The 72,089-nt window shown below is 46.4% G+C and overlaps 1 protein-coding gene across 2 annotated transcripts; it reads left to right on the top strand.

The window, feature by feature from the left end:
- The first annotated feature begins 15,660 nt into the window (after positions 1 to 15,660).
- On the top strand, positions 15,661 to 71,097 carry SLC30A8 (solute carrier family 30 member 8). 2 transcript variants are annotated; one of them, XM_075589003.1, is made up of 9 exons: positions 15,661 to 15,841; positions 16,771 to 16,884; positions 53,471 to 53,667; positions 61,503 to 61,649; positions 62,588 to 62,741; positions 63,787 to 63,970; positions 65,243 to 65,348; positions 68,671 to 68,805; positions 70,834 to 71,097. In XM_075589003.1, exons 2-9 carry the CDS (start codon positions 16,781 to 16,783, stop codon positions 70,977 to 70,979), a joined length of 1,173 nt encoding a protein of 390 aa, XP_075445118.1. In that variant the 5' UTR covers positions 15,661 to 15,841; positions 16,771 to 16,780; the 3' UTR covers positions 70,980 to 71,097. The 2 variants fall into 2 exon arrangements, with proteins under 2 accessions (XP_075445118.1, XP_075445119.1); XM_075589004.1 differs by having other exon boundaries at positions 15,661 to 15,856.
- Positions 71,098 to 72,089: the final 992 nt, after the last annotated feature.

Genomic DNA, 72,089 nt, shown 5'->3' with positions numbered 1-72,089 from the left:
TAACTCTGCCTCCTCCAGAGAGGTGGGGAAGAGCTAGGATGGCTGCGGGTGCCCTTGGCCTGTAGTGACGTTACAGGGACCATCATAATGTGATACTGCTGCGGCCAAGTTTATTCGAGCATTTGCCCGTTCTTGGCCGCAGCAGTAGCCTGGCGCGTGACCGAGGGTGACGGGCGCGCGCCGAAGCAGCGGAAGAGCGCCCTCCGATCGGGGCGCTCTCCCTACCACTGCCGGGTCCGCCGGGTCCCCCGGAACCCCCTGCCGCCGTCCCCCACATCGCGGGACACCAGGGCTCCCTCGGGGAGCCCTGGACGCGCGTGCAGGGGGCGCAGGCTCCCGAAGACGCGTGACCGCGCGTCTATGACGCGCGGCACGCCGAGGGGCGGCCACTAGCAAGCCGGGAAATCTCCCGGCTTGCGGATCTGGCCGCACTGCAATTAAGTGTGTCGGCAGTGTACCTGAGAGACTGTATTGGGCAGATCCTGCCTTGTTTCTGTTACTACAGAGTATAGTAATGAACCCATTCCTGTTTGCAATATACCTCCTGCCACAGAGATATGTGGGGTATGAACGCCAGAAGACTGTTCCTGTGTCCCCACTACCATCAGCGGACGACTCAGTCCTCCTGTTGCCAGCAGGTATATGCACCATACACCCTGTAATGGTCCCTATCTGCAATCGGGTGGGGGAAACACTGTTACATATGTAACGGATTTTCTGGCTAGGGCTGACTCACCCAATCTCACATTGGCCCCTGTGGTCTAACCAGTCCCCATTACATGGTAGTGTCTGGTGGTGCACCTGTTGGCAACAGAGCTCCTGAATCTCCCACATGATGTTGTGTGGGGATGTCAACCCAGACAGGCAGCTGAGGTAGTGTGCTAGAGTCCTACCTACATACAGTGCAGTGCCTCCACCTCATCAGGATCTCTGCGTTCGCATGGAGATGGTTCTGATGAGAAACTCCTTTTCGGTGGTGCCTTCCGCTGGAGAGTAACTTCAGTCTCACACAGTGGAGATGATTTAGAACTGGACATCTTTATTGCAGTTAGTATGGGCAAGCTGCCCTTCACAGCCAGCAACTCAGCCGCTCATCTTGGCTGGTACTTCCCTTTGAAAGGTCTGCTCTCTTAATGAAGTGGAATCACCTCTCCCCTCAGGGAGATCACCTCCTGTGCCAGGTCCTTGGACACAGTGTAGGCCCAGCCAGCCTTGCTGCTGCTGGCCTTTGAATTAGAGCGGTGTCACTAGTTACTTCACTAGTACACTCTGGCCTTCTGCTCTGCTCAACCTTGTAGAACACACTAACTTTGGGAAGTTCTGTGCTTTATATACCTCAGGAACCAGGCACATATCTGATGTCACTAACGGTGGACTCAGAGTATGTGACCACTCCCCTTCAATACATATGACACCTCACCAGGGTGTGAGGGCAAACGTCCATGATTGATGCTGGCAACCCTGTAACTTACCAGGCTTACTGCCAGCATGAGAGAAAACTGTATGCCATTTTACAGCATGGCTACATTCTCGCCCTGGTGAATCCCAACGCCCGTCTGGGACCTAAATTTGGTGTACCTTCGTCCAGGAAGCACTGCAAAACATAATTATGAACACAAATTTATATCATACAGTTTTCTTTTCATGATATCAACTTCCTCAGTGCTAGCTGACCAGCAGATGGCACTGTACTAGAATCAGACCCCACTATCCCCTGTACCTAATAATAGTGCCTGGGGTCTGGTTTCTTCACTTCCCAGCCAGCCATGTCTGTTACAGTCACACTGTTCTCCCGAGGTGACCCATTCTCTGGCCTATACACTGCTTTGTGCATCTATATGCTGCGCCCTATGCTCCATACCCTCATGAGCTGGGAAATTCTCTCTTCTGCCCGTCGCCCAGTAAGATCGCCGCCTTTGTTAATGATATACATTTCGATGGTCTCCCTTAACCACCCATCCCTTTGGTCCTCTATTTCCTGCATGAGGGGTTCAGGGACATAGGGGTACTCCAGTCCATGGGAGTTTTTATAACAGGTCACTATGGCCCGTTCGGCCCGGCTTGTCCGGATCAATCTAGCGCTTGCTGCTCTCCTTGGCAGCACCCATGACAAGGGTTCATCTGGCTCGGCAGGATCCCTCAACCTACTGGGTCCCTGTGGCTCCACTACCCCTGAGCTGATGTCATACCATCGAAGCCTCATCTCCTCTTGACGAGCTTCCTCTGTAAATTCTCCTGGGGCCCACCAATAGTCCACTACCCCGTCTTGGTCCAAAATGAACTGGGTACGATCCAACCAGGCCTCGTACCCCTCGAAAGTGGGTGCCCGCCACCGGGTCTCCCTAATCTCCTCGGAAACCGGCACTGCAACCTCTCTCTCCTCCAATTCCCCTTCTAACTCTCCGCCCGAGGATATCCACGAGGTACCCGTTGATCGAGAATGGGACCCTAATCTTTTGGGCCTACTAGTAACCTGAACGCTGACTGAGCTAGGACAATCACTCGACATGGACACTTGTCGAGTGTACCTTCCCCCTCCCAACCCGTCATCCGACGTAAAACAGTCCAAGCTCTTCCCAGTCCTTTCATCTGATGGGGTTCGGGACTCCCCAGACAACCCTTGGCTGGATGGGGACCCATATGAAAAGGTGATAGGGGCAGGCGCTTTAACTACAGCTGGGGGTTGGGCTTAGGGACGGGTTATCGGCATCCGCGGGGCTACGACCCGCACTTCGGTGCTACCTGGCCCGGTGCCATCGGTCTGGCCCTCCGCTTCTCCCGTCTCGCTGCTCCCAGGCTTCCGCAGGGCCTGCCAGCTCTTCTTGGACCCAGGCAACCTGGTTCAACTGCTCGATCGCGAGGACGCCGCCATCTTCCAACCGGCTCCGCTTGGCCGCCGGAAGTGAGATCATCTATCTCGCGGGACTCGCTGCCATCTTGGTTTGGGTCCCCAATCGAGACCTCTTCCTCCACAACGACATCCGGAAGGGCTGTTTCCTCTCGTGGCCCCGCTCGGGCCTGGTCTAGGCCTCTCTCCGCCGCTACCACCGCCGTCGCCTGAAGGGGCCAAGAGGGTCTCTTACCGCTCCGTCAACGCGGGATGGTTCCTTCTCCGACTGCTCCGACATCGGATCCGCTAGTCACCACGTCCGTGGGACTCCGCCTCTCCGGCTGCCGCTGCACAAGCGACACGCGACTCCGCTCGGTTGCGACACAGGTGAGTGACGTTTCTCTTGCAGCACCACCGTTGTGGTCCACCGGTTGGCGCGTCACCACAGCCGTCGGGGTCGCTTTCTCCTCGTCCAAGGAGTCGGGTTTCTACACGGGAAGGGGCACCCCCGTCAAAGACCGCTGGGGGGGTTCTCGCCCATCACCTCGCCTCCCAGTGTCTTTCTCTTCCGGCTCTGGCTTGATAGTATGGAGCGATCCCCATGCTCCGGGATCTGCGGTTTCCCTCCACAGCGCACCTGGGACTTCAGCCGTTGGCATGGCTGTGTTCGCCTCCGCCTCCACAGTCTGGCCAGGTACAAAGGTTGGCACCGGCCATAGATAATGGATGCCGCATTGAGGGCATCGTGACGCGGTACTAACCGCACCACCCGGCAGTCGACACTGCATGCATAGGCACGCCACCGTCTCGTTGCCGGCCACCCTGAGCACCAGGAAGCCTCCCGGGGCCGAATAGGGTAGGGCAGAGATAGTCGAATCTTCCACGATCTTGCTGGCCATATTAACCACCGGAGACACTCGTTGCAGTGGTCTGCTCGGTTCGCTGGCTCCTCATGATTGAAGTGAAGGGCTGGTGTAATAACTCCTCCCTCATCTAGCTCCACCCGCATCTGACAGAGCTGAAAACCACTCCCCCTGGTTGAGATTAGGGGAGGATCCCACAAGCTTATTGGATGACCCTGCACTGGGGCTGAGAGCGTGGCCGCAGCTTTTGCGCCATACCTCCCATCAGGGTGGGGGTTTCCTCTTGGCGCCACTCCCGGCCAACTCTCTGCAAGTTTAGCATTTGTAGCATTTTCTGCAACTGGCCCACGCGGTCTCCCAGGGAAGCGGGAAACGCCATTTTGATTTGCATTGCCAAGCATTGGAGTAACTGAGTTAGCTTTTGGGGTGTTGTACGCTGACTGGCAAGCAAATCCACCACTCTCCCCACACACTACTACAATGTCCTCCTCACTGTCCTCCGGGGAAGTACCCCATGGTCCAAAGCAAAACGGCGCGGCCACAGCCTTGGCGCCACTCCACAGCAGGCTCGCAAAAGTCGTTTCCGTAGCTTACTCTTCACTAGCACACACACCATGTGCGCTCTCTCCATCAGCCTCCGTCTGCCATCTTGATTTTTTTACCACTCTATTAATACCCATCTATACAGTATTACACTATCTGTGGTTTTTATCTGTTCCATTGAGAATATCCTTTTACCGGTGACCCTGTACAATACTGCGAGTCCTACTGCTGGAGACGGTGTGCATTGCCAGAGGTGTCCTGTTAACGGAGAATCTACAACATCAGTGTGGTTAAACTTAGTAACCGAAATGCCCGCTTGACTTCAGAAAATGTGAGTGCAATACCTTCTTTGCTCAAATTACATCATACAGTATTACACTATTGTGTGCCTCTTTCCTTTTCCCCTATATACCCTGATGAGACTGTGCGCATTTGGAACCCTTCTTTCCTCAACTTCCCCAGTGGCCTAGAACTAACCCATTTGTTATCCGGTGCGGCACCCATCAAAGAAACCCCTTTTTCTGGACTATATCGTATCCTATTAACTCACAGTTCTTTTTGCGCTTGTTTCTTTCCCCATAATATTTTATATATGTATGTACATATAGATTTTAATACCCTTTATTCATACATATATTATTACTTTTATTTCTAATGTAAGTTTTTTAGCATATGATAAGATGTTCAGTAGCTTTTCCCTGTCTATTTACATTGATCTCCATTTACTAGTTTTTTATAACATTTTTTTTAAGAAAAAATAAAAGTAAGAAAAGATTTTTTTCAAATTACATTTATAACATTCTGAGAATGTTTTAATTTTTTGTGTATGTTGTATTCTTTTATAGAATTATTAATAGTTGCAGATATTGTTTTCTGACTTTGGATAATAATTCTTGTCTCTATTTATAGCATTGATAGCATGACTAGCAGGATGTGTATTGTTACAATGTTAATAAAGTTATTTTGGATTTTTTTTTTAAATCCTGCACTGTGATGTCACTATATTGGACTATATAATGGACATGGACATGTCATGTTAACATAGCCCGTGAGGGTGTTCCACATTTACGAAATGTGTTGGGCACTTTGCCAGGAGATCAGCGGACCTACCACTTGTAGGAATGATCTATCTCAAGCTCCGTAGTGCAGAGTGATCCGCGGCAGTGGCCATTTCTGGAAGTGATGCAGCTCGCATGCATGCGGGAGGAGAGTCAAGAGAGGGGGTGGATGGCGCAAACACCAGGATGGCATTGAATACTTACATGGAGCCTGGGTGGTCCAACTGCCTGTATTAGTCTTCTGTTTTGTAAGTGCATTCTATATTACTTTTTCATGAGAAAAATATATTGCACTATTTATCTTCTCTCTTATTATAATAAGGATTTTTCAAGAGTTCTGCTGTTTGCTGTTGGTAAGCAGAGAGGTCTTTCCTCTGAAATGCTCATTTGAACTGGGCACCACATGAGTGGGAATAACTTGTCCATTTTTTTAATTATCCACATTGCCACACAGTGTTACACTATTTTTTCTTCTCCCCCCCCCCCCCCGCCCCTTTATATATGTACCTGAGAACATTTGCATTCTGATATTTCTTTTTTTTTGCTTGTAATCAAGACCCCTGGTAAGAGTCTATCTTTTGGAGCTGCACTGTTGCTTATGGCTGTACTTATAATTTTATGTTTTTAAGTCACTGTACATTGTACTAATGACCCAAAGGGAGCTATAGCTGATGAGCTAAAAGCATGTTAAAAAAATTAATGTCTCTTGAAGAATGTTACTATATTAAAGCTTACAATAAACATGCAAGTTAGTTTACAAAGTGAGGATTCTGCTGGCAGATTCACTCAACAGCTACTTGATCTTGCGAAGGAAGACTTCCAGTTGATCAAGTCACTGGACTCATCAGTTTACTAGAAAGGTTTGCAACATCATGGATGGGATTTATTAAAAGACAAAGTCTTTCCAAACATACAAAGGAATTAAAACAAATACAAATGGCTAAGCGAACAACAATTCTTGTTCCAAAATACAATATCAATGAAATCATGACCAGGGAGGTTGCCAGGTGGTTCCCCCCTCCGCCCGCTTCGGCCCCCTAACTACCCCAAATAATGACAGGACTGGAGGTAAATGGCCGCGGCTATTTATTAAATTAAGAGGGTTAAATAGTACTCCCCGCCAGAGTGTACCTTTGACAAGAGGGGGTGGGGAGGGTCAGCCGGCCCCCGCGCCGCTCCCGTCCGCGCGAGTGGGTAATTGACGTCATGAATATCTGACCTCGCCCACTCGTGCTCCCCCGGGCTCAAACGGCCCAGCTATCAGTCTGGCAAGAACAAGCACCTACCCCCCATGAGCTGCCACCGACGGCCCTATTTAACCCCCCTTAAACTAGGGCCGTACCGCCACCCACTTCAAGACCCTCTCCAATCCCTCCTGTAACCCGATGTTGAACAGGTCTATCCCCACCTCCGACATGTATACCCCATCCACCCTCAACAACCCTCCTGCACTAGCATCAGAATCCGGGTGTCTGATCCCCCAACCCCCGCACTGCGCCACAAACTTTCCTACTGCCCTGTTCACCTTTTTCTGCGCCCTATCCACAGCGCGCGTTGACCTGGTGCCCCGCCAGGCCTTCCTGTAGACAATATCCGAACATACCAATTGCACCGCCAGCCAGCGAGTGAACATCTGTGCCACATCCCTTTTAATGGTCTCTATTAGATCGACCGACCGTACCGCCGCCATGTCATTCCCTCCCGCGTGAATGAGTAGGATCTGCGGCGGCCTCCTGTCCTTAGCTAGAACCAAGAGCCACGGTAGCAGCTGGCACCATCACAACCCCCTCCCGCCCCACCAAAAAACCCTAGCCTGCTCGCCCAAACTGAGGTCCGCTCCGTAAGGCCGCCGTGACGCGCGCTTCTCTGCCCAGTGTACCAATGAGTCACCGATGATCCAGACATCCGTTTCCTCCACATCTGCGGGATGGGGAGGGGGGGGGGGAGAGAAGGAGAGAGAGAATCATACCAGCGACACCCGTTCCATGCCTGCCCCGGGCCTGACATAGTACCGGTACCTGTTGGACTTCCAACACCCAATCCTCTGTATCACTTCCCCTGCCAGCCCAGCCCGTGCCGCCTCCATTGCGGCCCCAATCCTGAACGAGTGAGTCCCAAATTGGGTCGCTTCCAACCCCAAGCGCTCAAAGCAAGCCCGAACCATGCGCGAGAACTGGTACGTGGATAATGGAACACCGTCACTGTGAACGAGTAATGGTCCCTCGCTGTCGGGCCGCAATTCTAAATATGCCCTATGTGCCCTCACTGGGCAAATCCTCCTCCCTGGCATGCTTAGCAGCGGTACCACCGCACCTCTGCCCGCTTGATCCATCTTGGACCGCCGAATGAAGAGCTGCCAAGAATCTGCCCCAAGAGCCACGTCCCTGGCCTGCAATCCCCTGCCCCCTTTCTTAGATGCGCAGACTAGCTCCCCAATTCGCAAAGCTCCAAAGAACGCCAAGGTGTACGCCGCATTGAAAAGACCCGCCTCGAATTCTGAAAAGCAGATTAGCCCTGTTATCTTAACTAGTTCTTCCAATAACGCCGGAGTTACCGGCCTCCTGGCGTCGCTGGGCGGAGCCCCCCTCAAAAGCCCCGCCAGGGCCCTCTTGACTACAAACCTCAAGAAGAATGACACTCCTCTCAGTTTCCTGCTTATTGACCTCCCCGCTAGCCCCCTGAGTCCCAATGCAATAACAAATCGCATCATGGTCTCGTCCCCACCCGCCTCTCCCCCACCTTCCCTTGAGAAGCACGAGTATTCCCGCCATGCGGCCGCGTAAGCCTCCCATGTACCCGGAGCCACCGATCGATGCTCGCACTAGACTGATCACCGCGGGATCCCCAGTGCCCATAACTCTGCCGGGCAAGGTAGGCCGTCCCTGTCCGCTCCTGGCGCCCACTTCCGAAATTCCCCCATCTGCAAATGGGATCAAGAGTCGGCAATATTATTTAAGACCCCCGGCACATGGCGCGCCCGGAACGCTATGTTCAATTGCAAGCATGAGAGGATGAAGCTGCGCAACAGTGGGGAACGTGAACCAAAGTTATTCACAGCCTCGACCACTCCCATGTTGTCAGTCCAGAATACCACTTCCTTATTTGTGAAAGACTGCCCCCACAATCGTACCGCGACCAGCAACGGAAACAGCTCTGGGAACGTTAAATTTCTAATGAGCTGAGACTCGCTCCAGTGCGTAGGCAGCGCTCTGCGCACCATGCACCGTTGAAGTAAGCCCCGAAGCCTACCGAGCCAGCCACGTCCGTGAACAACTGCAGCTCTGCGTTCCTCGAAGGACACTCCCGCCATAAGGTTCTCCCAATATATGCCCCCAATAAATCCGACCAGACCCGCAGGCCCTCGTGGATCTCTCGGGTGACCTGCCTGATTCCCCCGGTTGACGCCACCAGACGCCTCCAAAAAAACCCTCCCTACCGGCATGATTCCAGCCGCAAACACCAGGTGGCCCAACAATGCTTGGAATTGACGCAGCGAGGTCTTCCTCAGACCCCCGAACTCCCGTAGGAGCTCTTTTAGGGTCGCCAGCTTATCCGGCGGAAGCCTGTATTCCATCATCGCTGAGTCAATTTCGATCCCGAGGAAGCTAATTACAGTTGTCGGGTTAACCGTTTTTTCGTCGGCCAGCGGGACCCCGAACTCGAGAGCCATGGCTGAAAATTCAAACAGCCATCTTGCGCACAGGTCAGATCCCGCCGGCCCTATGAATAAGAAGTCATCCAGATAATGTATGCACCCTGTGGCCTGCACCCTGCACCCTGCAGTGCACCACCCATTCGAGAAACGTACTAAAAGTTTCAAAGTAGAAACATGATAGCTCACAGCCCATGAGCAGGCACAAGTCAACGAAATACTGGCCATCGAGCATGCAACCAAGCAAGTGGAAACACTCAGGGTGCACTGGCAGCAGCCGGAAGGCGGACTTGATATCTGCCTTTGCCAGCAATGCACCCCTACCCATCCCACTCGCAAGTGCCGCTGCCTGATCAAAACTCGCGTAACTGACTGAGCACAACTCGCGATCAATGCCGTCGTTCACAGATGAGCCCTAGGGATAGGAAAGGTGTTGGATGAGTCTGAATGCCCCCCGGGTCCTTTTTGGGGACCACCCCCAGTGGGGAGATCCTCAAGTCGGGGAGAGGGGGGTAGGCGAATGGACCTGCCATCCTCCCCAACTCCATCTCCTTACCCACCTTTTCCCTCGCCACCGCGCTGTAAACCCTTGCCGATTTCAAATTCCGTTCAAACCTTGATCCCGTTTGATGCACAAACGGGATTCTGAACTCCTCGTAAAAGCCGTCGAGGAGCAGCCGGGCATGCGTCCCTATTTGGGTAGCTTTTCAGCCAAGGGCTCAGACTTTGGACGATTATAGGAGAAGGCGCCTTGCTGCCCAGCCTTCCGCCCACCCCTCCTGGAACCGCGTCCCCCGCTCTTAAAGCATTTCGCCTGCGGTTGAGCCCCTCCGCAAGTGGCGCATTGGTGCTTGAAGTGGCAAACCGCGTATGTGCACTGCTCATCATTAAAGGCCCAGCAAAACCCCTGCCGGCTATCCCCTTGTTTGTCCGCGTTCGCGGCAGCGCGTCCCCCTTCCCCACCTCCCTGAAAGGGCATCGGCTTGTCCGATAAGCCAATCAAGTCAATCCAGAGGCCAGTCCTTCTTGCATCGTTAAACCATCCTAAAACCACCAGCCCATGCCTCCGTGCCTCTGATGGGCCTCCCCAATCATATCCTCGTATTTAAACAAAGCCGCACATAAGTGGGGGGACTTCTCCCCAATTACTGCGGCTAAGATTCGGAACGCGCGGGCCCAATTGGCAAACGTGTGCGGGAAGAGCCGCTTCTCGACGTCATCCCTACTAGCATCCCCTTTCTTCTCAGATCACGCCAGTGCCTCCCTGTAATGGGTAAAAGGGATAAAATTTCCACGAAATCCCCCACCCAAATAGTCTCCTTCTCTTCTTTCGTCAAGTGTGTGCCCAGCTCATTGGTGACGCACACCTGTGGAGTCGAAAAGGCCCCAGCGGGGAGTGCTCCCGTTGGTGTCACCGCGGTGTCTATGACCCCGGCCGTGTGAAGAGTCACCGGGGTCGCGGCTGGGGAGCTTCTATGCCCGTGATGCTGACCGCAAAGGAGAAGGAACCCCCAGTGCCAATGACCCTGGCCGTGGGTGGATTAGGAAACACCAGAGTCAAGTTGGTGGCTGCCGGGACGGGGATCAGCGCAGAGCCCCCTCACCGATGTGCGCCCCCCATGCTGTCGCAACTCCTAATGCTGTTCCCTATTCCCGCTGATGTCCCTGTGCCGAAGGAGACTGACGCCTGCGGCTCCCATGCTTTCAGCATGCCCACCAATGCTACTGTAAAGTTTTCCCTCCCTGCCGCGCCATAAGCTGCTGGATCTGACGCTTGGGTTAGCCCTGGCGCTGCCTGCCCTACGCCTGTTACCCTGCTTGGTATCTCCCCCCTGTTGCCTCGCCTGTGCTTCCCTTGTCTGTATGGACTATCTGGGATGCCAACCATCTTCTAAGCGCTCTTGCCCTTTCGCGCCGCCGTCCCCACTTTACCGGCGCAGGTACCTTACCCGTCCTTGGCATCCTGGGGGGAAGTGACCGGACCAGCGATCTGGGTTGGCTATCGTCCGTCGCTGGCTCAATGTAGTCGAACCACGCCGGGTTGCTCGCCATCCTTCGCGCGTTGGTGCCACCCCCGGATGTGGGTGGCCGTCCTGGTCTCCTTGGCCGTGCCGAACCTGCAGGCGATATCCTTGCAGCTACATTGCCCACATCAGCAACGGGCAGCCGTATGGTGTGCCGTGATGCCCTGTTCCGCGTCGCAGTGGTCGGAGGTCTCCGCTCCTTCCTTGCGGGCCGATTTGCGTGCTGATCCGCCTTGTCCTGCATCCCAGTAGCCGATGGCCTCCCCCCCACTGATGGGGCTCAACCTGGCTGCCATGACGCCCTGCCTCGCGGCACCGTGGCCGAAGGCTGCCGCCCTGCGCGCGGCTGCTGATTCTCGAGATTGAACCTTGGCAGCACTTTTCCAGCTCAAGCTAGCCCCCTTAAACTGTCCACCAACCAAAGTAAGACCACATCCCCACCTACATGCCTCGCCATACGTCGCTACCCACCCATCATTAGTTTGTCTCCCGTATTTACACAAAATTCCCTGTAACAGGCGTGCCGCATGGAATAGCGTATACCACCACGCCCCGCTACCCAAATGCCCCAGCTCATTACTGATATCTGCACTTATGCCTCTATATACATATATACAGTGGTCGACAAATCACCAAAAAATCTACTCGCCCAACAAAAAAATCTACTCGCCACCTAGTACCAAACGTGTGATGCCTGGGCCAATAGGAGCTCGCCACGATGTTAAATCCATTCGCCCGGGGCGTGCAATTGTATAGGTTTGTCGAACACTGCATATATATATACATACACACACATACATATACATACAGCACTCCACACGAGCACAAGGAGCAGAGCCAGAGGGTTTGATTACTGTCTTCATTTGCTATTCCCATTAACCTTTCATTGACTGTTGTGGACTCCTGGTGCTCCTTTTGCAAGCTGTTTTCTTGCAAGCTGTGTTCAGCCTTTACTGTACCATTGCCCACAGTGTCTTGTGGTACTTGAACTACTGGCATTGACTTTAGTGGATTCTTGCTGCCCTGCTACAGGGGTGTCTGATTTGACCCGTTATAGGGGAAGGGAGGCTTAGGGAAGAACCTCTGGGACCTTTTGGACCAGGGGGAATGGGCCAGATGAAGAGGTAGTCCCTCGAAACATCGCCCCCCTAGCATACTTGCCGTTCTCCGTTTTTTGTGTATATTCATTGTGTTTCATGTTTTTTCCCCTTTTCCTTCCCCCACCCCCCCCACCCCTCACTTTGTGACATGCCCATTTGTGATAATGGTTTCTGCAAACACATTTGATTTATTTTCTGGTTCGTTTTATTATTAAATATTTATTCTGCATTACAACTGTTTTCATCATTTAGCTATTAGACAGTGAGTGCTGGTACTTACGTAGATTTGTTAGTACTATACAGGGGAATAAGGGTCCCCTTTTGGTCCGTGCACCCTGCAATTGCATAAATGTAACACTATCAGAGTGCTGTCTATCGTCCCCTTTTACCTATACGTCTAAATATGTATACACTGGCGACACACTTTATTCGAGCTCGGCTAGTCCCACGAATTCGGGTATACCCGGGTGTATTGAGGTTTGTGACTGTTTTCTGCCCGAGTGCATTGAGGTATTTTCCAAGCAGGGATTGAAGCATTTTATTCCCGCTGGCTGCAATACTGCACAGTATATATATATATACTGCATTACAATTCATGAATTTATGCCATCTGGTAGACACGCGAAGCATTGCAGCCTATTAAATCCTAATCATTATCATTTAACAGATTAGCCGCCCGTCAGCCAGGCATGAACCCAGGCTGGGAAGGCAAATGCAACGGGGCTTGTCAGAGGTGAGGAGCGGCGCATTCCAGGTATCTGCCAGGTACATACTGGGTATTTGCTCGAATAAAGTGTGTCGGTGCAGTATCTGCGATAACCTATATATATATATATATATATATATATATATATGCTTATGGATACATTTAATTATATATATATATATATATATATGTATCCATAAGTATATCACCTATACCTGCGTATACCCCACGTACCTACACATACATATACGCAACTACAAGATAAATAAATATATCCATATGCATATCACTTATCTCTACATATACCCACACATACCTATACATAAATGTAAGCAAATCCACATCCCTACGCATATAATTTTAATACACATATAAACAGTCTGTACACATATATATCCACATCACAGAGGGGAGGGGGGAGGGGGGAGAGGTGAGCCGCTCATAAGCGCATCGCGCTGTGCCTGCAGGGACTGGAGGCAGGGGGCTGGCTAGCGCGTCTCAACGCACATGGAGTGCCAACATAAGAGAGAGCACGGGAGCAGCAGTCTCTCCAGCCGCAAGGCTGGCTGCTTCACCCCCCCCCCCCCACCCGCCGCTATGCGCCGCAAGAGCCCACGTGGAGGAGCGCAAGTGCCACAGCCCCTTGGCTGCGGGAAGCACTGTGGGTACCGGGAGGGGTACCTGACCCGTGTCCCGTATGTCCCCTGTCAGCCTCCCGCGAGGGCCGCACGCGATGGGCAACCGGCCCCACTCCTACCCGGCACAGCCTGTGCTTCCGCCGGACCCCCCTCCCCGCACACAAACCCACCTGCCCCAAGACCACTAATCCCCGCCGGGCGTTCACCGCGGCCCTAAAGGGGTTATAGGGGGGGCTTCCACCACACACTACGCTCCCCATCGGGAGAAGGAAGGCCTGCCCCCAGGGGGAGAAGCTGCACTTACATGGCCTCAGGTCCAGGAGAGTGCTGGGAGAGCTCCACAGGAATTTGCTGGCGGGTGGCAAAGAGGACGTGCCCCTGCCAGCTTGCCCATAAATAGTCTCCTCTTGTCCCCTCCCCTGGGATGGGGAGGGCGGTGTGGGGGGTGGGCCAGCAGTGAGGAAGGCCGACTTCCTCTGGTCATGAAACCCCCCTGCCCATGGCTGGGGGGGGGGGGTTGCTATATACAACAAAAATTGGCTGGACAGAACAGATAAATCAATCGACACAGTCATTAATATATTAATAATAATTTTTTGTTCTTGTATAGCGCTGTTAGTTTTATGTAGCGCTTTACAGAGACATTTGCAGACACAGTACCTGCCCTGTAGAGCTTACAATCTATGTTTTTTCGTTCCTGCGGCACAAGGAGATAAAGTGACTTGCCCAAGGTCACAATTAGCCAATACCAGGAATTGAACCAGGTTCCCCCTGAGGTTCCAAACTTCTTTACTCACTGAGCCGACTGTGCTAAGAGAGAAGATATATTCTCATATTGATATGTAGAATCCCACTCATCTCTACTGACATTCTTTTTTAATTCAAACGACTTCAGTTTCCAGTGAAGCTTGTCTTTACATTGTCAATGAATAACTCTCAAAGAGAGTCAATAAAAGTAGCTGGACTGAATCTAGAAAATCCATGTTTTACACATAGTCAACTATGTTGGATGCTCCAGAGTGGGAACTAGAAAACATTTTTATGTTTTTGCGCCTGATGGAAATATACTGTATATATAAAGTTTACCCAACAGCATTAGAATAAAAAACATAATCTTTTTTTCATTAAGAAACTAAAAAATGTAATGATCCATTTATAAATATCTGTATTTTTATACAGATATTTATAAATCGATAATTAAAATTGTTTTTTGGTTTCTTAGAATTCTTGAGCAACACCAGGTACTTTCAGCTAGTTCTGAATAAAGAAAGGCAATGTTCTAATAAATGGCTGCAAAAAGTGATCAACATACCATGAAAGACCATCCCTCAAATATCCAAAGCTAGAAATAATAGATCTCCCAGTGGGAGAGCTGAGAGTTTTGTGGATCTTTAGGGAGATGGTGGGAAATAGGTACCATAGGATTTGTATTATACTGTATATTAAATCCTACTCCTTATATGTCAGAACATTTAACACCCTTCACTCTTCAAGAAATTTTCTGAAGTCATATATGAATATTTTAATTGAATCTCTAGGAAGTTCAGAATAGGAGTGAGCATCACCCCGTTGGTAAAAGGTCAACTCATGATGGTCACGCCTACACTGAACCATCCCGATGCCGCAAATGTCTGCATTTTTTATAACTATAGAGTCATTATTGCACAATGAATCAACAGCTAATTTCTCCCATCTAGTTAGATTGTTACATCTGGGGTATGATAAATTAAAAACATTTGATAATAGCTGTAAATATCTCTCCACGAATTTCTCAAAAGTGGTTAAATGAATACCCATTATACTGTATAAACTGGATAAAAAACAAGAATGTTTATTGAAAACCAAATGCCTCCTTCCCAAAAAGAGGAGAGATCTTGTTCATCAAATAACTTATGTATAGCGCGTGTATGGCACATAACTCAAAATGTGTCACAACTTTCTTAATTGGGAAAGAATCTGACAGCTCAACTATTAAAGACGAAGCAGGTTGAAGCTCCTATTGAGAAGAATCCCCCTGATTCATTGCACTATCTTTAAAATATGTTTTAGAGTAGCTCACAAACAAATTTACATAAATCAACAACTGTATCATAGGGTTTGAAATCCATATCTAGAGTGATCCCCAAACCCTTATTGAGAATAGATGATTCCACAGGAGAAAATTAGTGGTGTTAATTAATTTTTAAGTACGTTTTGCATTTGTTGGAGACCCTGAATTAATTTCCTCTGCTTCTCTTTCGTTTAGTTGCTGTTGTTGGGATTTCAAACCTTGATTTCACCCATCTGGTACTCCGTCCCCAGAAGCTATGCTGTCTATTCCATCTCTCCTGATTGGAAAAGCTTGTTGAATCGTCCTCGAATTAAAGAAGGACGCTCATTCTTTCTGTGACACCATGTTTTTCTTTTTCTCTACTATGTAACTCTAAGGTTAGGACATTTTAGGTATGTTTGTTCAACTAAATTTAGTTGTGAGCAAAAAATATATAAGAAAAAAGTTCAACATTGAAATTATTAGCAACTTCATGCTAGAAAATAACTATTCTGATTTTTATGAAATTACACTTATTTTTTTTCAAAACTGCCTAGTTTAAGTTTCAATCCATATACAGAACAAATGTTAGAAATCTCTGAGGGTACAAAAAATAGGGAAACTGTGGCAATGCCCAAACCTATAGACTTACTATTTACATTTACATTTTGGACTACAGTAGTTTTATACTTTTTAGATATGGTCTTGCACTTTTTCCACTTGAACTACTAATCTTAAAATTGTACATTTGTTTGTATCGTCCCTTTATTGTATAGTTTGCTATTGGTTTAATTATGCATTCATTTGTTATGATCTCAGTAATGCTTGTAATTATTTTCACGGTGCATTAATGAAATATGTACACATGGAATGCATATTTACATATAGTATATAGTTTCAGATTTTTAGAATGTTTTTTTTTTTAACTACTTTTTCTGCATCCCTCCTGACTAAACTTTTATAAACTTTTTATTTTATTTTAAACATGAGTTGAATACTATACCCTTGTCACTTAATTCTACTTGGGAAAGGGGGAGGTCACTTTTTGTGTTGTGTGAGGCAGAAAGGTAGATGCCCTGTTTCAGACAAACAAAGGCTGTTTTAATTATAGCACCTTCCTGTTCTGACAGTCTTATTCTGCAGTCAAGGTGAAAGCACCTGGCTCTACTCTGTGTGGAAATAATGAATCTCAGCCAATCCTCATAGATATACCTAACATAGATCCTACTCTGTAAGTATTCCATTGGTAAGAAGATAACAGAACATGTGTTATATGTGAGAGAATATGGTGGATTCGTCTGTTTTTGACAAATAATTTGCTTCCAAGGAGCTCCTGCATGAGAAAAGGTAATCTAATCTTAATTACCAACATGAAGGGACTGGAAAAAGATTGCCTGGTGAGTGACAGAGCGATCAAGATGTACTCCTTAACCAAAGACAGGTATTGTAACTCAATTATATACATATATATTGTCTACTAATTCATTTAAAACAAAACGTGAACTTATTAGAACATGTTATTTGGTAATTCACTGAACTAACTAGATTCTATTTTACAGTACTATACATTTATTGAATGTATGCTTTCTCCAGTACTTTCACAAGACATAAACAAAATGGATATGTGTTAATAGCTAGTTTGACTGTAAAAATTGGTGACTCAATGTGTAATTCTTTCTGAAAATGTTATACCAACTGTTTACTTACCGTGTTCATGGTAATACACAGACACAATGCTGGCACAATCTATTATTCCAGCAAGGACAAATAGCCCTGATCTGAAGTACATTTATATATAAATAAATATATATATATGTATATATATGTACAGTATGATATATATTATATATATATTATATACGTGTGTGTGTATTAACTACTGTGTGTCTATATATGCACAGAAAAAGAATGTGCATGCGCCAAAAAAAAGATATATACAGTATTTATATCAAGAAGATAACAATAGGGAACAAATACGGTGCAACATTACTACATATAGGCTGAATTAAAAAAAACATTGCCATTCTGGCCAATGGGAATTTTGTTCTGAGAAATTTGGTAGGAAAATGCATCTTCCATTCATTTGCATTGTGTTGAGGGAACTTTTTAATGTAAAAAGAAGTTGGTCAGTATGAATACTGTGCACGAGTAAAGTGCAGTATTTCCACTTCCAAATCTTACTTACTATGAAAGTTACATTGTATTGTATTGTATGTCTTTATTTATATAGCGCCATTAATGTACATAGCGCTTCACAGTAATACATGTGGTAATCGAATCAATAACAGATAATATAAATAACAGATCATGGGAATAAGTGCTTCAGACATAAACATAACATTAAGGAAGAGGAGTCCCTGCCCCGAGGAGCTTACAATCTAATTGGTAGGTAGGGAGAACGTACCGAGACAGTAGGAGGGAGGTCTGTTAAGTACGTCTGCAGGGGGCCAAGCTTTATGTATTATGTGTTCAGAATATCCACAGTGCTATTCATATGCTTCTTTAAGCAAGTGTGTCTTAAGGTGGGTCTTAAAGGTGGATAGAGAGGGTGCTAGTCGGGTACTGAGGGGAAGGGCATTCCAGAGGTATTGAACTTGACCATTTTTAATTAAGCACTATGCTTTTTTTTTTAAGAGGGTCATATATTCCAGTTTTATTAGTTTCATATTCAAATGCTGTGAAACCTTATTAAATCTTCAAAAAGAGACAAAGACAAAGCTTGAGACCTTAACTCACCAGATCAGCCTAGGTTCAGCACAATCCAATTGATAAGTTGCAAGTTATGAACATTTAAAAATGGAGGCTTAAAAGGAAGAACATTGGTTGATCCTCAATAAGTGTGAATGTTTGTGCAAACAAAATATGTCTATATTGAATTTGGTTAAATTATTATGGTTAAACTAAACAACATATACTGTATACAATGTTAGTCAAGTATTAGCAGAGAATCACATTCAAGACAAGATGTAATATACTGTAAGATACAGAATAATAGTGCATATGTATGTTTTCAACCCAGCACATTCAGATAACATAGAGTAGGTGACTTTTTGTGAATTTCATTTGAATGCTTTGTGGTTTCTTTAAACATATTTGTATACTCTTATCTAACACCGATAATTTATGCTGAGCTGTAAATTTTATTGCTCTATCAAGTAAGATCTAAAGTTGTTTATAACAGCGTATATAACAAATTAGAACCTCACACTAATACTTTAATAATAATAATTTGATAAAGTGACTGAGAAGATTCTTGATACAAAACCACCCCACACATTTGACTTATTATGCTAGTAAATATATATCATATTTGAATGTTATATAACTTGTATCGTGAACAATGCTTCTTATCTGCTTGGAATATTTAGGAAGTCATATAAGGTATATAGCGATGGCTGGTCCACCTATCTCTCTACCTTCCCTGTCATGTAAGTTCACACAGACAGTGACAGGCTATTTTATGGGATTTTTCCCCCTCCTCATGCTGCCTTCTGAGTGAAGAGTGGAGATGACACAGGGATCTGTGATCGCCAATGGTGGTACAGATACTGGGCCCTCCCTCTTTGAGCTGCACAAAGGAAGTGCCTAAATTATAGATTGAAGTTCAGCCCCTTAGTAGTGAGACAGTTAGTCAGTTGGTTCCAGACTACTGTTTCAAGGGGTAGGAGCTTTCAGCTTCTCCTCCTGGTTGGGAGTGAGACATGTACTCAACCCCTCATGGGCTGAACGCATATTCTAATCCAGCGAGGCCTCACCATTACCCACAGGCCAGTACCATCCAGGAGCCAGGGATCTACTGTACCAATTGGAGCATACACTGCAACAACACCATCAGTGGCTGCTATAATAAAGATCATCCACATTTATACTTCTGGCTCTGCTGCAGTCTGTGCGGAGAGAGGTATTGGGAGTAAGGACTGTCAAAGTGTGAACTGCCTTCAGCCTTGCTGAAGCCCCCTATGTCTGGAGGTGCTGTAACCAAAAAGGAAAGAACCAGAGGAATCCCCAAAAGTCTGCCCTGTACCCCCACAATTTTGAGGGCATCTCATCTCTACTGTACCTCGCAGGTAATCAGCACTACACCAAGCAGTAGCCTAGAGATAATCTCCCAGAAAGGAGGGGGGGAAACATGTGCTACAAATGGAGGCGCTGCTGAGATGGGCAGTGGCAGGACAGACTTTAGAGACTTTGCACTGGCAGCGGCGGTAATCTCTAGAGGCCGGGGAAGGACCCCCATTCTATGTCAAGGGACCCCGGGCACCCATTCTATGTCAAGGAAGGGGGAATCTCTCCTTAAGGCATCACCAGGGCGGGGGCTGCCCAAGCCCTTATAAGAATTTGTTGGGGCGCATCCCGAGGGTATGGTACCGGGGAGCGTGGGTACCCTTCATCATAGTCCAAGACACGGACAGGACAACCCTTGCCACGTACCGTGAGGACCCCTGTGCACCTGTGCACAATGAACTGTGCGAGTTGAGGAGCACTCCGAGGCATCACCGGGGAGCGTGCTACCCTTCATTCTTTCTCCTGATCATGGGCCAGGGCCTTCACAGTGTACCGTGAGAACTGTTGGGTATCAATACACATACACTGTGTTTCTGGGAAGGGATCTTTCGGGTTCTGGGGTAACCCGTGCACCATGCACATCGTGCTGTGCTTCTGGGGGCGTACCTGGTGGGAAAATGATCCTGAGAGCGTGTTACCCTACATCTTTGTTCTGCAAGGGACGGCCTCTCACAATGTCCTGTGAGGGACAATGTGCACCTTAAAAGGAGGGCCCCTAATGCATCTCCGGGACCCTGTGTAATTGTGTTCTAGCTCTGCAGTGCTCATAAAATGGACTGCGTAGTGAAGTCAAGATGGCACTCCCGCCAAAACCTGCAGGACCGCATGGGTTGTAAAGAAGTAAGCAACCCTTTTCTGCAAAAAGTTTGTAACACGTTGCAACCTGTTCGGCAGCAAAGTGTAGCCACACCTCTACTTATGTTACTGGCTCGTCTGGAGCATGGTCACTACTTGGTTCATCCTACTCCAACTTTGAGTTCCATCTAGAGGAAGAGCAAATGACTGGTATCCAATCCTGGACTTTGTTTCAGACATGGGAGGCGCTTGTCACGCCCTGTGGAGCTTCAGTTCTACAGAACTCTGGACAAGTGAGGAGCTGCTGCTAAATCCTCTGCTTTTCTACTGTGATTACCTCATCTACTTTGACCCCAAATCATGTCAGAGTTGGATCTCAAGAACTATTCCCTACCAGGAGGCTTTCTGGTGGCTACAGTCTATGGGAGACAGTTCCTCCGATGCATGTGCCCTCACTGCAGAATATCTGGGGGAGAGGTCAGTATGACGGCACAATGCCAACATTGTGGAACCCAATACTTGTGGCCTGCCAATCCCGTGCCCCTGTAGAGATGATACTGCTGAGTAATCGAACTGTTACGCCAGGTGGTATGGCCCCTGCACACCACACTCCACCAGTACTTCTGATGGCCCAGACAGGCCCTACTATCCTGGGAGGTGGCTTGAGGCAATGTATACCTGGTTGGGCCTCCTGTAGGTCCGTGTACCCTAGTACTTGGACACCAAGGTCCCAACATTTCGGGAGCTGAGATGACCCCAGAGGTACCAATTCTAACGATTCCAGGACTGGAACCAATGTCAGCTTGTCTGGCGGGTGAGTCTACTGCCCCGGGGGTGTTGGGTGTATCGCCTTTGGTGGTGCTGGTGCAGGCCTGCTTCGTGCCAATTGCTATCAGAGGAAGCAGGATGCCCCAACATCGCGGCCCGGAGGATATGCCCTTACCGACGTCTTCATCTAATGGAGAAACTGGTCCAAAGAAGCTGCGGGGTTACGAGGTCGCGACGTCCATCTTAAAGGCCGTGGTGCTGCCGGAGGTCTGGAAGAGCCCCGCTCCAAAGGATGATGTCGGCGCTGCGCAAGACACCACAGCTGCAGAAAAGTCCAATCCCAATGATATCTCCTACCTGCACTTGGGTGAGACGTCATAATTTTCTACCCGACAGGAGTCTGCTGCGGCCTTGCTGGAGGAGGACCCTGGTGGAGCCCTGATTTTGGTGCCTCGGGGTGAGATAAATCTGGGGCAACCGATATCATCCTGGATGGCCCTCCGCCGACTTAAACTTAACATGGTAAAAACAGAGCTCCTCATACTTCCTCCCAAACCTGGCCTTACTACCTCCTTCAACGAGGTTTTTTTGGCACACATCTCACTTCAGCACACAAAACCAACTGCCTGTGCTCCAGTATCCAGGATTGTCCTATAAGTCCCAAGGGTATTCACAAGGATAAAAGATGACCCAGGCACACAGACTATGCAAAATGATACTCAACTCACCTTGATAAAGAGTGCATAGCACTCGAAACTTTGGTTTCTTAGCTGCATTAAATTTTTTCATTTTGCATAGTCCGTGCGCCATGGTCATCTTTTATCCTTACTACCTCCTTCCACATTACAGTTGGAAGTACCATCATTCACCTACAGTAGTTGCCCAAGCACACTGCCTAGGGGTCACACTCGACTCCTCTCTCACATTCTCCTCTCACATTCAAAACATCTCTAAAACCTGTCGCTTTTTCCTCCGCAATATAACAAAGATACGCCCTTTCCTCTGTTGCTCGGCTGCTAAAACTCTGACTCAGGCTCTCATTCTCTCCTGTCTCGATTACTGTAACCTCCTGCTGTCTGGCCTTTCTGCCTCTCACCAGTCTCCCCTATAATCTGTCATAAACGCTGCTGCCAGAATCATTCTACTTTTTCCTAAATCTGTCTCAGCGTCTCCCCTGTTGAAATCACTCTCCTTGCTTCCTATTAAATCCCGCATCTCGCACTCAATTCTCCTCACTTTTAAAGATTTACACTCTTCTGCTCCTCCTTACATCTCAGCCCTAATTTCTCGCTATGCACCATTCCAACTCTTGCGTTCTGCTCAAGGATGTCTTCTCTCTACCACCTTTGTATCTAAAGCCCTCTCCCGCCTTAAATCTTTCTTACTGACTGCCCCACACCTCTGGAATGCCCTTTCCCTCAATACCCGACTACTGTAGCGCTGACGAGTATTCTAAATCAAATCTGAGGCAATCACCAACAAGACCCAGGTTCATGCTGGGTACATGCTGGGTACATGCTGCAACATTTCAGTGACATTTCTGCAGATAGACTAATGGCCCATCGGATTAACAGCGGGGGTCCCTGGCAGTACCATTCAAATTGAATGGGACTGCCAGGGACCCCTGCTGTGTTAATCCGATGAGCCATTAGTCTTTGCAGAAATGTCACTGAAATGTCGCAGCATGTACCCAACATATACCTGGATCTTGTTGGTGATAGCCCCAGATTTTCCAAGGCAAGTTTAAGGCAAGTGTTAGAATTCTCGTCGGCGCACCTGTAGCACTCTCTCTATCCACCTTTAAGACCAACCTTAAGACTCACTTGCTTAAAGAAGCATATGAGTAGCACCGTAGATACTACTAGACACATGATACATTAAGCTTGGCCCTCTACAGAAGCACTTACCAATATGCCCTCCTACTGTCTGTACGTTCCTCCTACATACAAATTAGATTGTAAGCTCTTCAGAGCAGGGACTCCTATTCCTAAATGTTATGTTTTTGCCTGAAGCACTTATTCCCATGAACGTTATTTATATTATTTGTTATTTATGATTGTCACGTGTATTACTACTATGAAGCGCTATGTACATTAATGGCGCTATATAAATAAAGACATACAATACAATACAAACAGAAGTGACGTCACTGCCGGTGCCTAGCATGGGCCTGCCTAAGGCTCTGGCAAGATCGGATGTGGAACCTTCTTTGTTGCCCACCGGATAGAGTACCGGATGGTGTTCATCTATACCTGCTCCACTACAGACCCCAAACCGGGGAAGAAACTGGCGTGGATCATTCCACAAGATCCCCATACCATCCCCTAGAAGTCGTGGCCGACCTACCAGTACAAATCATGGACGGGTCATGGACACTACTAGGCCCAAGTTGCCCCTGCCCCATCACCAGCCCCTGCCCCTAGCCCAATAACATTCACTAGATGTAAAGGTTAGGCCAATCCTGAGCGACACAAATGGAATCTTCCAGGGCTCACACCCTTGATTCCTAACCCCAGTATCTCTGCCCCTGACACTGCCACCTTTGTGTAAGTTCCCTTGCAACAAGTTATCTCCAGGTATGTCCATGGACTTGAGAGGCTGGGAAGGATGGGTGGTCATCTGGTTCGGAAGGTAAAATACCTTATGCTAGCCACATTCCTGTGAAAACGACTCCCAAGTCGTTTGTCATTTAGGGACTCATTCCTATCCCAGAGATCTGCTACCTCTGATGTGTCCTCCCAGATGGACAACAGGTCTACTGGTCCACATGAGTCCTGGGAACCCCTTAATTGGTGGGACCCAATGTTCAAGTGTTATGCCCCTGGTCTAAATAGAACGAGGCTGCTATTGGTAAATGGTTCTATTGTGGATCACTGGTGGGAGGAAGGTGAACAATCACAGGAAGAGATAGCAGAAGCCATCCGCAAGAGGATGGGTAAGAAAAATTTGGGAGTAAAAAAACCCACGGTCCCTCCATATTTTGCCAGGAGATTGAGTTAAGTGAGCCTCAGTTCTGTGTATTACCTGGTCCGGGACATGGCCATAAGATCCAAAAATTAAATAGATCTGATAAAGCTATCTGTAATAGGTACCGTCAATCTCACAGGTATATTTTCCCATATGTAGCTGTGCCCATAATGGATGAAATAGATCAACACCGACATGAGTGGTTGAGGCTAGCAGTCATTGAGACTATTAAGCCCAAAATGAGTGATGACAGGTTTATTTATTTTTTTTTTTTTCCAAAACAATTTTATTAGGCATTCAGTTAAACATGCATTGGTATTGTACTATAACGCCTAACATTTTCCAATCCACAGTTTGTTTGTTTTTCGGGGGGGGGAGCAGAAGGACAACCGCCGTTGTCCGTAGAAAAGGGGGGGGGAAGCCTTCAGAGAGGGAAGGCAGAGGGGAGGGGGACTGGGAGGGTGGGGGGAGAGGAGAGGGGGGAACGGGGTGGAGGGAGGACGTCTGACTGTCTGGGGGTGTGAGCTATAGAGCATTGGTTGATCGCCTATGGAGGGGTGTCCGGGCTTTGGGGCGTAGGGATTGGCTGTCTGGCCCTAGTTTTGGAGGACCATGGGTCCCAGATTTCCTCGTGGGCCGGCAGTTTTTGTCGAACGATGGCGGTGAGCCGTTCCATGATCATCACCTCGTCGACTCTTTTTCTAATCGTTCCCAGAGCCGGCGTAGCTGTTTTCCTCCAGGAGGCCGCAATACAGCAACGAGCCGCAGTAAAAATGAAGGATATCAATTTCCTGACTGGTCGGACAATGTCTTTCAGTGGTGCCTCCCCAGGTAGGTCAGTGGTTCAATAGGCACTTCCAGGTCGGTGACCTCTTTTATTAAAATTTGGACCTTGGCCCAGTACTTTACAATTTCTGGACAGGACCACCAGATGTGGACCATGTCCCCTCTATGACCACAGCCTCTCCAACATAGATCCGAAGCCAGAGGGTAGATTTGGTTTAATCGGGCTGGGGTAAGATACCAGCCGAACATAATTTTATAAATGTTTTCCTTTATTGTAGTACATAGGGAGGTCTCCGAGGCTGTCTCCCAGATTTCTTCCCAAGTCTCTCTGTCTATATGTAAGTTCAGGTCAGCTGCCCATTTGAGCATATAGTCGTGCTCTTTTTGGGTCGAGGAGCGTTCTAGTGCCCCGTATATCTCTGAAATGAGACCTTTCTGGTGGGTCTTTGTCTCGCAGAGATGTTCGAACGTTGTGAGAGTGGGGTATTCTGGGAGAGGGCAAGTTGTTCTAATAACGTTTCTAATTTGAAGATATTTGAATGTGTCCAATTGTCTGATTTGATATTTGGTCCTTAATTCTTGGAAACTCAGAGGCCTCCCCAGGCTCAGAAAATCCGCAATCGCCTCTATACCCCTCGTGCGGTATTGTTCGAACAGTTTAGATCCACATCCCGGGGGGAACTTTGGATTGTTAAAAATAGGGGTCAATTGGGAGCTTTTAGTAGTAAGGCCATATTTGTATTTGCAACGTAACCACACATCCCATGTGAATCGGGAGGCCTGAAGTTTCAGGTTGTGTGTATGTCCCTCCCCTCTGTCCAGGCTCCAGAGGCAGGCTTGCAGAGAAGGCATTTTGGCACATTGAGTCTCTATCTCCACCCAACTACAACGGGTCGGGTCGGCATTCCACATTACCACCTGCTTAAGCTGTGCAGCTAGGTAATATCTGTGTAAGTCCGGTACCCCCAGACCTCCTCTAGATCTTGCTGCCATCAGGACCGATCTGGCGACTCGGGGTCTTTTGCCCTGCCAAATAAAGTTAAATATTCTGTTTTGCATATTTTTGAGATCAGCGCCTGGGACGTGGGTCGGGAGTGTTTGAAAGAGATATAGCATTCTTGGGAGTATATTCATCTTAATGGAAATCATTCGACCGATCCACGATATCTGGTAACCTTCCCCCTGATCTAGATCCTTTTTGATCTTGTCCCATAAACGCGGGTAGTTATCCCGGTATAAATCCCGGTAGTGCCTTGACACATTAACTCCCAGATATTTAATGTGTGAAGGGCACCATCTGTAGGTAAAATTGGTTTTGAGGAGATTGACTTCGGGATCCGGGAGACTAAGATTTAGGGCCTCTGATTTGTCGCTGTTTATCTTATATCCTGATACTCTGCCAAACTCCATCAGTTCCCTCTGGAGGTTGGGGAGGGAAGTTAGAGGTTTAGTCAGAGTAAGGATGATGTCATCAGCGAATAGGGAAATTTTGTATTGTGTTTTATCAATCGGGATTCCCTGGATATTCGGGTTCTGTCTTATTTTAGACGCCAGTGGTTCAATCGTAAGGGCGAAGAGAAGGGGAGAGAGGGGGCATCCCTGCCGGGTACCGTTCTGGATTAGGAATCGTTCAGATCCTCCGCCCGAGAGGCGTACCGAGGCTGAGGGGTTCTGGTAAAGTGCTTGAACGCCCTTTAGGAACGAGTCTCTGAAGCCGAATTTAATCAATGTTTGGTTTAGGAATAGCCAATCAATTCTGTCGAATGCCTTCTCTGCGTCAAGGCTTAGTAACATTGCCTTTGAGCCTGAAAGGTGGGCATGATCTACTAAGTTAATTATTTTACGTGTATTGTCTGAGGCCTGACGGCCCAGGACAAACCCGACCTGGTCCTTGTGTATCAATCTCGGGAGGATGGGATTAAGTCTGTTCGCCAAAATTTTACTATATAGTTTAAGGTCGTTGTTCAACAATGAAATTGGTCTGTAACTTCCGCATTGGGTGGGGTCCTTCCCGTCTTTAAGTATTATTGCCAAATTTGCGGACGACATTGTGGACGGGATAGGACTCCCTTCAAGGAATGAGTTGAACAAACTTAATAGATGTTTGGACAGAATGGGGAAGAATTTTTTGTAGTATGCATTTGTGAAGCCATCAGGGCCCGGCGCCTTGGAATTTTTTGAGGCTTTCACGGCCATTTCTAATTCGTCTAGCGTGATTTTCGCGTTTAGGTAAGTATTCTCCTCTTCTGTTAATGAAGGGAGGTCGCACTCGGCTAGGTAACCGGCTGCTAAAGCCGTATCCGTCTCTTTAGAGTTGGCAGAGTGGGTTCTTAGGTTATACAATTTAGTGTAGAATTTGGTGAATTCCTCTGCTATTTTTTTTCCGTTATATTGGAGTTCACCAGAATTATTCCTGATCGCCGTGATTTGCGATCTTTTCTGTATGCCTCGTAACTTGCTGGCAAGAAGTCTATCGGCCTTGTTCCCTTTATCGTAATACCTTTGACCCGTCCATCTAAGAGCTTTTTCTACATCTTCTAATTGGATGATCCTTAGATCGTTTCGAGCAGTTGTCAACTGTTTATAAATTCTCCGGGAGGGGTTATTTTTATGCTTTTGCTCTAGATCGATTATTTTGTCTGTTAGCTCTTTAGATAATCTAAGTTTGGTTTTCTTCCGGTGGGAGGCAATCGAGATAAGATTTCCTCGAATTGTCGCCTTATGGGCTTCCCATAGGCATGCTGGAGAGGTTACGGAGCCTGTGTTTATTCTGAAGTATTACTTAAGGGATTTTTTGAGTTCCAGCACTGTCCCGGAGTGGTTCAGTAAGGAATCGTTTAATTTCCAGCAGTACGAAATAGTTTTCCCGAAGGGGATGGACAGGGTCATGGTGATGGGAGCATGATCTGACCATGTAATTGGGCCGATAGCTGTATCAGTGGTAGCCTCTAGTACGTTCTTGGAAGCAAGGAAGTAGTCAATATGGGAGTAAGACTGGTGGGGCGCCGAGTAAAAAGTGTAATCTCTCTGTCCCTGATGCTGTGTTCTCCAAATGTCTACCAGAGAAAAGTCTCTCATAATATCCTTAAATTTTTTCCCCAGTCTTTGTGACTGAGTGGAGTGTTGTCGCCCTGGTTGGCTCGATTTGTCTTCCTTTGGGTTGAGAGCCATATTTAAATCCCCTGCAATGAGTATTGAGGATAGGTATTGTGGGTCAATTTCTTCCAGAACCTTTTTAAGGAATTCTGTCTGGTTTTCGTTAGGGGCGTATAGGTTAATAAGGGCGATTGACGTGCCGGATAATGAGCCATAGACTACAATGAATCTCCCCTCTGGATCTGCCTGAACTTTTGTCAAATTAAATGGGGTGCCCTGACGAAACAGAATGGCCACCCCTCTACGCTTGCTGCTGAAAGATGAGAAATAACTCACCGGGAATGCATGCTGGAATATTTTAGGCGGCTCTTGTGTCGTGAAGTGCGTCTCCTGGAGGAAAACAACGTCCCCTCCTGTTTTCTTTATCTCCTGGAGGGCCAGGCGACGTTTTCTATTATTGTGGAGTCCCTTCACGTTAAGGGAGATAACTTTCAGGGCTTTTTGGTGTGACATTGCTAACTCTTAGCTAAGGCCGCTCGTGCGAGCACTAGAGTAGTGCTATGGGGTGCAGTCAAAATGGGCGAGGGGAAGAGGGGTCGGGAGTGGGGCCGCTGGGACAGTAACAGCGGTTGGAAAGAGGGAGGAAAGTCGACCCTAATGGGGTCTAAAGGTGTTTGACCGGTCTTAGAAAAAGAACCGGTTGGTAGGGTGTAAGACCCTTGGGGGCGGGTCCGAGAACGCTCTCCAGTGAAGGCGGGCCGGGTGGAGACCCAGAAAATTCTGTGACTTCAACCGGCTTCCGCGTCGCGGGGTTGGCTTCTTCGGAGAGATGCTATACCCGCAGTGTGTTTGCTTTATCTAGCCGAATGTGGGTGGGCTTGGGTAGTGGAGGGGGGACTGGGTCGGGAGATGAGGGGATGGGGGTTGTAAAGGACGCTGTGGGGATGGTTGCCCTAGAGGGCGGTGGGAGGGAGGGGGGGATTCGGGGGGGGGTAGTGAGGGGGGAGCCTGGATGGGGGGGGGCGTGGGGAGGGGGGGTGGTTGGGGAAAGGGAGGGGAGGGGGTGAGATCTCTTTTTGGGCTCTTGGTTGGTGGAGCCCATTGTATGGTAATGCTATCTATCTGAAGTGCTTAGTGGCTGATGGGGGTGGGGGGGAGGGGGAATGCGGGGAGGGACCCTGCTCTGCTGGTGTGGGGGAAGGGAGGTAAAGGGGTGGGTAAGGGGGGGGGAGAGGGCAGGTCTTGGGAAAGGGGAGGGTATGATGAGAGGGAGGGGGCTGGGGGGATGGAGCCTGGGCGGGGCATAGGCAGATACATCTTTACCTTGGGTAACCGTCAGTCTTGGGGATGCTCCTGTCCAGGGGGGCCGGGGCGGGGGTGGGTTGGAGGGGATAGAGGGTGGGGGGGGGAACAGGCAAAAACATTGAACCTTTATTGAGCATTACTGTAGACTTCTAGCATTGACAATAATACATGGATAGTAATTTGAACCTGCAGCATTGTGCATGAATCTCATATAGCATTACACACCTTATACATTTGCCTTAACTTCAGCGTTGAGCGGCCTCATGTGGTAAACCCGGGGACTGCGTCTATCGGGTTCACCTTCGGGAGCATGCTCAGCCCAACAGATTCAAAGTGGAGTAGTCCAGCCCGAGGGGACTGGGGAGGGGTTAGCGAGGGGAGGGGTTAGAGAGGGGAGAGGGGGGGCGGGGTATCTGGGCGACAGGGGGGGGGGGGTCCTTGGACGGGTAAGGATAGGGGGGAGGGGAGGAGGGAAAAAGAGTCGGAACGAGGCGGGGGGTGGTGGGGAATTGGGGGTACCGGGGGAAAGAGAGGGGGGAGGGGCGGGGATAGGGGAAACCTCGGTCTTTGTGCCTTACATACTTCACCCATTCTCCTACCCGTTCATGGTGTGTCAGGTTTCAGCAGTGCCCTGGGGGGCAATGCGCCCTGCAGGTCCTCTCATGAGGGGAGCGGCAATCTGAGCCTGAGTAACCTGCCGAGGTATGGTAGGGCTGAGGTGTAGTTAGTTCTGGATCGGGGAACTCGGGGGGGGGGGGCGAGTGGCAGGAAGGGATGTTGGGGGGGGGGTAGGGAGGGTTTGGGGGGGGGGTAGGGAGGGTTTGGGGGTATCTCGCAGGGGGGTGGGGCGGGGAAGTGGGGGTAGGGGGGGGGGCCTGAGGAGGGGAGGGGAGAGGGGGGTGGGGTCACCTCGATCGTCGCCCTCATAAACAGTGTCCAGTTTAAACATTCATTACCGTAGGCATCTAGCAGTGACAATAGTATCGCGGTAGTACAGCCTTGTGTGTCGGCTTAAAGAAAAAATGTTGGCATCTTGTCCTGAGTCCCTTGTAATTGTCACTGGGTTGTAGCTGGGGCGCGTGCATCCCCCCTTTTTTTGGGGGGGGGGGAAGGCTGGTGTATTGGTGGGCTGGGGGAGGGGTTGAGAGGAAGGTTAGGGGGTAGGGGGGGCAGGTGGAGGGAGGGGTGGGGGAAAGGGGGGAGGGGAGGGGGGGAGGGGAGGGGGGGAGGGGTTTGAACAGGAAGGGGGGGTGGGGTGGGGGGGGTTAGTGAGGACGAGGAGGGGGGGGAGAGGAGGGGGGGAAGAGAGGGGGGGAAGAGAGGGGGGGAAGAGAGGGGGGGAAGAGAGGGGGGGAAGAGAGGGGGGCGAGGTAAGGCAGTCAATGGGCAGGGGGGAAGGGGTAGGGATGTTGGTATTGGGAGGGGGGGGCAGGGATGTTGGTATTTGTGGGTAGGGGTGTTGGTATTGGGAGGGGGGGTGGGTAGGGGTGTTGGTATTGGGAAGGGGGGTGGGTAGGGTTGTTGGTAATGGGAGGGGGGGTGGGTAGGGGTGTTGGTAATGGGAGGGGGGGTGGGTAGGGGTGTTGGTAATGGGAGGGGGGGTGGGTAGGGGTGTTGGTAATGGGAGGGGGGGTGGGTAGGGGTGTTGGTAATGGGAGGGGGGGTGGGTAGGGGTGTTGGTAATGGGAGGGGGGGTGGGTAGGGGTGTTGGTAATGGGAGGGGGGGTGGGTAGGGGTGTTGGTAATGGGAGGGGGGGTGGGTAGGGGTGTTGGTAATGGGAGGGGGGGTGGGTAGGGGTGTTGGTAATGGGAGGGGGGGTGGGTAGGGGTGTTAGTATTGGGAGGGGGGGTGGATAGGGATGTTGGTATTGGGAGGGGGGGTGGGTAAGGATGTTGGTATTAAGGATGTTGGTATTGGGAGGGGGGGTGGGTAGGGATGTTGGTATTGGGAGGGGGGGTGGGTAGGGGTGTTGGTAGTGGGAGGGGGGTGGGTAGGATGTGGGGGGGGGAAGAGGATAGAGGGGGGGGAAGAGGATAGAGGGGGGGGGAGGGGGGGGATGCTCTACGAGCTCACTATAGGCCTGTCTAACTGGGAGGACGTGGCCGCTGGGGTACTTAAGGCCTGATGCCTAACTGGGGGTGATGGGGAATATAATAATAACCGGGGATAACATGGGGGGAACATTGCTACAGACCCTCCGCGGACGCCTCACAGCTGGGAGCGGCCGGGATGACCTGGGCCGTTCATCCCTCCGCGGAGGGGGAAGTCATGGTCCTCCAGGACCGTCAGGGGCTGGACCGCCAGCGAGATCTTCTGACCCCCCCTCGGCCGAGGGGGGGGGCCCCGGCACTCCGTCTGGGAACCGGGCTGTTGCGTGGCCTCCTCTGGTGCTGTGAGAGCGACGCCTCTGGTCTGGAACTGCAGGTCGGGGCCTCGTGATGCGGTGAGTGGAGTCTGGAGGTCGGAGGTCGGAGGTCGCGCGTGGTGATGACGTCACGATCTCGTCCGGGATGCCTCGTGGTATTCCGCAGTGGAATGAGGACTCGCAGGACGCCATCTTGGGGGAATCCGGTGCGCACGAGGTGGACTCGCCTCATTGATTTCCAGCAAAGCCGCGGGTGATGCTTTCATGGTGACAGCGGGGATGGATCCGGTCGCTCCTCCGGTTGCTGCTGGGAGCGGGGAGTCCTTGTTAGGAGGTCAGTGCTGCGATCGGTGTTGCGTGTATGGAGGCTCTTGACGGGGGGCCCTTCCGACGCCATTTTGGGTGGTGTTAGGGAGGAGGGTGGAAATCTCCCGGGAGGGCCTCTCGTTGTGCAGTGGGCACCCGTCAGCGCTCCCTGGGCTGCCTCTGCTCCGCGATCCTTTCAGATGCCCTAACCGGGTGGTCCCCTCTTTCTCGAGGTCTGTTGTCAGGCAGGTGAGCATGGCGGAAGGGTTCCGCGGGGAGGCCCAGGGTTTTAGCCAGAGGCTCCATCTCTTCAGGCTGTCGGATGGTCAGGAATTTTCCTTTGTGGGAGATGGTCAGCTTAAAGGGGAAGCCCCATTTGTATTTAATTCCCTTTTCTCGGAGGAGAAGTGTCAGGGGGCGCATCGCTTTCCGTCTGTCCACGGTTAGCTTGGATAGATCATTGTAGATCTGCAGGGGCTCATTTTGGAACGTGATCGTATCTTTGTCCCTGCAGGCTCCAATCAGTTTATCCTTAGTTGAAAAACTGTGGAGGCGCACGATCACGTCCCTCTTGCGGTTTGGGTCTTCTGAGCGCGGGCCCAGTGCCCTGTGAGCCCTATCTATTTCTAGGTCCCGGGGGTCGAGGTCAGGGGAGATAGCGCGGAAAAAGTCCAGCAGATATGCCCTAAGCTGGGAGGGCACTATCGCCTCTGGGATACCGCGGATCCGCAGGTTTTGCCTGCGGTCGCGGTTCTCTTGGTCCTCTAGACCGTCCCGTAGGGAGTGAATTTCATGCCCCAGGCGAATTATCTCCTCGTCCGCCTCTGACTGATGCTGGAGGACTTCATCCAGTCTCTCTTCCAGGTTTGTGGTTCTTTCTTGTAGGCCCTGAATATCATGCCTTATTTCAGCCACTGCTTCTTTGATATTTGCTTCCAATGATCTCTGAAGCTTAGCATGGAGCTCCTCGAGGAATTCCTTCGTGATTCTAGCGTCTGGTGAGGGGGGGGTTTCAGCGGGGCTCGCCGGGCTAGTGAGGCCTTGTGTGCCTCGTGCAGCAGGTGTCTGGGTGCCATCTTGCCTCCTGCCTCCCGCCTCTGCAGTCTGTTTAGCGGGGGTAAAGTACTTTCCTACCCCTTGGGGCTGGTGACTTTTTCCCCTATTCGCCATCCCTGCGATTTCAGAGAGAGATTCTATACTTTTGGGGGTGTTTTTGGCCGGGTTAAAAGGTATAAAGTTAGTGATTATACAGAGGGGTCTCCGGAGCTCTCCCTTTACCCGTCTGCCCTGGATGACGTCATAGACACGCCCCCCCGATGACAGGTTTATTAAAGATGGCAAGATTCACTCGTTAATTGAAGAATGGCTTGTGGACACATGTATTTTCAAAGACAGAGCAGGGGTTAGGCAGTGCCCTGGTCCTCCTAAGGTATATTATATCTAGACCAAGTTATTCGATGAGGGGGTGGTCAAGAAGCCGGACCCAAAACAGTATAAGTGAGGGTTTTCTTGTATCTTCCCATTGGGAGAATAAGTTATCTAATTATAATTGCTGTCATCAGTGGATGATAAGGGTTGGTAGACTGTGTAGGGTATAAGGTTATTTGTACATCTGCTATAACCTGTATTTGTTTGCAGAAACCAGGTGGATGGATGGTACCTACATTGGATCCAAGCGAAGACGTTGGATGTTTCACCTGCTGTAGGGTAGAGTATAGCGATTGCTGGTCCAGCTGGTCTCTCTACCTTCCCTGTCATGTAAGTTCTAGTAAGACACAGACAGTGACAGGCTATCCTATGTGGGGTTCCCCCTCCTCATGCTGCCTTTCTGAGTGACAGGAATAGAGAGGACAGGAATCTGTGATAGCCAATGGTGGTACAGATACTGAGCCCACCCTCTTTGAGCTGCAGGAAGGAAGTGCCTAAATTATAGATTGAAGTTTAGCCCCTTAGGGGTGAGACAGTTAGTTAGTCAGTTGGTTCCAGACTACCCCTTCAAGGGGTAGGAGCTCTCAGCTTCTCCTCCCTGCTGGGAGTGAGACATGTGCTCAACCCCTCATAGGCTGAACGCATAATCTAATCCAGAGAGACCTCACCATTACCCGCAGGCCAGTACCATCCAGAAGCCAGGGATCTACCTTACCAACTGGAGCATACGCTGCAACAACACCAGCAGTGGCTGCTGTAATAAAGATCATCCTGATTTATACTTCTGGCTCTGCTGCACTCTGTGGAGAGAGGTATTGGAAGTAAGGACTGTCATAGCGGGGACCGCCTTCAGCCTTGCTGAAGCCACCTATGTCTGGAGGCACTGTCACCAAAAAGGAAAGAACAAGAAGAATCCCCAAAAGTCTGCCCTGTACCCCCACACCATCGCGGGCATCTCATCTCTCCTGTACCTCGCAGGTAATCAGCACTACGCCAAGCAGTAGCCTAGCCATAAACTCCCAGGGAAGAGGGTGGGTGGGGGGGAGGGGGGTATTTTCTTTTCTCCTTTACATACCACTTTTACAAGCTTGTGATTCTTATTTGATGCATATGTTTTACACTACATGAATTTCGTTTTTTTTTTTTTTTCCTTGATAAACCTAAAATAAGCCACAGGGCTTTCATTTGATGTACAGTATAAGGGTTTTCTGGTGCCTGAAGCCCAGAGAGACAAGGTGGTTTTTCTAAGGTCACGAGAAACTGGTGCTTACAGTATGTCTGCTACTTCAAACAGCAAAATCTTTATAACAGGGTCAGTCATTTACAATAACGGTGTACAGGAATAGTGCAGACTAACTGGTGGCTGCACAATTTAGGTATAAGAGTGCATTTGCTGCAAAATAAGAACGATACTTTGTTGCCTTTCTATGCAGCACAGAGTTCCTTTGTGCTCAAACCGCACAATCAACAATGTTTACTTAAGCCACAGTTACAGGGGGAGTACACATTTTAATTGCTCTCTTTTCTCAATGGGACCAAAAAGATACTTATACAGGAATGCTTTGAGAAAAGAGTAGCAATATTAGATGTGAAACAACCTGTTCTACTGAAAATTAGATGAGTGCTAACAGTGATTGGTATCCAGTCCAGGATTCATCCTTGTCATACTTGATTATTATCACATACATCCATTATTATATAATATCTAAAATTACATTTATGTTATTAATGCTGTAAAACTGTTCAACTTTTTTTTATCCCCTTTAGTCAGCAATTTTCTTTCTGATTTCCTGGTTTTTAGTGTCTTATCTGATTGTTATGCTGCAAGAACTAATGTTATAATTTTTTCTCGGAGTCTCTCTGGAATGCCAGTACTTTAATCTTAGCTCAGCTCCAAGTTTTGTATGATAAATCATCTTATAATGAGTCATATACACTTGTTAGAAACTAATAGGGTCAGGTCAGCCCTGTCATTATGTGATCAGAAGGAGTCTTCTACAGTACATCGGATCTCAGGAAATTAGTACTATGTAGTAAAACGCACTCATACTGGTTTTCAATAGTCCTTGTCCTCTTACCATAAAAGAGATGTCACACTGAAACTGTTTGAATGAGAAGCATTATGCATTAGCATTAAAATAGTAAACTAAACTGTGTTTTACATAAAACTGTAAGTAAACCCCCATATATTGTAAATGGAAGAAACATTCCAAATGACTGTGTCGAAAGGGTTGGATAATCATCATATCCTGAACAGCTGAGTGCTGAGTAAATAGCTGAGTATTCTATGTCATTGCACGATGCCTGGGGCACCTGTGACTAGTATTGTGCGAAACTGTCCCAACCGTGTTCGTAATATTATTTTTTTTCAGTTTAAAAAATAAATATATATATATATATATATATATATATATGCATTTTGCCAGATATTTCATGTGAAACAAGGCTAGCAAAATCATGAAATCAGCCTTAGATGTTGCCGGAATCTGCAAAGTTTCGCAACACGGAGATCCAGTAGGACCCTGAGATTGGGCTTTTGCTGTACAACAGAGAGACAGAGGCAGAAATACTGGTTAGCAGTAGAGATGGGCAAATGTCTTTGGCGGATTTGGATCCCGCAGCGGATCGTCCGGCTCCTTTGGTCAGCGGATTTCAGCAGATCAATCTGAAAAAGAGGCGATTTGTGTTTTGTGGATTTTGTATTATTATTACCAATACACTCCGCGGATTCTGCAAACCCGTTGACGGATTTATAGAATGCAATCCGTGGATTCAGCAATCCGTTAGTGGATTATTAAGAAACCGCCAACCGGATTACTGAAACCACAGACTGAATTGTTCAAATCCATCCCTGGGTTGTATCCAATGGCGTTTTTTGATTAATTAAACCGCCCAAATCCCTTTGCAGATTTTACACCATGATATGGATTTTGGGGGTTACATCAGCGAAAATCCGGGAAACGCAATAGGGTGGATTGGCCATTTCTAGTTTGCAGGTTGACCTTTTTCTTTACCCTTTTATTAAACAAATTCTTCCAGCTAATATCAAGTTTCAATATGTGGTGTTCTAAGTTAATAAACAGCTAAGCCAAGTAAAGATTACCTACTGTATTTAACTTCCAAGCCAATGGCTAATTTACTCCTCTACCAATGTTCTCATTATGCTTTCTTTTAACCTGAAGTATTGTAGCTTGAATGCATTAAGTAGTTCTGCCCAGCAACCAGTTATAATAAATGAGTGCTTAGCTTTATATTGAAACCTATTAGATTTTTTTTCCCCCACTAAGTGAATGGAAATATGCCTGTGCTTTCACATTTCCTAAACTATAATAGTACTCATCATTCTTTTTTACATATCTGTATTTCTTAATGAGGGAGCTTGCAAGGTTGTGAGAAGAACGGGGATGTTAATTAGTGAAGTTGATTGGGTCTTTCATTGGTTCTTTACTCTGTTCAATGTTTGATTTATTCCTCACATAGTAAATCAGGTTTTTTCCCTTTTGGAACGATTCCCAGGTATGGCCATATCAAAGGAGTCTCAAGCTATTGTTCTTAATGTCTAGTCAAATTAATATTATTATTAATCCAGTTAGTAAAGTGCTTGAGAGAGTTATTAACGGGCAAATTAATGGCTATTTAGAGCAATGCAAAATAGTGTTCAACAAAAGGATGCTTTATGAACGGTTGTATGGTTCACTGATGGGATTATCTATGAGGCTTTTAATCGAGGGCAGAGTTTATTGATCTAAAATATTCAACATTTTAAGTCATGATTTGTTTCCTTTGCAATTAATATTATTCCCCCCCCACCCTATAATTAAGAAATGTTGTAGAGAACACTATTAGACTTTGAGAATGAAGTTGGAGTAAGATTTTCATGGTTTATTTCCAGTGCCTTAAGATAGTTTTTGTACCAGAAGGGAAGAGCACATCACTTTTAGAATAATTTTTTAAATAAACCTGTGTTGGGTGCTGGGAACTGGATTGCTTTTGCTTGATATTTACATTTTAACTATTCATAGTAAGAAATAAGGCCATGTTATTTCAAACCTGTGCTGCGAGAATACTGTTTCCAGACAAACCAATGGTGGGAAACGCTGTTACAAAGGTCATTCACAATACAATTGAAACATTCTTGAAAAGGAGGGTTTTCAATTCTACCTTGAAGGCCAGAATACAGGAAGGCTGGTGACAACTACTTAAAGAGTTCCAAGGATAAGGTGCAGTGAGTTAGAAATACTTCAAAGAATAAACACTAATAGAGATGTGGGGGCATGAATGGGGACAGCTTTGATCAATCACGTGTAAAGCCATGATGAAAAGGTGATAGAAATTAAAGCCAGCAAAAGGACTGAAAATAAACTTTCCTTTCCCTCTTTTTCCCCCCAACCAGTTTCCTAGTCAGTGACTGTGCTTGCATGTCTTTCAAATATGAATGTATTATTTTATTTATCTAGTGCCAACAATGTATCCAGCGCTTTACAATAGGTGTTACGTACATTACAAACAATGGAAAAAAGGGCTAGAGGTAAATGATCACATGAGCTACCCCACGCTACCCCAAAGAGCTCACGATTTCTGTGATACAGATGTAGCATCTTCTATCAGCTGCCATTGATCACATGCTGGTGCAAAGTGTGCAAAGCATCCATGGCGCAGAGCATAGCAGGCGGTAATGGCCCATTGGAATTAACACAGCGGGGGTCCCTGCGGCTGAATGGGACTCATGCTGTGTGAATCCTTCCGGGATGCACCTGTCTGTAAGAGATGCGCACTAAGAGTGAAACTGAATCAGTCACTCTCCCTGCGCGCCTCTAACAGGCGATCGGGAGGGGCTTTTATTTTATTTTAATAACACTGTATTAAAGCAGGGGGTCTCCGGAGCTGAGCCGCATTCATTTCAGCCTCGGGGACCCCCTGCTTCCTGGGTTACAGGCCCCAGTATGGGGTTCAGTTATCTCCGCCATGTTTAAATTCTTCTGCGTCACGGACCACATGACCTGGACAGTAAAAAAAATGCAGGGAGATACCGGCACCCCATACCGGGACCTGTAACTCGGGAAGCATGGTGGGCATGGTTTACTACAGTAACAATCAATGGGTTTATTGTTAAATGTTTGTTTTTATGTAAATGTAATGTATTTTATTTTTTGGTTCTTTTTAATTTTTAAGTTTCTCATTCGTTGCCATTGTGGCAATCTATGCCCATATTGTGGTAATTAATGGTTTGAGGGTGTGAGGAGTGGGGGTAGATGCCCAGGGGAGGGTGATTAGGCGTCCCGCAACATACCGAAGAGGCCTAACTGCCCACCCTGGGGCAACTACCCCCTTCACCCACCTCCTCTACCACCAATAAACCAGGTACTCTAGCTTAACCCTTTCATTGCTTTAGTGGCTAAACGCTAAGGTAATAAAGTTGCTTTTATTTTATTTTAATAACAGTATTGAAACAGGGGTTCTCTGGAGCTGAACCGCATTAATTTTAGCTTCGTGGTCCCCCAGCTTCCCAAGTTCCAGGCTCCTGTATGGGGTTCGGGTATCTCCCGGCATTGTTTAAATGTCCCAGTCACATCGGCCGTGACATGGGAGAATTTAAACATGGCAGAGATACCGGCACCCCACGGCCTTTTAGAGGCACGCAGGTAGAGTGACTGATTCAGTCTCACTCTTACTGCGCGTCTCTTACACACAGGTGCAGCCTGTTAGGATTAACACAGCATGAGTCCCATTCAGACGCAGGAACCCCCACTGCGTTAATCCTGATGGGCCATTTGTCTGGCCTCTGGGATTCCGCGATCACAGAGGAATAAAATACGTGCCTGTAGCGGATTTCGTGTGGCGAGTGCGACTGACCATAATGCTGCACCTGTATGTTGGGAGGTTTACAGACATATAAGGAGTAAAGTGCATTGTAAGAAGTGCCGACAGGAGAGGTCAAGTGCATCTGGAGTTCGAGCAGAGGCGTAAAACGTTTAATGAGATGCTTCTTTTAAGAGGTGGATTTTTAATAAGAAGTTCGTTAGCTACCTCGGTGAGTGTGATTTCTGTAGAGTATGCTGTGCGGAAGCCTGATTAGAGAGGGTCAAGTAGGTTATGGGATTTCAGAAAGTGAAGTATATGTAAAGAAGCAATTTATGGGTTTGATATATGTGTTTTTATGTGAGTAGCTCAGTTTGGCAATAAAAAGAGCAGAGTTAAAGCAGGACAGAATACATTTACAGTATAGTGAAGGAAATCAGAGTGTGACTTCCTCAATAGGCGTTCAGCGGAATGAGTATGTAACCAGGTCCCCTCTGGTCCCCCGGTTCAGCCGCGTTCCTCCCCCCATCCTCTTACCTCCGCTGCAGGGAGGTTGGAGCTGGCGAGCAGGTCACCAGAGACCCGCGGTGAGCGCTGCCGCACTGCGTTACCATGACAGAAGGTTCGCACATGCGCAGCAGAATGCCAGCGGCCATTAAAAGGATCGCTCATGCGCAGTACGGCGCATAGCTGCGGCCATTAAGGAGCAGGTCTGCAGGGGAACTACAAGTCCCATAATGCCCAGGGACTGTGGACCAGGTGACGCTACACAGCCAATAGGGTGCTCAAAATCTCCTGCAAGGAGATAGATACATTTGGCGTGCTGGGGGAAGCACGCCAGTCGGAACCAGGACAGTAAGGGATAGGTAAGGTCCAGGGAAAGTGCTCCGCTGGATGGGCCAAAATACCTCCTTCAGGTCCCAGCGAGGTCCTGACCATCTCTAGCTTGTGGTGCTATAAGGAAAGCCCCACAGATAGGGAAGCTCCCTTAGCCTGCTAGTGCCAGTATCAGTTGCAACGTGATGGACGCACGCAGTGTGTGCGGCCTGTGGCTAGGCCTGGACCAGGTCCAACCAAGTCAGGCACTATCCTGAGGTGGTACACTCCACGCAGGAAGCCACTCAACGCGGAGGCGGATCTTCGTTGGAACAGACGGATCGGTGGCCAATTACTACCCAGTGGCACCCGATTGCTGGAGCGTCCGGGAAGGTATCCTCATAAGTGCACCAACATTCACGGGGGCAGCACTATCCCACACATGGGGGTGGGAAAGGCCCTTTGGGTATGGACACTGGGTCACTGGTGCCCCTGCACCCAAGTACTGTGGAGATATTCCGTTGGTCGATATATATAGAGCTATTGCCTGTTCCTGTTATTGTTTATTACCTCCCAGTAAATACTGTTCCCCATACTCTGCGTGTATATTACTGGGCATATTGACTTGCGAGTGTCTATCCCACTGTGTGAGGATCCTTCCTAGGTAGAGGTGCTGTTAGTAGAGCTATATATACACACCCCCCAGGCTCCTCATGGCAGAGTATCATGCCTCCTGTTTGCCAAGCAGGTATTAGCAGCACACGTATAGTCGCCCTGACACAGGGGAAAGGGGGGCTACAAGTATAAGAGCTCAGGAAGCGTGTCTGTGTGTTTAGCCAGGGGTGTGGGTAGGAGTGCTGCAAATGTTTGTGTACAGGAGGAGCGTACTGGTCAAATGAGGAGGCAAGGACAGTGTTATAAGTTATAACAATATTGCTTGTGTCAGTGGAGAGTGGAAGTAAAGAAAACTTAGATTTTAGGCTAGATTCCAAAGACTGAAGGTCAATTGAAAGCAGGTTGTAAGTATAGCAAGGAGAGGCAGGAGGTTCAGTGTGTGAGAGAGAAAATAAGATGAGGTTATGGTCAGAGAGAGGGAACGGAGAGATTGAGAAGTAAGGTAAGCAATTGTTTATTGTAAAGAGGAGAGTAGGTGAGTCAAAAGAGAAAGGATAACCAGGATTCTAAGTTAGAAAGGAACTTGTAGTGTGAGGACGTACAGTTAGGTGGCCTGTAGATGACAGCAATATGCAGGGAGACTGGGGAAAAAAGTGAATAGTATGGGCCTCAAAGGATGAGAATGTCAGCAAAGCAGGTGTAGGTATGGTCTGAAATTTACAGTGAGAAGAGAGGAGAATTGCCACTCCACCCTTGCCTTCCAATGGGTGTGTGTGGGAAGGAAAGACTACCATAGGATAGATTTACCTCCAGGGCAGAGTCAGAGTGTGAGAGTCAAGATTCTGCAAAGAGGTGAAGAGAAGCCGAGAAGTCATTTGCGGCTAATGTTTTGTTAGAGAGAAAGAAGAATTAAAAGGAGCACATGAAAAAGGGAGAGAAGAATGGGGAATAGATAATAGGTTGGAAGTGTTAAAGCTTTTAGATAGTAGAGATGAGAGGGATGGCAGTCGAGAGTGAGAGAAAGTGGGAAAAAGGCAAGGGCCAGGGTTTCAGAGAAGTGACTCCAGCAGCAAAGAGAAGAAGGAGGGCTAGGGACAGGAGATGAGAAGAAGCCTTGTAGGAGCATTTGCTCTTACGAGGAGAGGAGGTACTGTAAGTGGCAGAAGTGAGTACAAAAAGCAATTGAGTGAGCATATTGGAGGATTAAGACAAAAAGGAAGATGAGCACACTACTCATAGTATAATATGTATTGGAAAATTATGTGACATGAATGAAGGTAAATATTGCACATGCAAGAAAAATTATAAATAAAAGCTTATCGCAAATATGCCAAAGACTTTGCTTCTCGGGAAGGGCTATCAGGACTCCCCATTCAAAAGGTGGTCAGTTGATGACAGGACCAGTTCTAATTCACACTGGTAGTTGCGGGATTTTGAACACAACTTTTGAAGTGCCACAGATGTTGCTGCTTCTCCGTTTGATGGTCTACTTCCTCCTTGGTTTGCGCGGAGGCGCAAGATGAAAACGTCAGTCCAGTGCTCTCAGGGATTTAGAAAAATGGCCTGTAACAGGCTGATGCTCAAAAGTTATTATACTATGTACCAAATATTTGGAAATAAAGCACTGTGGCAACAAGGTAATTGAATCCAACGCATTTCATGGTAACATCTACAGCCACATTATTAGTAAGGAATGGGATAAGTCAAATCAAATCAAATCAGCTTTATTGGCATGACGAAAGAACATATCAGTATTGCCAAAGCGTGAATAATAGCGGGTGGGGGACAATAATTACACGAATACTAGGGTGTAGGGTATAATGATTGCACGGTATATGGATAACAGTTTCGCACAGGGGTGTAGGGGTTAGTGGACGTCACAGCTTGTGGCAGGTGCTGATATAATGTGCAGCCAGTTCTGCTGTGGTTTCATCTTCTCCCAGGAGGATCGCTATTTTTTGGTTCTCTTCTATATTATTAAAGTTCTGGATAATAGCAGTGAGTTTCTCTAGGTGGGCACTCCTCACTTCAGAGTATTGTGTGCAACGCAACAGGAAGTGAGTTTCATCTTCTACCTCTCCTAGCTCACATCTTTGGCACAGTCTCATCTCCCGGGGCTTACAGTTCTGTCTGTGCCTGCCTGTTTCTATTTCTAGGCTGTGGGCACTTATTCTGTACTGGCTCAGGGTCTGTCTCTGTTTTGGGTCTTTTACCTTCAGTAGGTAGGGTGCCAGAGTGTATTCTCTCTGTAGGCTGTGGTAGGTCTCCAGCTTCTTTGAGTGTTGGATATCATTTTCCCACATTGTCACATACTGCTTCTTCATTTTGTTGGCGATTGAGTTGATTTCTTTTTTCGGCAGGTTGTTGATCTGTATGGGGTTTTGTCCTTGGAGTGAGAGGACAAGTTGTTTGATGGCACAGGGTTTAGTGAGGAGGTCCTGGCTTCGCATTGCTCTGTAGCAGTAAGACTGTGGGTGGCTGGTGTTTAGGTGAGCCCAGAATGTCAGTGCTCTCTTCTGTACCGTGAGCAGTAGAGGAAAGCGGCCCAGCTCAGCCCGGCATGCATTGTTTGTTGTACTCCTGTGTACTTGGAGAAGGTATTTGCAGAATTAAGTACTGAGAGAGACTGTAGTAGATAAAAGGGGGTGAGGGTAATGGTGAAGCTCAACAAGTATAGAATATTAGTGTAGAGAAGATATGTAGAATATCATCATGTAGATAAAGTTCCTGCAGAATGCAACTCCTATTTGAAAACCTTAAGTGCGATGCCTGCCCCTACAAATGCTTCCCCAAACTCAATTCAAAGTTATACTGCTAACAAATCCCATGACCTCCCAATAAAACAGACCTAATATATATATATATATATATACAGTATCAGTATTCTATTATTTTAGAATGAGAAACGTGACCACCATGTTTGAGTTAGAATACACCTCTCCCGTCCAACAGACGTGTCTAATATATCACACTTTATGAAAACATTCTTATATGTGAAATGAACAGGATGATTAATCGCTAAAGACAATGTGCTGGATAAACAACACCTCCTTTTTATCCTTTTGCTGCTAGGGGGTTACTAGGCTATCAAAAGGGTTAAACAATATTAAATGTTATTAGGACTTTATTTGAATTAGCTTTTGATCTGAATGGTACATCATTTTTATTGTGATAGTAGGAAAGCTATGTACAACACAAAATGACCTCGCGTCATCAAGCTCCATTAAAACAGAGTTACTATCGCACCTGGCAAAAATGGACAGGGTGTTATTAACACAATTTTATGACCTAAGTCATCAAGATTGAGGTTATATTTTACACTAAGGCAAACAAGGGGTTATCACCCCCTACCTTCCTCCAATGGGGGCCTAACCACCCTCCCCGGGGCAACGAACTCCAATACCCAACCCTTGTAACCTCACCCCCCAACAAATCTACCCAACCCAACCGAATAACTTCATTAGTCCAAATTAGCCTAATAGAACTTTTGGCCATTAAAATCACACATATCTTACACTGGCGACACACTTTATTTGAGCTTGGCTAGTCCCACGAATTCGGGTATACCCGGGTGTATTGAGGTTTGTGACTGTTTTCTGCCCGAGTACATTGAGTTATTTTTCAGGCAGGGATTGAAGCATTTTATTCCCGCTGGCTGCAATACTGCACAGTATATATATATACACTGCATTACAATTCATGAATTTATGCCATCTGGTAGACACGCGAAGCATTGCAGCCTATTAAATCCTAATCATCCTCATTTAACAGATCAGCCGCCCATCAGCCAGGCATGAACCCAGGCTGGGAAGGCAAATGCAACGGGGCTTGTCAGAGGTGAGGAGCGGCGCATTCCAGGTATCTGCCAGGTACATACCGGGTATTTGCTCGAATAAAGTGTGTCGGTGCAGTACATACTGTACAGTACATTAAAAAAAACACACATTTCAATAACAAAATACCAATTAAAAAAATATTTAAAACATTAGCCAATTGATTATCCATGTGACTTAGGCCATCTCAGTGGGAGCCTAGATAGCCACATTAGCAATAACAATAATAATAATAATAGCATGTTCTGGTATAGCACTGCTAGTTATACGCAGCGCTTTACAGAGACATTTTGCAGGCACAGGTCCCTGCCCAGTGGAGCTTACAATCTATGTTTTTTATGCCGGAAGCATAGGGAGATAAAGTGACTTGCCCAATGTCACAAAGAGCCGACACCAGGAATTGAACTAAGCTCCCCTGCATCAATCTCAGTGTCAATCAGTGTCTTTACTCACTGAGCCACTCCTTCATTGTAAACCTGTACTAAAATGTTGTTACTCACCCCATCGATGAAAGTCGTCCTGATATTCAGGGCTGTAGCTCTCTTGAAATAAATCCCCAAATGACCAGTGCCCAACCATAAAACAAGCTATTTAAAATAATCTAAGGCCTAAACATAAAACGAAGCAATAAAAATTAATCCAATAGCCTATTTGGCCTATTTGTAATCCAAGGCGATCTATGGCCAGCAACGTGGGATCCACAACTTCACCCGTTGCCCTAGACTTTCTCTTGCTTGAAGAATCTTCTTCTATAAGCATTTCTTCATTTTATTCTTATTTTATTCTTACCTTCTTCCCAGCTGTATTGTTTAATTCTGTAATTTTCAGCCACCTGATGTAGTCTCTTAATTAACTTCTGGCCTTCGGAAAGGGCCATCGCAGAAAACATTGAGCCACATGCATCAAACAATTAGATTGCTTGATCTACCATTCCCTCTCTTTTTGATAGATTTTGGCAACCAAGCTTCCCCTTAGTTAGCAAAATCAGGAATGTCGTCAAAAAGAGAGGAAATTACATGGTACACAAAGCAATATGATTGGTTGATCTACCATGTGGCTCCATGGCATGTTTTCTGCACCTGTAAATGGCCTGGCCTCTCGCAGAACACCAGAAGTTAGTGAAGAAGTCACTTAGGGTGGCTGAAGATTACAGAAGAGAAAAGAAGACGGCTGTGAAGAAAACAAGAAGAAAATGAAGAAATACTTACAAAAGAAGATTCTTTCAACAGCAGGTGATCGAGGGCTTCAGGTCAAGTTGAGGCTCCCATGTCACAGGCCACGGATGGCCTTGGATTATAAACAGGCCATCAGGACTTGGATTCATTTGTATGGCTTTTGTTTTCGATATTTGTTTAGACCATGAGGCCTTGGATTATTTTTTGTTATGGTTTTTGTTTTATGGTTTGGCATCAGCCCTTTTTCGATTTATTTCCAGGAGGCTACAGCCCTAAAATAAGGAGGACCATCATCCCAGATGGGGTAAGTAATCATTATATGTACTATAATGTGTTTTTTATCACCAATTCCATGTTGGTTTAGGATATTTCTCCTATGTATATGTAACGGGTATTCCACCCCACCCAATCTCATATATAGTGTGGGTGAGTAGAACATGCGGTGTTACCGGTGTGGTGCGTATACCTGCAGGCTCACAGGAGGTCTGAGCCTCCGCTAATGAGAGCCTGGGGTGAATCCTCTGGAACGAATCTTCTTTCAGCGCCTCCACCTATGTAGGATTCTAGGGAAGTGTAGAATGACCCTACATAGGAACCCAATAAGAAACTACACACACAGTGATTATATAACTAAGGACTTTACTAACGAATAATAATGATAACCTGTGTCTCTCTCACGGTGAGACACTAACAGTGACGTCTCGCAGGACGATTCCCAAACACTAGGTGATCCCACCCAGTGTCCCAAGAACCCCACCCAATGTCCCGTACTCCTACAGAGATAGTCAATGGGTGACTGCGCAGTCACTAAGAACCTCTAGGCCTGTTGGTGCACATGTGATGGTATAATACCTGCCGAGCACTCCGGTGCTCGGGTCAGCAACAAACTTCTCAAAGGGTCAGACGTGTGATGAGTCCGTCTGATCCTCCAACCGAACTCCTTGCACGTGCGGACCACTAGGGCGGTCCCACTCTGGAATCGTCTCTGTGGACCCCAACGTGGGTCCAACCGCTTCCACAGGAACAGCAGCAGCCGCTGTGTCCCTATCTATATAAGTGGTACTAACGTGACAGGAACCCTAACCTAGGGCCTGTCCCTGTAGTACAGCAACCTGTAGTGGCTTGGGGAACTCCTAGGGCCTGCAGGGGTAATGACCTGTCCCACTCCCCCAACTACCCAAGTCCCTTCGGTAAGTGATCTGGAATGGACTAGAGTACTCTTCCATGCAGTACTTGGGCGTCTACCTACTGTTGGCTAGCCTAGTGCAGATCCTCTCCAGAATTCCTGACCTCGTTAACAGGCTATCCCTTCAGGCATCCTACCCCTAGCGCTACCTCAAGGTGACTAGAACAGCTATAGCCCTTCTCCAGACCCACTACTCTCTGACTAGTCCCAGCGCCTACCGCAGCAAGCTGTAACTCACTGGAGGCTGCAGCCAACGTGCTGCGCAACAAGGTGCCTGCCTATCAGACCTCACAGCACTGCTCGCTGTGACCCTGACAATGCAGCACTCTAACAACACTAAGGGCAGCGTCCCTATCTTGGGCCTCCCTCAGTACTTAACCCACTACGCTAGCGGGGGGGGTTGGGGCCTACCTGGGGTGTGGGTACCTATGGGGTGCAGGAGCTGCTCTCACTCCCCGCACCCTTCTTCCCTCACAGCTCCCTAGCTCCAACTCTCTATCACCTTCTGAACAGTTACCCACCCAACTAGTGGGGAGTTGGGGTCTACCTGGAGTGTAGGTACCTATATGGGGCAGAAGCTGCACTCGCTCCCTACACCCTACTTCCCTAACAGCTCCCTGACTCCAACTCTCTAACTGCAGACTTCCTTCTCTCAGCTCCCACTAATGTAAGTGGCAGGGTCCCTAACCTGAGGGCTGCCCCTGGCAACACTCACCTTACTGGGGAGCTGAGCTATCCTGGACCATAGGGGGGTGCTGGCCTAATACAGGGGAGTCCCTCTCTCCTGCACCCTACCTCCTTCCCTTGTCTGCCTCCTTGCTCTGCTTCTTTCTGACTGACGTGACTCATGCAAAGCCCGGGAAATGTATCTCTTTTCCTCCAGGGCAGTCCTACATCTCTATTGGCTCCTATCAAGCACCTGGTGCCTGCCTCGCTATGCCTCATGGGAATTGTAGTCCCGAGGCCCCTACAATAACATTGAGACCGCGTGCGTTCCTCCCCTCTGCCTACACTAACTCCTAATGGCCGCCTCAAGCTCTCCCTATGCTTCCCTACTCTCGCGCGACCTCCTAAGAGCTGCCTTAGCTCCCTACCCCTATCTGCGCATGCGCGACCTATCTGGGGCTCTCCTGCCCTCGCGCGATCACTGCGCATGCGCGACTTGAAGCGCAATGGCGGCGCTCTCCTCGCCGGCCGCCGGGACCTTAGAGACGCGACCGCGGCCTTAGCAACGGCCCGATCGCGTCCCCGGCAACCGGCCCACTCGCGGAGACAGCGCACCGCTCCCTGCAACGGCCCCCACCCTTGGGATGGCCGTCGGGTCTGCCGCTGGCCTCCGGCAGTACCCAGCATCGCTTGTGCCCACGGAGGCTCCCGAGGGGGTCGCAGGGGGCAAAGGGTGACCTGGCTACACTCTCCCCCTGGTGAAACACCCAACGCCCTCGCTTGGGGAACGACATAACAGAGCACAATTTCACACACTGACAAATGGCATGGCATACCCCGTACACTTAACAGATCGGCTTTAACCTCACCAACACATGTCACATCACACCCCATAATTCCCGAGGCTAGCTGAGACCATTTGTGGGGTGCCCCTAACTGATCAGGTGGGGGTACCTCACTTTTGCGTCCGTGAGCCTCTCCCAGAAAATTCTCTTGAAGAGCACACTCTGGGGTGACAGTTACTGGTTCAGTACTACTTCCTCCCCCTGGTGGAAGGTATAGCACAGTGTCTTTCAACCCGGTCTTTACCTGGTCATCCACGCCTTGGAAACAGCAGGCCAGGCGGCCAAGACCTTTCCCACGGTCCACTACTTGGCGGATGGGCCGCTTCTCTTTCAGCAAAGTCTCTATTTCACCTGGCAGGGGGTAAAGGGTAGATACCTTACCACTGCGGTGATTCACGGTGTCCAACAGGTCCTCGGGGACGCTGTCAGTTCCCACCTTGGTGGTATCGGGACCTGTCCCCAACTCTTCTGGGACAGCCCACTCACTGACTCGAACTTCGGGAGCGTTGGATCCCAGTCCTGGGACCACTTGTGTCGGAGCACACGGGCTCACACTCCGCTCAGAAGCCGCAACTCTGGCCTTCTTCACGGCCACCTCCATCGGAGCCTGGGGGGGGCAAGGGGGTTCCTTACCACTCGGCTGGCTTGCGATGGGTTTCTCTTCTTCTGGCACGATAGGCAGTGGGCACTGGTCCACTCGCACCACTGGACAGCTATCTTCTAATGAGGACACCTCCGCCAGGACGCGATGCAGAGGGGAGCCCTTCGCCCGGGCGACCAGACTTAAGGAGCCATCGTGCTCCGCGGTCACCTGGAGGCTCACCCCCAACACCCCTGGGGCAGTCGACTCACCCTTGTTGTCTGTAGGTACTGGTCCCAAGCCTAGGACCGATGGTACCTCTGCAGTAGGTCTGACTGACCATCGAAGGGCACACGGGCCCACAGCAGGGTCCGCAACATCGGAATACACCTCTTCAGAAATCAAACAGTCTAGCACGGCGTCAACGTATGGTTGCAGATTACAGTGTTTGCTCCCCCTGGTGGAATCTGTAGGAAGGGCACTTTCTACAAGGGAGTGGTTCTGGCTCTGCTCTGAGTCACTCACATCACTGGGGAGGGGCTCTGATTTTCGCGCCAATCCCGGACAGATTGTTGCAACATCTTGCTGTGCAGGTTGGCAGTCAGCAGCACGTGCGCTCTCCTGATTTGGCGGGAAACGCCATCCTGCTTGGTCTGCGTAGACTAGGGGGTACCCTTCTGAGGGGCCCCCGGGCATGAACAGTGCGGACGGTGCCTTTGCCAGGCATATATTCTCAATGTGGGTTACTACAAAAAGAATGGTCTTCCATGTGGACGTGGGATCTTGCTCCTCATCTAAGACACATGTCCATGGCCACTCAGGAATTTTACACATATACTCCCGAACCTTCATTTTGGGTATAGTTACGGGAATGCCTCCTACCGCTACTACCTGTCCAGGGTCTAGGTATTGCCTCAAAGCCCAGGCCAGGACCTCGTCTCCGGACTTCACAAACATGGTGACAAAAATAGGGACGGGACAATTTGGAAAAAATGGACAGGGCACCCCAGGTGTATCTCAGCAGCGCCTCCAAATGTAACGGGTATTCCACCCCACCCAATCTCATATATAGTGTGGGTGAGTAGAACATGCGGTGTTACCGGTGTGGTGCGTATACCTGCAGGCTCACAGGAGGTCTGAGCCTCCGCTAATGAGAGCCTGGGGTGAATCCTCTGGAACGAATCTTCTTTCAGCGCCTCCACCTATGTAGGATTCTAGGGAAGTGTAGAATGACCCTACATAGGAACCCAATAAGAAACTACACACACAGTGATTATATAACTAAGGACTTTACTAACGAATAATAATGATAACCTGTGTCTCTCTCACGGTGAGACACTAACAGTGACGTCTCGCAGGACGATTCCCAAACACTAGGTGATCCCACCCAGTGTCCCAAGAACCCCACCCAATGTCCCGTACTCCTACAGAGATAGTCAATGGGTGACTGCGCAGTCACTAAGAACCTCTAGGCCTGTTGGTGCACATGTGATGGTATAATACCTGCCGAGCACTCCGGTGCTCGGGTCAGCAACAAACTTCTCAAAGGGTCAGACGTGTGATGAGTCCGTCTGATCCTCCAACCGAACTCCTTGCACGTGCGGACCACTAGGGCGGTCCCACTCTGGAATCGTCTCTGTGGACCCCAACGTGGGTCCAACCGCTTCCACAGGAACAGCAGCAGCCGCTGTGTCCCTATCTATATAAGTGGTACTAACGTGACAGGAACCCTAACCTACTGCTGCGGCACAGTTTATTCGAGCATTTGCCCGTTCTGTGCCGCAGCAGTAGCCTGGCGCGCGCCCGAGTGTGACGGGCGCACGCCGAAGCAGCGGAAGAGCGCCCTCCGATCGGGGCGCTCTCCCTACCGCTGCCGGGTCCGCCGGGTCCCCCGGAACCCCCTGCCGCTGTCCCGCGATCGCGGGACACCAGGGCTCCCTCGGGGAGCCCCTGGACACGCGTGCAGCGGGCGCACGCTCCCGATGACGCGTGACCGCGCGTCTATGACGCGCGGCACGCCGAGGGGCGGCCACTAGCAAGCCGGGAGATTTCCCGGCTTGCGGTACCGACCACACTTCAATAAAGTGTGTCGGTAGTGTAGGGCCTGTCCCTGTAGTACAGCAACCTGTAGTGGCTTGGGGAACTCCTAGGGCCTGCAGGGGTAATGACCTGTCCCACTCCCCCAACTACCCAAGTCCCTTCGGTAAGTGATCTGGAATGGACTAGAGTACTCTTCCATGCAGTACTTGGGCGTCTACCTACTGTTGGCTAGCCTAGTGCAGATCCTCTCCAGAATTCCTGACCTCGTTAACAGGCTATCCCTTCAGGCATCCTACCCCTAGCGCTACCTCAAGGTGACTAGAACAGCTATAGCCCTTCTCCAGACCCACTACTCTCTGACTAGTCCCAGCGCCTACCGCAGCAAGCTGTAACTCACTGGAGGCTGCAGCCAACGTGCTGCGCAACAAGGTGCCTGCCTATCAGACCTCACAGCACTGCTCGCTGTGACCCTGACAATGCAGCACTCTAACAACACTAAGGGCAGCGTCCCTATCTTGGGCCTCCCTCAGTACTTAACCCACTACGCTAGCGGGGGGGGTTGGGGCCTACCTGGGGTGTGGGTACCTATGGGGTGCAGGAGCTGCTCTCACTCCCCGCACCCTTCTTCCCTCACAGCTCCCTAGCTCCAACTCTCTATCACCTTCTGAACAGTTACCCACCCAACTAGTGGGGAGTTGGGGTCTACCTGGAGTGTAGGTACCTATATGGGGCAGAAGCTGCACTCGCTCCCTACACCCTACTTCCCTAACAGCTCCCTGACTCCAACTCTCTAACTGCAGACTTCCTTCTCTCAGCTCCCACTAATGTAAGTGGCAGGGTCCCTAACCTGAGGGCTGCCCCTGGCAACACTCACCTTACTGGGGAGCTGAGCTATCCTGGACCATAGGGGGGTGCTGGCCTAATACAGGGGAGTCCCTCTCTCCTGCACCCTACCTCCTTCCCTTGTCTGCCTCCTTGCTCTGCTTCTTTCTGACTGACGTGACTCATGCAAAGCCCGGGAAATGTATCTCTTTTCCTCCAGGGCAGTCCTACATCTCTATTGGCTCCTATCAAGCACCTGGTGCCTGCCTCGCTATGCCTCATGGGAATTGTAGTCCCGAGGCCCCTACAATAACATTGAGACCGCGTGCGTTCCTCCCCTCTGCCTACACTAACTCCTAATGGCCGCCTCAAGCTCTCCCTATGCTTCCCTACTCTCGCGCGACCTCCTAAGAGCTGCCTTAGCTCCCTACCCCTATCTGCGCATGCGCGACCTATCTGGGGCTCTCCTGCCCTCGCGCGATCACTGCGCATGCGCGACTTGAAGCGCAATGGCGGCGCTCTCCTCGCCGGCCGCCGGGACCTTAGAGACGCGACCGCGGCCTTAGCAACGGCCCGATCGCGTCCCCGGCAACCGGCCCGCTCGCGGAGACAGCGCACCGCTCCCTGCAACGGCCCCCACCCTTGGGATGGCCGTCGGGTCTGCCGCTGGCCTCCGGCAGTACCCAGCATCGCTTGTGCCCACGGAGGCTCCCGAGGGGGTCGCAGGGGGCAAAGGGTGACCTGGCTACATATATAATGGCCAAATATATTTGTCATTATACTATATACATAGGCAAGATAGGGCTATCACCAGCCTAACACCAACTTGGAGTGGGTTAAAAAAAAATGCTGTATTTCCGCCATTATTCGATAATATCTTGCATCATAATAAGTAAAGTTGTGGTATTTACACCTTTTTATACTGGTTCCAATTTTTCTTTGCCGTACCCAATAAAAAAGGCCTTATTTTTAGCGGTACAAAGTTGATGACTTGTACCATAAAAACAACAATACATTTTGGGTGGTAATACTGCATTTGTGCCTTATTCAGAGCAATTCAGGTAATACTGCATTTTCAGGTAATAAGCATACCTTATTCAGGTAATACTGCATTTTCAGGTAATTAGTATACCTTATTTAGATAATACTGCATTTTTGCCTTATTCACTGATGACTCTAGAGTCTAGGCCTATATATTTCTTTTTAAGCAAGTATGACTAGCTGCATCAAAAGCAATGTTATCTATATTATCGGCTGTACTGCTTTTTGCTGTACCTAAGTAAACTATATTTAGCTTATTTTTTACGCTCTCGTGTACTGTAGCTAGGAATGCTGTCACATTCTTGACTTTCTAAAACATTATCTATTATCTGAGTTTTTCCTTCCTTTTACACTTTAGTAAAATATCACTTTGAAAGTATCAAACCAGATCAGCAAATGTAAGCAATTATAATAATAGCATGTTCTTGTATAGCGCTGCTAGTTTTACATAGCGCTTTACAGAGACATTTTGCAGGCACAGGTCCCTGCCCCGTGGAGCTTACAATCTATGTTTTGATGCCTGAGGCACAGGGAGATAAAGTAACTTGCCCAAGGTCACAAGGAGCTGACACTGGGAATTGAACCAGGCTCCCCTGCTTCAAACTCAGTGCCAGTTGATTATGATGTACTGTAGTTGTATCACTGTTTATTTGTATACAGCTAAGAAAACACTATAGAGTTTATATTTTTCTATCTTTTACATACCTATTCCAATCATTATATTTAGAGTGAGTGGAGAGCAGAGTGATATAAGGAAAGAGAAACCCCACGAAGAAGAACATCCTCAATTAAATGGATCATATCATTGTCATAATAATAACACCAGAGCCTATGAAGCCAGGCAGAAGGAACAAAAGCTGGCCAAGAGGAAACTTTGCATAGCAGCAGCCATCTGTCTTACTTTTATAGTGGTTGAAATTGCAGGTGAGTTTTCATTATACCAACTTTTCCATTTTTTTTTTTAATGTATCTTATTTAAAAATTTCAAAGTTTGAAAGATGTTGTATTTTAAATTATATTGTACTTGTCCTATTCCTGCACATTCTGTCCTCAAAATGGAAAATAGCATCACAACCTGCTTATTTCCTACCTTTCTTTCTAGATGTATGGATTGTTTTAATCATGTAACTAACCAAAGATTTGAAGCATGTATGTCACCTTTTTATTTTACCTGAATATTCAAGCATACAGTACATGTACATGATATAAGATAACATACCATTTATTATAAATAAATGTCATGTTTTCTATTAATACTTATGGTCCATACAGAATAATAGGAACACATTATTATCATATTTTGTGGCCCCCCAAATGGTAAAAAAAAAATAATAATCCCATTTTACAGTTCCCAAACAGAAGGGTATTACATAATTTATACAGGTGTAGCCCTTGGAAACCCCCTCCCCGCATAAGTGAGATTAGGTCTGCTACTCCTTATTATGTGGTGGTGTATACCTGTGAGGTAACAAGAGGGCTGAGTGCTCCGCGGTGCTGTGGGGAGAACAGGACAGGTTTTACAGGGTACCTCATTCATGGCTGCAGTGCCTCCAGTCAGCATAGGTCCTTTGTATGGAAGGAGGGTCCATACTGATACCTTTCTTGGTTCTTAGACAGTGAATCACACTGGTGATGGTACAATGGTGTTTATTGTAGGTTCTGATCTTACAGCATTGCATAACGTTTCCTCTGCATGGTGCTCCCCCTGAGGCCTCCTAGTGAGACCCAGGGTAGCTGGTACTCACTCCATAGGGGGAGGAAAGAGACACACCCACTTTTAGGAAAGTGTGAGTATTTATACCCGGAGACGATGCTTGTAACCCTGCCCTATAACAGGGCAGGTCTGGATACTGACAGGCCATCACATCCAGCATGTGACAACAACCAGTATCCACCTCTCAGGCTGACACTTCTGTCTGTTGCTAGGCCCGCCCCTGGATACATCAACTGTATCTAAAGCTGCAAAAGCACACAAGGGCTTTCAGAAGGAATTAACCCATTCACTGCCTGCACCTAACAGACTTACACTGGTAGGACCCAGGAAAATAGGTAGCGGCCAGGAGGCTATGCAACACAGGTATACAGTGTGTATCTCTCTATCTCTCTTCACATATACACGCGCATTCATACAGTACACACACCCAGCAGCTACAATGTCTGGGCCCCCTTGCAAAAATGTTTTAAAGGCCCACCTCTCTCACTCTCTATCCCCCTCCTCTCTAGTTCCCTCTGCTCCTCCTCTAACTCTCTCCACTCCTCCTCTCTAACTCTTCCAACGTTCTCTTTATCTCTTTCAACTTTCTCTCTAACTCTCCCAATGTTCTCTCTAATCCTTCCCTTCTCTCAAACTCTCCCCCTAATTTCTAACTCTCTTACTCTCCCCTTCCCCTAACTCTGATACTTCCCCCCTCCTCTCTAATTCTCCAACCTCTCTACCTCCCTCACTCCTCCCCCTTACTCTCTAACTCTCTCACTCTCCCCCTCCTTTCTAACTCTCACATTCAATTCCCCCTTACTCTACAACTCTCTGACTCTTCCCCCTCCTTTCTCTCTCTCTCTCTCCTCTCTAAGGCTGCGTCCAGGGTGAATGGAGCCGGGCGGAGGCGCGCTGAGGCTGTGGAAAGCGGGTGCTTTCCCTGGCCTTAGACCGCGCGCCGTCTGGGGGCGTGTCGGGGGGGGGGTGGCTGTGATGTCACGGAGTTGGTTTGCCCTCATTTGGCAAACCGCTCACGTGACCGGCCCTGGGCTCCCTTGAGCGCTTGAATTTAAAATTTTGCTAAGACTTCCACTTCCACACGCTTGCCAAAGCAATGTGAAGCATAAGCCAGCAAGTTTGGTTAGTATATATGTAGCAGATAGAGGATATATTCACCAACAGGAAGAAACCGATACGGATTCCAGACGGTAGAGATGTGCTTAAAGAAAATGTAAAAAAACACACAACATAGTGTAATACTGTAGGTAAAAAACAAACAACATATAGTGTAACACTAATACTAAATGAATATATATCAGCTGAGATCAAGGGTGATAGGGATATTAAAATATTTAATAAAATAGATTAAAAAACACTGGACATAAAAAACATATACAAATAATATAAACACAAATTAAATATGACAATTATTAGGACAATTGGTGTGGGACCAGTAATCAGCTGCACCAGGTGGAGTGCCCACTCACCGGATGAAGGATAAAAGCAGGCGGTGGATATATCTGAGTATCCCCTCTCTTTTCAGCTCACACAGCTACTGCACCGGGATCAGGGCCAAGATGATAGCTGCACACGCCAGGCTGCGTGTGCTTACTTCCCCTTGGCAGCCTGGCGTGTGTAGCTGTCATCTTGGCCCTGAACCCGGTGCAATAGCTGTGTGAGCTGAAAAGAGAGGGGATACTCTCAGATATATCCACCGCCTGCTTTTATCCTTCGTCCGGTGAGTGGGCACTACACCTGGTGCAGCTGATTACTGGTCCCACACCAATTGTCCTAATAATTGTCATATTTAATTTGTGTATATATTATTTGTATATGTTTTTTATGTCCAGTGTTTTTTAATCTATTTTATTAAATGTTTTAATATCCCTATCACCCTTGATCTCAGCTGATATATATTCATTTAGTATTAGTGTTACACTATATGTTGTTTGTTTTTTACCTACAGTATTACACTATGCTTTGTGTTTTTTTACATTTTCTTTAAGCACATCTCTACCGTCTGGAATCCGTATCGGTTTCTTCCTGTTGGTGAATATATCCTTTATCTGCCGGCGCCTTTTTAATACTATATTTTTTCTTGTTTTGTTATCTGACCAGGGGGTCAGTTTTAGTATTTAGGCAGCCCCCTATGTGAGGTTATTCCTCTCATTAGGGTTAATTCCTTTATATAGTTAGCGCTACCTACTCTGTGTTTGTATATATGTAGCAGATGCTATAAAAAAATGAATACACCAAACAATTTTTATTTTTTGCAATAAGCAATAAATATGGCTATTTACATGTAGCCAGGTCACCTGATAGCTACTATTCTGCCCTTGGGCTGGCAGTAAACCCTGGTACAATCAGGTTGCCAGTAGTTGGTGTGGGGGTTTCCCCCTTCCCTTCGGTACTGCACTTGAGTGACAGCAGGGGGTGGTACATCCTGTTGTAGCTGGGACAACAGGGTGCCCGCCTCCTGGCTGTACTTAAGGGCAGGACCGCACTAAAGTTGTTAGTGTCCTTCTCCTATGAGGAAGGCAGGTCACACAACTGGGAGTCTGAGATTGGGGCCTTCCCATGCGCTCTTCCCTCCGGGGGAGAGTGAGTGTGGACAATACCTCTGTCTCTGATAGGAAGGTGGGGAAGACCTTGGATGGCTGCGGTTGCCCTTGACCTGAAGTGGCAGTCCAAGGACCATCATCCGGTGAATCCTGAGAGACTGTATTGGGCAGATCCTGCCTTGTTCCTGTTACTGCAGAGTATAATAATAAACCCGTTCCTGTTTGCAATATACCTCCTGCCTAGTGCGTGACCTTACTGGGGGGAGAGGTAATAAGTTCTACAGTGGAAGATCACCTTCAGTTCCTGGAGTTTACGGCAGATGGAGGCATTGCACTGCTAAAGAGATATGTGGGGTCTGAATCCCAGAAGCCTGTTCCTGTGTCCCCACTACCATCGGTGGACGACTTAGGCCTGGGACATAGTGAGTTTTAAGCTCGCTGAGGCGGGCTGAGCCGCGCTGAGCAGATGCACAAAGCCCCTGCATCTGTCATCAGTGCGGCTATAGTTTCTCCCTCCGCATGCGCACTGATGCGTGCGGAGGCTGAGAAACTTTGCTGAGACAGGCAGGTTTCAAATTTGCCGCTCGGGGAAGCGATGTGAGCGGTCACGTGACCGCTCACATCCAATGGGAGCGAGGGACTAGCCTCGTCTCCCGCTCCGCCTCCTGGCACGCATCTGCTCCGCCTCTGCTCCGCCTCTGCTCCGCCCCCGCTCTGCCCCCTGAGCGCGCTCACTGCCTCGCCTGCAAGGACAGGAAAAAGCAGCATTTTGGAGCAGGCGAGGCAGAGCAGGAGTGCGGCTCAGCGCTGTTTGCTCCTCTATGTTCCAGGCCTTAGCCCTCCTGTTGCCAGCAGGTATATGCACCACACACCATGGCCCCTATCTGTGATTGTGGGGGAAACATTGTTACATACACTATAATTGGAAACTCTCCTTGAGATTAAGGGTAAGATTTAGATGTGACATATAGTATACTGTATAGTCAAAATATTATGTAGTTATTGACTACATTACTGACCCCACTGGTTGGGGTTTATAATTTTTTATGGTGTTACTAAAGTAGTCTTTACTTTAGCATGTCTTCCAGGTATCGTCTGCTCTAATATTTTCAGGGAGAGCTAACGCCATCTTTAGGTAAGACATGAATTAAGGTCAGGTTATTTGAAGCTAACGCCAGGTAGTGCTAAATTAAAATGTTACGTTTATGCTAATGAGTTAAACGACGGTTGTTCTTTTATACATATAATTATCTTACTTGATACCCGTTAAACTCAGGGAAAATAACGTCAGTCGCCTATTTAGATAACCTGATGTTATTTGCCCTGAGCTTAATGTATCTGGACCATAGAATCAGCCACTAAGTCTCCAAAAAGAGGGATTTTAACAGAAAAAGACTTGTGACCAATAAAGACTAATGATTACAAAAATGCCTGAATTGGTTAGGACTATCTGACTCTGTTTTATCTACCTATCCGTTCTAGAAAAAAATATTTCAGCGCACTTGTAAAGGACCTGGGCTCAATATATCTAATAATTATCTGGCTCAAGCATCAGCTGGTTTGTCTCACACTGCTAGAGTTTCGGCCTATTAAAACAGTGCTTATAGGTTCTAGTCCTGTTGGGTCTGACATCATTACTGTCATTAGGTTGGTACCTTAAGCTTATCAAAGCTATATAGTTGGTATAGAAATCCTTTTAGGAAGTTTTGGGTGGAACTCATTTAAATATACTTTACAAAGCCATTAGTATAACTCCCAGCTATGTAGGTACATCAGGTGTTCTTTTCTAGCACAGGCATGTCTCCCTAATTTTATTTGGAGAGATGTTTGAAGAGATATGTATACAATTGAAATTGAAAGTCTATTCCTCTCAAAAAATTTTTATCCGAAATGGCAGATTGCCCCTTTTGAGACTGATCCACAGAAATCCATCGACCAAAGGAACCGCTGATCCGAGGCGGATCAAAATCCGCAAAACAATCGCGCCCGTCGCTACTAAAAAGGCTCAGTCTACTTTAGCGTTAGTTTACTCCAAGAGGTATAGTGCAATAGTGATAGTAATTAAAACTTAACAATGGAGGACTCCAGAAAATGTTTAATTACAGCCAGCTCAGTGTATTAAATTTTTTTGTCTAATTAAGGATTAACTATTTAAGGAGAAACTGTTCTCAGATCATGGGTGCTCAATGTGATATATGGTGCTTTCATTGATGTAATTGGTGTAGTACCCGACACATGGATCATGCCCTAAAAGGAGGCCCCTGGTGGGCATGCGAGCTGACAGTTGTGGTGAAGGTGTGGTTTTGCATGACTAATCATACATAATATGTATAAATCAGTGAGGAGGACTGTGCTAATAGAGAATAGGGCAGTGAGGAGAGTAGTGTTTAGATTTGCAACAGTGAATAAAAAGAACGGTCTGCACTCTGCAGGGTTAGATCCAGTAAGGTTAAGGGGTGAAGTCTCTCCAAGAAGTAAAGAGAACCAGTCTGGAGTTATCACAATTGTATTTACTCAGATTTTGTCAGAATCTTTTCTGTTTGTAGCTTGTGTTTCTGTGTGGTTTCGTATATTAATCTTTTCCTGTTTTTGCTCTGAGAAATGTTTTTACATTACAGGAAAATCACTTTATTTAATAATATTTGTACATTTTCTACAACCGTTTCTCCATAAACCAAGGTCCAGATCCACAAAACTCTGTTAAGTCTCTTAACGTGATGGTAACCTAAGGCAACGGCCCCAGTGGTCACAGCTGCACATGCGCTGGAGCGTTTGGTGGCGCGCGCACCCATTTCAGACGCGACCTGTGGTCAACGGTTGAAGAGCAGGAGATCCGACAGGAGGGGTCATGGTGGGGGCATGGCCATGACTTCACGTGGCTGGTTCGCCCTCATTGACTGAACCGCCGCCGTGACATGGCCAATCTTTTGTCTTTTGGCCAAGGTGGTCGCATATTGCGGCTTGTGTGCAGACGTACACAAGCTGACTGAGGCCTGCCCCATAGAGGGATGTGCCTTGTGTGCAGCGTGCATGCCATCACGCACCCTGCTGTGGCCACTGGGGACCTAGCCTAATTCAGGGGTGCACAAAGTTTGTGCGCTGTGCCCCCTGCCTGCAAGCCCCAGCGTTCTCACACCCCCTTTCACAGGAACCGGCATCAAATGACACCGCAGGTCATATGATGTCACATCACGTGACCCTGCAACGTCATTTGACTCCCATTGCCATGGTGATGCATCGCTGAAGACAAGGTAAGAGAAGTAGGAGACATTGTAGAGGCCTCACTCTCTCAGAAGGAGCCTCGCAGTTTCCACACAGAGCTACAGTAGAAATCTCTAAAAAGAAGTTTGAGTTTGAGTGCAGACCTGGAAGTCTCTCAGAAAGAGATTTGAAGTCTCAGTACAGAGCTGGAAATTGCTCAGAGAGAGGTACACACACTCAGTATAGAGCTTGATGTTTCTCGCCAGGAGGTCAGTGGTCTCAGCCCAGAACTGGAGATCTCTCAAAAGGACTTTGTTAGTCTCTGTGCAGAACTGGGAGTCTCTCAGAAAGAGATTCAGTCTCGGAACAAAGTTGGACATTTCTTAAAAAGAGGTTTGCAGTCTACGTTCTGATCTGGAAGTCTCTCAGAAAGAGCTTCACATTCCCAACAAAGAGATAGCGGTCTCAGCACAGAGTTGTGAAAATGGAAGGATGGCTACGATAAGGATGGATACGCATGTTTTAGAGACTGTAAAAAGAGAAAGCTGAGAGTGGTGATTTCAAATCAGTAAAGGAAATTAGAAACTTCACAAAGTGAAAAAGGTGGAGAAACCACCGAAACAAGAAAAGTTGTAGGTGCAGTTAGCACTAAAAGATGCAGAGGGCGCCTTGGAGCAGGAAAGAGGCCAATCACTTTGTTTCCAGTTAGAACTTTCTCAGATCTGCGCATACTCTGAAAGAATGAAGAGAAGCATTCTAACCCTCTAGAAATACTACAGAGCTCTTATCCAAGGAAGCTTGGAGAGAGAAAGGTAAACTGCTCTGGTAAACTTAGCTCAGACTGAATTTGTGGTTTATCATTGATACGGGGCTTAGCCCTCCAACCCATAACTTGCGACTAAGTTCTGTGTTTGTCAGCGCTCTGGATAGGAGCTAGGTATGTTTATTTTTGTTGCTCTCTATATGTTGAAAAGAAGCAATATTTTATGTTAAAACTTTAAGCGAAATAAAAGTCTACATTTATGTTCCAAAAACAGTCTCCTGTTTTGCCACGTTAAGCTACAATAACATGACGTTAAGACTGTGCCAATGAAATATAGAACAGCCATTGTTATGGCATATAATAGGCTGTGAGGATATCTGTTAACCTCATGGAAAATAACGTCTGTTCCTGTTTTAGGTAATGTCATGTAACACGTTTTGAGCTTCAGACTTTGTGGATCGAGCACTGTGTATCTGTCTATGTATTTCAATGAGCATTCTATTTTAAGGCATTTACAATGGTATATGTCTTATTTCAGGTGGCTCTATTGCAGGAAGCCTTGCTGTTATAACTGATGCAGCTCACCTTTTAGTGGATCTGTCCAGTTTTTTGATCAGTCTTGGCTCGCTATGGCTGTCATCGAAGCCTGCAACAAGGAGACTCAATTTTGGATGGTATAGAGCAGGTAAAAAAAATTGTAGTTATTTCTGTACAAAAGGTTGAAACATATTCTACAGGAAGAATGATATTTTATGCAATTAGAATTCAGTTTTATTAAATTAAAAGAAGCCATTAAATGGAACAGCATGTTTCTCAAATAGTGTTTTTAATCTAAAATGTAGGACTTCAGGATTGTTATTATCAGTGAACATTCTGCTTGCAGTTTTACAACACTACTGTACATTTCTTTCATCCTTCGTGCTATTAAAATACTCTCTTGTATCTTGGGATTTATGACTCACTTTACATCATTGTTCTTTCAGTTCAAGCACAGCTTCTTGCTGACGATCAATGTTTAATGCTGATAACCTGTATATTGTGATGATGATCTGGATTAATGTCAATGCATTTTTTTTTTAAATCTATGGTTAATTCATGAATTTGTAAACTGAATAATTTTATAGACTTTTTTTTACATTTGGGATTATTACATTGGCTAGTTTGCTTTGTTAAATTGGCTATATTTACAGTAAGCTTCTTTGCAGTTTATGTAATGCCTTGCGGGACAGTGAAAGGGTTCACATAGAATCTTCCTGTGGGCTGTAGCAGGGGAACCCTTTTGATGTCACAGGAGCACACACACAAAACCTATGTTTGTCAAGGTGACTTTGTACAAGGAAAGAAAAATCAGTTACTATAATTATACAATTGAAAAGTGTAATATAGTGTTATTAGCGTTTATAATACCAAGCATTTGCTTTACGTAAAAATGTAATAGGAGACAGTGAAACATTTGATGATGACCTTTAGTATATCTACAGCAATAATAGCAATGAATAAAGATATTGCTTATGAATGAGAATGCCTGCAACATGCAATACATTCAAATGCAAGAGAGAAGAAAGTAATTCAATGTATGAATTGTAAATTCAATGAAAAATATATATTTGTTTTCATTCTTAGAAATTGTTGGTGCCTTAATGTCCATGATTGCAATCTGGGTGGTAACTGGAGTGTTGGTATACCTGGCTTGTGAAAGAATACTTCATCCAGATTACAACATTGATGGAACTATAATGCTCACAACATCTGTTTGTGCGTTGGTAGCAAATTTAATGTAAGTTCAAGGGATAGATATGGAACTGGAGAGGTAGGGGGAGATAGATATTGGCCTTGAGGCGGTGGAGGTGGGGAGGAGGGATAGATATGGGCCTTGGAACAGAGGCTGCCAGAAGCCTGTGGTGGGGCATTGCTGCAGGGCCCTTGGATGTGCTTGTTAAATGCTTAGGGAGGGGCCTACCTGTGGGTGCTTGCAGGGGCCCATGGATGGGTCTGGTGGGGCCTTACATGTTGGAGTCTCGAGCAGGGAGGCCTGGACCCTTTCATTCATTGGGGCTGGGACAGAAGTCCCAGCTGTCGTCCCCCTCCCCCCCAACCCCCTCTGTTGCAGGTTCTGGATGTATGCATTACTTTACAAAGATATTAAGCCATATTTAGTGTTTCTCCATAAGACCCTTTGGGGGGAAAAAACGTATCCCGAGACAGAAGCAGTTTGTGGAAGTAGAAACTTCATAGGACATAATGAACTCTAGAAATGTATATGCAGTATATTATGTAGCTGCATCATAAAACTATTGATTATAATAGTGAGCTTTAAGAAGTTTGTAATTAAATGAATAAATATAGAAGTAATTAATATTACAAGACATGAAACATGGGCACATTTGTGTTGACTTTTCATATTTTGTGATCTCACTTGACAGCCACAAATCAGCCAAATATGCCTGGTTTTCCCTGGGATGTATTAACGTATATCTATCTATGGCCATTTAAATACTGCAACAGATCATTCACATATTTCAGGGTCACATTTTTGACGCTACATCTTTAAGCTATCTATCTTCTTTCCTCAACCCCTTCACTAACAAGGCGACATGCAAATCCTTGCAAAGCAATGCAAACAGGTCCCCTGACAACAAAGTGGTTACTACAGAATTCGACACAGAGTCTAAATACTGTCTTCTGTTGATGAATTAAAAAACCTAAAAACTCCCAAATTCTAAAGATGCACAGAGCCCAGAGTCGCTGTCACTAAATAACAAACATCTTTGAAAAAATGTCCAACAAATTGATATCTAATGTTTATTATTGTGTTTTTACAGCCTGGCTCTGATTTTGCACCAGACAGGGCATGGCCACAGTCACATAGGATGTCAACACGAACATATGTCATCTGAATATAAGCCTCAAACCAACGCGAGCATACGTGCAGCCTTCATACATGTCATCGGGGACCTGTTTCAGAGCATCAGTGTGCTTATCAGTGCTCTGATAGTATACTTTAAGGTCAGTTTCACGGCTGCCTTCAATTTATGATGATTAATCTTACTGTGTAACATTCACAAATTCACGTATTAGTGGCACAGCTCTCAGAGTAAATATATGTGTTGGGTAGCTGCGATACAAAAAAAGGCTTGCAATGTTTTCGGAGTGGATGTCCCAACCTTGAGTAATTCAGATTTTAAGTAGATGAAAACTACATGACTGATTTACATGGTTAATAGACCATTTATTGAGCTCTTAAAAAAGGCATCGATTTTGTGTGTGCGAAGAACATGGGGAAGAAGTTACAGCGATTATTAAAGCAGAAAAATAGAAAAAAGTTGCAGATTCAGATAGGGTAATGATACTACTGTGAAAATCCAACTCAGTAGAAAGAAACAGTGGTTTCACTATTTCAGATGATGGAAAAGTAGGCAAACAATGTAACAAACAAGTAGGGAAAGCCTGAAGGATGCTAATTTATTTAAGGAAAGGTACTGTAACAACAGCATAAAAGTTCGAGAGGCCACATGTACAGAGAGATACTGTAAATATACTAGAGATAATGAAAAGAGATACCACTCAAATGTTACATGATCTATATCATAAAACTTGGGAGAGACTAATGGACCTTAACATGTACAGCGAGTAACAAAGCAAGTAAAGGAGGATACAGCTGAAACTTTCAAACAGATGCACGGTACCAATTGTGTACGAGAGGGAAGTGGTAGAACAAGAGGTCTTGGTCTGATGCTAGAGAGCGCGAGGCTTAGGGGAAATGTGAGAGGATACGTCTTCATCTTCAAACACCCATAGGTTCATGGAATAGCCTCTCAACAGACGTAGTGGAGACTGGTCATTAATACAGTAATTTATAATATAGTCCAAATGTAACCTTTTCAAATGGTTTGTGATTTTGATCATATGTCTTGTTTTTGCTTGAAAATCCTATTTAAATTAAGGATTTACACATGCATGGTTCTAAAAATCTATATACATGAAGCCTTACTTGCATTCCAGCTAAACAAATGTTTATTATGTCGTTAATATGGAGAATTGAGAAGAAAAAAAAATCTAAATTATGCCTATTTTTCAGTTTTTGACCGGTTTATGTTTTTGTAAAAATATTTGGCGTGCCTGTACATTTAAATACAGCAGGCAATTAAAGTATTAGTTATATTTATAAGATGTGGCAAAGTAAGTGGCTTTGTTTTTTTTTTTTTTAAAGTTGGCTACAGAACTCAGTTTAAAACAAAAAGCAAAAATGTCAGTTTATAACGTTCTTATGTTTTATAGCCTCAGTACAAGATAGCTGATCCAATCTGCACTTTTATATTCTCCATTTTCGTTGTGGCCACGACTTTCACCATACTACGGGATATTTTGCTTGTCCTTATGGAAGGTAAGCATTACATGCTCTTGAAGATACCATGTTATGCCTGTTTAAAGTTTGTAATACATGTTTGAAAAATAGCTAGCAAAAGCTTCTGATAAATACAGTATAATGTGGCCAGGAACTATCTGTGCATTTTATTACCCATTAGATGCTTAGTACTGGGATTGTGTTAAATTGCATCATTGATTTGTTATGCTTTTTAGAACATTATCTTTGAAAATGAGAAAACAGTGGTATTATTTTTTTTTTCATGAGATTATATCTTATTGCTATGAGCCAATGTGACTAAATGATTCTAAGCGGCAAACACTAAGACTACTGTGTCTGATCTGGTGTTTAAAAATCTGCAGCCACCCCAACACTTTACGCTCGGTCTCTCGGCAGCTAATTTGAATACACATTTGTTCATAATCGATTAGTGGTCAAAATAAACAACAATCTTAAAACCCTAATTATTACCAGATGAAATGGTTTTCAACACTGTTTTACAACTCTGATTATTCCGGGGTGAAAAAAAATCAATTTGGCACTACGCTTGCATACAGCATTGATAGATTTTACCCACCACTTGCTGCCATTCCAACAATAACCCCAAGTGAGTAAAGAAAACCAGTATACTGTTGTTTTCTAGCTCTTATATCATGCAGTATATACTGTATGTGATCTTCTGTGTTGTTGCTGAAGTATGGGACTGAATGACTAGATATTAAAAACCATAACTGAAATTCATATTTAGAGACTCAAAGAGTAGGATTGCAAGGCTCCTTACTAGTACAGTGTGCTCATTTTCCATAAAGAACAAACGGTAGCACATGCAATAAACCTTCATTATTTTATTATGCAATTTATAAACCAATAAGTAAGTCTGGAATCGTAATGTGGCTTAATATTCACCATTATGGTTAACATTTCGTTGCACATAAACAATCATCGTGAAAGTCTCAGGGGCCAGGCAGTAAGCGCCGCAAACAGCTCTATTGGATGCAAAATTTGCGCATGGAAATCTCATTTTAATTGTGCTCATGCACTAACCTGAAATGTCTCAATCTGCACCATCAGCGTCAAAAATGTGTGTTTTCAATTATTTTGATGCAATTAAATGGACTGCGCTAAGCGTACATATATTAATGGTATGTACTATAAAAAGAATGCTTCCGTGCACCAAAGTCCAACATGTTGTATACCCTAAACAGACTATTAACAGTGTTAGCATAGAATTAAATTGTATATTTCGATCCCAATTTTTTTTTACACGTATAGTTAATTTAAATAATATTACACTTTTCATTTACATTTCAAACACTTATACAAACACAAAAATAGGAGCGCATGGAAACGAGAACCAGAAAACCGGAATTAGTGCACAATCCTTTATAATAAAAAACACACTAAATGACACAATAAAAAATAATAATGCAATGAAAATATAAGACACTACGTATAAGGCGATAGAATAGATCAAGGGAATGACCATGACATCCGCAAAGGGCAGGGTAATGACACCCAACCAGCTAAAAGAAGACACCCTAGTTGGTACAGGGTAGAGAGCATTCTGCAGTCAAGTTGTAAATGTAACAGACCTTGTGTCTCAAAGAGTCTCACTGTAGCGTCCTCGTGGTGTCCTGGAGCAGCAACCCGGAAGTCCGTCGTCACGGAAGTGCGTCGCTGTGTATGACGTCACCACCTACGAGTTTCGTGTCAAATGACACTTCCTCAGGCCAATTATTTTGGTGCATTTAAATGGACTGCGCTAAGCGTACATATATTAATGGTATGTACTATAAAAAGAATTCTTCCGTGTGCCAAAGTCCAACATGTTGTATACCCTAAACAGACCATTAACAGTGTTTGCAAAGAATTAAATTGTATGTGTCGATCCCAATTTTTTTTTACACGTATAGTTAATTTAAATAATATTACACTTTTCATTTACATTTCTAACACTAGATATAATTAAAGAAATGACACATAATTATGTTTTCATTTCAATCAGGTTTTCAGTATGACGCGATGCGTCAAAATGAATTTCAAACAATTAATTACAGGCATACCCCGCTTTAAGGACACTCACTTTAAGTACACTCGTGAGTAAGTACATATCGCCCAATAGTCAAACGGCAGCTCACGCATGCACCTGTCAGCACGTCCTGGCCAGCAACACCGACTCCCTACCTGTACTGAAGCTGTGCGCAAGCGGGGAGACTATAGAGCCCGTTACACATGCGTTATTTACATCAGTTCTGCACGTATATGACGATTGCAGTACAGTACATGCATCGATAAGTGGAAAAAAGGGAGTGCTTCACTTTAAGTACATTTTCGGTTTACATACATGCTCCGGTCCCATTGCGTACGTTAATGCGGAGTATGCCTGTATGTATCATATGTATGAAGCCTGCGTACATAAGATGCACATTTTGTGAAGGTTTGTACTACTTTTTAGCACTATAATCTTCGTGCATAGGCACCTAAATATTTCCTTCTTCAGATCCCATTACTAATGACATTTCTAATTTTGTTCCTACATTTGTTAAAATAATTAAATGTCACAGTTTTTCACCTTATCTTCTATATATTTTGGAAAGTCATTTGTCTGTTCGCTATGCCTTTGGACACCTCTTAAGATATCATAACCACATTTTGCATGATGATTCCTGAAATTAAGGAGCAGGTTTTTGTCTATTTATGGAAATTGGATACAATCTAGTTGTAATTCTATGAGTTATTACAATTTCTCTAAGGCAGTCAGCCATTGGGTGTTGTACCTGTACCTGTTGTAGGCTATGTATCGGGAACGTGACATCATACTGGTGACATCATAATGCACATAGCCTGGTGGCAGATAAGGTAAGTAGTATAGCTTTAAAGTTTACACAAAAAGCAGACAAAGAAAGAGAGGAAGTCAGTTAGCACTTGAGAAAAAAGTAAGAATGCTGTAGACGGGGGAGAGAGGCGGAAAGAATTGGGGACATAATAAGGTATTCAAGGAAAGTGAGGGGATGGAGAGAGATGAGGAGGAGAGAAAGAAAGGGGTAGGGGGTGAGAGAAGGCGGGGAGGAGGTTGGTTTCTTTGAATTCCTGAGAACGCTGGGTACTTTCGGCTAGTGTTCTATATTTGTTAATTCAATCTTTTATCTTTTTATATTCCCTATATTCCCTATATATTTGGGGGGATTTAAGAATATTATACACATACGCTCAGCTCCACAAAGGGTGCTACGTTTTAGCATGCCTAGAAGCCATAGTTTGTAGTTACGTAAGTAGCATCCTCTGTTCTGTGTTTTATATATTTACTTGCCTAGTAAAAGGACATCATTCTGTTTTCCAGGGTCACCACGGGGGATTGATTACAGTGCGGTGAAACAGAATATACTAGCAGTGGAAGGGGTTAAATCAGTTCACAGCCTTCATCTCTGGGCTTTAACAATGAATCAAGTCATCCTTTCAGCTCATGTTGCCACAGGTCAGTAAATATATGTGTGCAGGGAACAAAAGTTCAATTGTTGCACAATAACAGCAGGTTTATGTTCTCTGATATGAATGCTTACCTGTCATTCAATCATACACCAGCTTTCATCAAAATGTGGTTCACTGTTGCAACCAGCTGCTCAGATCAGGGATTTTTCCACCGGAAAAGTCAAGGGTCCAGGTCCCGTCTCAGCAAAAATGCCTATTACTGGCAAGCAATCTCATATAGCTGTGTGTATGTATATGTGTGTGTATGTATGTATGTATGTATGTATGTATGTATGTATGTATGTATGTATGTATGTATGTGTGTGTGTGTATATGTATGTATGTATGTATGTATGTATATATATATATGTACTACACGCTCAAAATGGAGGGCCCTGAGGGTCAGTCAGTGCGAGGTAGAAAGAAATAAGATATTACTTTATTAATACATACAGTATATCCCACAAAGACCCAACGTGTTTGGGCCCGTGGGGACCAAATATATATATATATATATGGACAAGCAGTGTACCTGCAACCGACTAATTCAAAATAAAGTGTGCTATTGTCAGGTGAAAAAATAAGGCTAAAGTAAAAGCCCCTGACGGTGGTACAGGAAAATAGAGATATAACTTCAAGACTGGGAAAAGAGTTTCTTTTCAGTCTTGTAGTATATATATATATATATATATAGTACTATATACTGTTCATATATAGTATATATCAGTGCAGCACCGAGAAACACTCACAGTTACTAAATCCTGAATTCCTTACAAGGAGAAGGCAAAGAAAAGTTCCCAATTTGGTGGGGGAAAAAAGTCAGAGCATTTTATTTTGCTGGAGCAGGGGTGCTCAACTCCCATCCTCAAGACCCCCCAACAGGTCAGGTTTTAGGATATCCCTGCTGCAGCACAGGTGGCGCAGTCTTTGACTGAGCCACTGATAGACCACCTGTGCTGAAGCAGGGATGTCCTTAAAACCTGACCTGTTGGAGGGTCTTGAAGACTGAAGTTGAGCCCCCCTGTGCTAGAGCATACAATCACATGGCAATGTTTTTGGCCACTCAGGGCTTTTCATAAAGTAGGTGACTTAAGGAGCGTACATTGAAGGCATTGACCAATTCATTTTCTTTTGCTATTTGTTCATTTGTTTTCTTGTGAAGTATTTTTGCCCCTATTCTTTACTTGTAGCAATTGTTTTTTTGTTGTCATTTATTAACGGACAATCCAGTGTTTGAACTATACTAATATATACAGATGTAGCAGGTGTTATTACGCCTGTTCTTGTGATATGTTGCATTAATGCTACCGTGTTATTGAATGCATACCTGCGTCATCTCCTTGACACACACTTTTTTTCTGCATTTCTCCTTTACACACCTTAACAGGAGTAATACGTAACACCTTGTACATCTGTAAGTTGTATGGAACAGTTTGCATGGGAGTCAGACAAATCATTTATTTAAAAGGACCAATTTTATTGGTGTCGTCAGTCATTTATAGGGACTGATCCTTTATACCAGCACATGCTTTTTGGCCCTACTAAACAAGTAACTAACACACACTGACACATGAACCAAGTAGCAACACACTTATGTACATACAGATGATCACATTGGTACACAGAGACAATAATAAGCATATAAATGTACTAATAAACAGTCTAAACACAGATATGCATTTATATACTGATTTGCACATGTACAATCTCATGTATGAATATATACACAGTCAAACTTGCTAATACACCATACTGTTGAACTTGTAAGCCTGTGCTTTTTTGATTATATGGGTGCTTTGTTTAATATTTATTTATTTATAAAATGTTTTACCAGGAAGTAATACATTGAGAGCTAACTCTCATTTTCAAGTATGTCCTGGGCACAGAGTTAGGATGACAGATACATGGTTACAAATACATGTAGTTGAACAGGGTTATACATTATATATGAAGACATTGCATTACGTTACGTGAACAGGGTTATACATTTTATATTGAAGACGTGTTCTTCTTGTGTCTTTATTTTATTTTACAGAAGATTCAACTGACTCCAAGAAAATATTGAAGGAAATCACTCAGAGTGTTTTTGACAATTTTCCCTTCCACTCCGTGACAATTCAAGTTGAATCAGTGGAGGAACAGAAGCCCGAGTGTTTCTTCTGCTATGAGCCAACAGAATGACTCAAACACATCAATCTTCAGGGATCATAGGCAAAACAGTAGCTGCGCTTGAAGAAGCGTTTCTTCTAATATACAATTCTAGGCCCGATAAAATTCAAGAGGAAATGTGTGCATATCATACTTGACCATTCTTATCTGAATTTATTCATCACACGTGATTTGTCAGTATTGCAAGGAAGTTGGGATAATAACGACTCATAAAAATGTTGCAAATGCAGTGGTTGAAATCACTGGTGGATTTCTGTGGAGTTTTCCTGGCACCAAAGTACAGGTAATATTTAGTGTTGGCCTTTATCATTCAAAGGCAAGAAAAGAGCAGTAGAACATTGTTAATTTTCTGATGTTGGCCATAACGTTTGTTCTTTTCAGCAAAGTCTGAATGAACACAATTTATGTATGTGCTCTTGCTTCTATTCTACGTTTGTCAAGTTGCGTTTAGCTTTAGTCCACAAACAAATAAATGAAATAAAACTGCAACATCAATGCACAATAAATACACATTTGCCACTTTGAATATTTGTTTTATTTGTACACAAACAAAAAGATGCAAAGACCTTGGCATTTTGTTTATGTGGAAATAAAAAGAAATGATGGTGAAAGGGAATTCAACCCACATGTGCCTTTATTGCATTTATATCATTCTTCGGCCCTGACTATGTGTTTGCCTTTTACTCTCTTGGGAAGAATTCTATTCCACTTATTTGATGTGTTCATTTATCTGTATCAGGAATCTTTTTCAGCAAGTGAAAGCATAACCATTAGTATTGAGTAGGGCCTCATGTTGGCAAAAGCTGGCTGCATGCCCCTTCACAATCCTTTTTACATTTTAAAAACGTGTATTACTTTTGGTTATGCTGGAACTGGTTTTGGAATGAAAAAAATAATGGGGGAAAAAACTCAAACAGTCACAGATTTTCTCAAATAAACAAACAAAAAATGAATCAAAAAATGAGGACCTCTTGGGCTTTGGCATAAATGTACTTGGATTCGTAAATGTGTTGCAAAGTTCACCTTAAACTTCTAAATGAACTTCGATATTTGTGAAATTCGGGTTTGAACCTGACAAAAAGTTCTATATATTTACAAAATGTTGCCTGAATCTGGCAACCT

Source organism: Ascaphus truei, chromosome 2 (assembly GCF_040206685.1).
Source record: "Ascaphus truei isolate aAscTru1 chromosome 2, aAscTru1.hap1, whole genome shotgun sequence".
Classification (NCBI taxonomy): domain Eukaryota; kingdom Metazoa; phylum Chordata; class Amphibia; order Anura; family Ascaphidae; genus Ascaphus; species Ascaphus truei.
The sequence above is the reverse complement of the archived record's forward strand: the minus strand, read 5'-3'. Positions and strand labels throughout refer to the sequence as shown.

Excerpts from the sequence above, each read along its gene's own strand:
- SLC30A8 (XM_075589003.1), top strand. The coding sequence starts at position 16,781 with ATGAGAAAAGGTAATCTAATCTTAATTACCAACATGAAGGGACTGGAA. Across the intron at positions 53,668-61,502 it reads TATAGTGGTTGAAATTGCAG|GTGGCTCTATTGCAGGAAGC; the intron begins GTGAGTTTTCAT and ends GTCTTATTTCAG. Across the intron at positions 61,650-62,587 it reads TTTTGGATGGTATAGAGCAG|AAATTGTTGGTGCCTTAATG; the intron begins GTAAAAAAAATT and ends TTTCATTCTTAG.